At 40.0% G+C, this 71921-nt stretch overlaps 5 protein-coding genes across 5 annotated transcripts in view; 1 reads left to right on the forward strand and 4 right to left on the reverse strand.

Moving 5' to 3' along the window:
* Window positions 1–281: 281 nt before the first annotated feature.
* Window positions 282–10114, reverse strand: jpt1a (Jupiter microtubule associated homolog 1a). The gene is made up of 5 exons (XM_054604278.1): window positions 9907–10114; window positions 8039–8181; window positions 2714–2811; window positions 2359–2386; window positions 282–1769 (listed from the first exon to the last, which is right to left on the reverse strand). Exons 1-5 carry the CDS (start codon window positions 9960–9962, stop codon window positions 1636–1638), a joined length of 459 nt encoding a protein of 152 aa, XP_054460253.1. The 5' UTR covers window positions 9963–10114; the 3' UTR covers window positions 282–1635.
* Window positions 10115–10991: 877 nt separating this feature from the next.
* Window positions 10992–14152, reverse strand: sumo2a (small ubiquitin like modifier 2a). The gene is made up of 4 exons (XM_054604279.1): window positions 14031–14152; window positions 13166–13297; window positions 12416–12487; window positions 10992–11520 (listed from the first exon to the last, which is right to left on the reverse strand). The coding sequence occupies exons 1-4, from the start codon at window positions 14049–14051 to the stop codon at window positions 11455–11457; spliced, it is 291 nt and encodes a 96-aa protein (XP_054460254.1). The 5' UTR covers window positions 14052–14152; the 3' UTR covers window positions 10992–11454.
* A 1294-nt stretch (window positions 14153–15446) lies between these two features.
* On the reverse strand, window positions 15447–28530 carry gga3a (golgi associated, gamma adaptin ear containing, ARF binding protein 3a). Its single transcript, XM_054604571.1, has 17 exons — window positions 28361–28530; window positions 27948–28032; window positions 27741–27816; window positions 27542–27640; window positions 27324–27447; window positions 27004–27107; window positions 25265–25345; window positions 24941–25078; window positions 24470–24551; window positions 24075–24191; window positions 23157–23348; window positions 22442–22515; window positions 21943–22346; window positions 20338–20627; window positions 17967–18136; window positions 17685–17795; window positions 15447–17059 (listed from the first exon to the last, which is right to left on the reverse strand). Exons 1-17 carry the CDS (start codon window positions 28395–28397, stop codon window positions 16949–16951), a joined length of 2295 nt encoding a protein of 764 aa, XP_054460546.1. The 5' UTR covers window positions 28398–28530; the 3' UTR covers window positions 15447–16948.
* A 21303-nt stretch (window positions 28531–49833) lies between these two features.
* On the forward strand, window positions 49834–51720 carry mchr1a (melanin-concentrating hormone receptor 1a). The gene is made up of 2 exons (XM_054605200.1): window positions 49834–49900; window positions 50699–51720. The coding sequence occupies exons 1-2, from the start codon at window positions 49843–49845 to the stop codon at window positions 51718–51720; spliced, it is 1080 nt and encodes a 359-aa protein (XP_054461175.1). The 5' UTR covers window positions 49834–49842.
* A 20058-nt stretch (window positions 51721–71778) lies between these two features.
* Window positions 71779–71921, reverse strand: part of usp43a (ubiquitin specific peptidase 43a) — a 112414-nt gene continuing 112271 nt past the window's right edge. The window contains 1 exon segment of the mRNA XM_054604620.1: window positions 71779–71921. This exon segment is cut by the window's right edge and continues 1046 nt beyond it. Within this exon segment, the coding sequence (XP_054460595.1) occupies window positions 71809–71921 (113 nt within the window). The 3' untranslated portion in view covers window positions 71779–71808.

Consider the following 71921-nt stretch of genomic DNA (forward strand, 5'->3'; position numbering starts at 1 on the left):
TTTCATTTATAGTTCAGGTTTTTAAGTTTTACATTCCATTTTGAAATTGATATTTTCACAAGAACCATTTACCAAATATTTAATTTCCTTAAAGTTATTAATTAATTCATACTAAAATCAGTTTTTCTGCCATTCTTCTGCTAATTTCAGTTTTAATTAATCCCCCCCCCCATGAGCTGCAGTAGGGTACTAATAACTGCTACAGTGTAAATATTCTAAATCAAAGAACACACACACACAGCAAACACGACCCATGGTCAAAATTGATTTTTAATTATCATTTCCACTTGTGCCATTTTTCTTGATTTCAAACTTCTGCAGCGACTCACATCCAGCGACGGGAATTGGCATGGGATGCAGAAAAGACACATCTTGCATCATAACACTTAAAAAAAACAACCAAAAAAAAACAAGACACCACAAGGAATTACATTTCGTTTCACCTGAAATGTAGGTTTGTCTTGCGTGGCGGCTGGCTGACACAGCAGCCAGCGCTCGCGACTCAACAAGACAGAAGCAGGAGGGAGTTTGACTTTTGGTTTTAAATAATGTGACGATGACATGTACAAAAAGGCTGTTATGTCTTTTTAGTGAGCAGGACGATGAACACATTTAAAGGGGGGGTAAAAACATAGAAAAAAAGGCTGAGCTGTCATAAGGTCACTTGTCAAATCGAGGATGGGTTTACCAGAAAACAGTTCTGGACCAACAACATTCCATTGACTAGCAATGGAGAAACCAGGTCTCATTACTGGCATGATGCGATTGAGGAAACCCAACCTTATTTGATGTTGTAGCCTAACACATTAACAGGCACACTTTATTTTAGAGTAAATTTGACCTGTAAAAAACATGGGGCACTCAAAACCGGCACTGGGGTTACAATAATCTACAGTTAGCGACTGCGATATAAAAAAAGGCTGTTTCCAATTCTGTTACCTGACACGGGACATACAGAAGTCATCTGAACACACATGTTTGCACCCTTCAGATCACTATGACAGTAATTTATGCGACTCCTAAGTGGATAATTATATAATCAGTAGAAAGATTCCAGCTTCATGCAACATTACAATTATTACACATAAAAAAAAAAAAACGTACAAACAGGTAAAATAATAATAAAAAAAATCTTCACAGTTATGTTTCTTCTCACATTCATACGTTTACAGACCAGACGTGCATGCAAGATGGGTCAAAACTGAACACGGTGCAAAAGTGACAGCTTTCTTTTCTCTTCTGGAAACTTGTACTTGCTCGTACGATCACACACAGCTTTTGCTGTCGCAATAAAGTTAGGGGAGATTAATTTATCGCTTCTGATATGAGAAATGTGTTCCTTGCACCTTGTGTTACAGGATGCAAAGGAGGACTTTGAACCGTAGACATAAAAATACATAAAGTGCTTCTGTCAAAACAAACAAACGATAAAAACGGTACAAAACGGTTTTCAGAAAAGAGGTATCAAAACAATGCACTTAAGGGATGTGGAGGAGTCTGGAGTCTGTTGCACACCAGATAGGATTCCTGCGGTTCAGACAAATGGGCCGGGGTTCCTTGTTTAAAAAAATAAATTAAAAAAAGACAAGTTCAGAGATGAGTGGATGAAGGGAGGGAAGGGTAGTGGGCTGGGATTCATCCCAGGATGAGGCTGGACTTGCCCCCAGGTGGATTCCTGCGACCAGATGGTGCTCCTGCGGCAGGATGCTCGGCTGGAGGGGCCTCCTCCTTCTGCTCTGGAACCACTTCTGGCTCAGGAGCACTGTTTTCTGAACACAGGCAGGGAGGCATGTGGATGTCATTTGGAAATTTTAAGAAAAGGATAGCCACTATAATTTTGCCAGATGATGGCATGACACCACGAAAGCTTGGCAGGTTTCGCACGTATCATTTAGGTAATTATACAGTGTATCCGCATGATATGTGGGAGTGTCAACGTTCTTTGTGGAAGTCCACAGCCTCTGCCTCTACTACTGACAAAAATATATTTTTGCTCACAGGTTGAAATATATCTCTTTCTTCACAATGTTTAAGCTGATATATAAAAAAACACATTTAGGCTGCCCAGAAGCACATTAATGTTGGTTTTGTAATATTTGAGCAGAAAGCACTGACTTAATTCATTCAAAATACCCTAAATCTTCAACATTGCCTGGGCATTATAGAGGGTATTGTAACATAAGCTTATATGAATATTGTGAAGAAAACGTGGGTATGTCTGTGTATGTATACAGGTACACAAACTGTATGCGCACATGTACATTTGTATATCTGTGATGTTAAATGTGTAAGATCTAGGATGGCGTTTAAGGTCAATCAAAGGGGGTTATGCGATCAGAAAAGAAAACACATGCTTACCATAATCGCGTACAGAATTCTCTCCATCCTAAAAAAGCAAGCAGAAAAGCTGTAAACATTTTATCAGCCTTTACAGACGTAAAAGGAGACATTGTACTGTGTTATCAGTCTTGATGGAAAGACTCGCATGTACTGACTGATTAAATAAAAGCAGGTGCTACTTAAATGTTATCTGCTAAAGACGCTCTGTTATTGACACACAAGGTAACTTTTAAGACATTAAGGTAAGGTATTTTTTTTTATTTTATTAAAGTTAAATCATGTGGCCTTTAGTTGCTTCCCCATATGATTGTCTGCCCTCAGGTTTCAGTTCATTTCCTCCCACCGCAGCACGTGATGTGATGCGCTATCATACCGTGGCGGGGTCGTCTGCGGAGTTGTTGGTGGTCTGGTTCCCTCCTCTCCTCAGGGGGGCTGATGGCTCACCGCAAAGCACACCTGTGGGCTTCCCACCTGGAACAACGAGGAGACATGATGGATGAAATAAATAAGGCCGTCGCGCAGGAGGTGCAAAGACTAAACCTAATAAATGGCTCGTGAATGCTTAAGAAGGTGGTTCACAGGGAAAAATAACAAGGTCAACTGGGATCTGATCTCCCTCTCGTGATAAACTTCAGTAGCTGGATCATAATAGTCAGTCTGTGACTCGATCAGAAAGTAATTAACTCATTATAAACTCATAAACTAGATAATAAAGAAAAGGAGACATCAACACAATCTGGCCTGAAAGGAGGTGACTGGAAACATTACTGTAGTTGTTCAAATAAAGCTGCAAGCGAGCATATTGGTTTCACAAAGTAGGTTTCCATTGAGACTGACGTAGAGTCAGTGGTCATCCTGGAGGGCTCACACTGTTATTAAACTCTGCTGAAACCTGCTCTGAGGGAAAAGGCACCTTGGAGTTTTGGAAAACTGTGCCATTAGAGAAATATCCCAATGGCAACCAATGGAAAATCGTGTCTTAACCACCCTGTTGCATTAACAGAGCACTGGGGAACAAGATACTAACCACTTCTTCAAATAAGTTTGTGACTTCTGCTTATGTTTTCTAAATGCTCTGCAAATATATCTATTGATTTAAATTCAGAGCAAAATGTCACACAAAATAAGGAGATAGCTGGTCACAATTGACATCAATTGAAAAAAGTATACAACATTTATATTTAAGCTTTATTAACATCAACACGGTGATGGTTTTTGTTCATGTGATCATAAGGAAATACAGTTTTTAACATAATTGTCTACGGCCTTCATTCTCATAGATAACATCAAAACGTCCTCCTATCACAAGTATCATATCAGAGGGAGTGCAGAGGGTATGTGGAATTTCCCAAGACAGATTTGATCTGGGGATTTTGTGTCTCACTCGTGATAAAGGAAATGGAAAGCAACATCGAGAAGTGAGGTAAACATGAACGGAACGACACTTCCCATTGCAGTCCACTGACACAATGGCCTGAATGGATGACCCTCATTATGCTGGACTTTTTTTCGTGAGGAAGTTTCTCCCACATTTACGCCTACATTTCCTATTCACTTCCTTTTGAGCTGTGGGGATTTCACTTCGATGCTTAATGTCATTCGGACAATGAATCTGTTCAGACATGCATGCATGCCTAGTTGTGAAAGCTTTTAATCTTTGGAGCCCTCAGCTTTTTCTTTCACTTCGCCCTCAACCCCCTTACATACAGACTTACTGTTACTATAAGCCATTGTTGTTATCAGAATACGATAGGCTAGTCAGAAGGCCGTAAACTGGCATTTGAGTGGGACAATACATGAGTAACGTAACCTTTATGAGGGGGAAAGCACAAAGTTATATGGAATTTGAAATAGTTTGGATTTTCTTAGCTTGTCCAAAAGTTTCAACACAGAGAAAATATTGTTATAGTGATGGATAGATGACTCTGTCTGGGGGCAATTTAAACCTCCAACATTTTTTACTCGTTTCCTTTTTTTGTCACATGAACGCCTCTCGGAACAAATATGTTTCTATTGCACCAATCCGAACCAATTTCAATTTGGAACTGAATGACGCATACCCGCTGAGTTCATCCCGGGACACTGAGTTTGTTTCCCATTTTTATGGTTTGTATACCTATTTGGTTCATACTGAATTGGTATGTCAGGTGACACACTTTGTTTAAATTTCCGATGTTGTTGTGTATCATGCTCCCCCTCTGCTGGCTGGGATGTGCATATGCTTCAACTCATGCTTTACCTGCGTGTCCTCTCAGGTGTACCGGGTTTAAAGTCAGATTGAGGAAAGAAAAGGCGCTCCGCTCTCTCTCCTTCCACATTGCGACCTCAGCAGCAGCAGCAGCAGATGATGATTTATAGTTTATTTTGTTTTGTTTTATGATGGGTCATGTTTCTGTTAGGTTTAGTTGAAAGTTGGTTTCGGTTGGAGAGAAGAGCCCAGACCCTACGACCCTTTGTGGGTTGGTCTGGGTGTCTTCCATTCTTTTTATTTATTTTGACTGGCCCATCATTGTTTTGTTGGCTGACCTGATTTAAGTTCCTTTGTTGGATGTTACTCAATAAATGTGAAGCTCATTTTTGGCAAATCTTTACTTTTTGGACTATGTTTGCAATTTTTTGTCTCTCTGGGGGCGGGGGTTGTAACAGTTAAATATACTCTGTTTGTTTACAATAGGAAGAACCTTCCGACTTCACTTTGGATGGATGCCAGGAGGTGCTGCTGGCACTGTCTGACAGGTGTTTTTTGAACCAAGCTTTATTTGTATATTTACAAGAGGTGCTGGCGTTGTTTGTCTCTTTAGATCGTAAAAGGGTCAAAGTTTGAGTGAGTGCAAGTGAACGACAGTGTGTGGTATTCGTACACAACTGTCAGTAAGACTTGTTGGGTGTTTTTATGAGCACTTATGATAAACAGTATTAGTTATTCCATTTTTAGGATTTTTGAATTATACTTAGCTAGTGATTTGCGAAGTTTTTTTGGGACGATACTGTAGAAAAATGGTTTGCTGCCAACAGACCTCATGATGCTCTTATTTCAGATGGTCCAGGCATGATTAACGAGTGATGTCATGTACAGATGGTTCCCCAGCTACTTTAGGCCTTCCGTTGGTGGAGAAGGATAAAGTCCAACAAGGTTGTTGTTACCTAAACATGATGATTAGTTTACGATTTTGCCTGTGAAATATGAAATATCTAGATAAATGAATCCCTAATTATGCTGTCCTTCTAATGTTGGACCAAGCCTCTGCAGGACTGCAATGCTAGTCCAACTGTCTGGCTTCAATGTACTCCGTCATGCAGACATGCACACAATCAATTAGACTCACTGTGGCAGCTGCGATATGGCAGTTGCATCAAAGTCAAAACAGTAAAGCATTCGATGACTTTGAAGAAATGGCATGCATTACTTTTGTTTTTTTAAGTTAATCCTTTTCAAAGAAGACAGACATTCTGACTCTATTGAATCAAGGTTTGAAATGCGGTTAGTTCGTACTGTTGGTGTTAGTCTACTTCGTGCAAGAAGTAAAAGGAGGAAGATGGAAATGTCAGAGGGAGAATGTGTGAAAGTTCCAATATGCATTCAGCCTGTGACCACGCAGAATACTTTATATATCCTCTGTAGGTGTTTGTGGGTGATAAGACCAAAATAAATATTTTTTTCAAAATGTCAAACTCTTCGCTTTTTGTTTTAGCCAAATCATTTAGGCTGTTATAAACTGCACTGTCTCAATGCACATTTCATATTTGTGTATGTAAGTTTAATAATGTAAGCAGCTTTCTTTTGAAGTTAGGCTACAATTTTAGCTTGAATTAAAAATTGTGCCTTTAATGACAATTTCTATTATTGTAATCATTTCGGTAACCCTGCGATCCTAAAAACACTTTGACTATAAAAGGAAGAAAAGACCCAAACATCCCTCAAATGGATACCTTCCCATTTGGGTGGCTACTTTTTGGGTAGCTTTTTTCTGTCCTGGCCCCTCAGTGGTGGAATGAACTCCCCACTGACGTCAGGACAGCAGAGTCACTGCCCATCTTTCGGCGCAGGCTGAAAACTCACCTCTTCAAGAAGTACTACCCTGAGCCTTCCTCGTAGCACTTATTGCATTCGTATTAGTTGTTGCACTCACTGTATTCGTATCAGTTCGCTGCACTTATTGAATTCGTATTCGTTTACTGCACTTATCCTATTCGTAGTAGTTTGTAGCACTTATTATATTCGTATTAGTCTGTTGCAATTATTGTTTTCGTAGTAATTTGCCTCTGCACTATACTTTTGCTCTGGCTTATGCTTTAAGATGCTTGTTTAAGAAAGGAGATGCACTTATGACTTCTGGTGACTAGTAGTTCTCTTGAATACCTATGTTGAATACACTTCCTGTAAGTCGCTTTGGATAAAAGCGTCTGCTAAATGACTAAAATGTAATGTAATGTAATGTACTTGATAAACTTACGCCTTTGGGATATAAAATCCAGAATGTCACAATGTCATCCAACTTTGCACACGCCAGTGACATAAAAATCTACTGGGACTGATGTGTGACACTCCATGCTGGGATTTAAGGGAGTTAAAGCTGCCAAAAACACTTAAAAGGACCTGTTTGGCCTTGTGACATCACCAACAAACAAAGATGGCCACACCCTACCAGCCAAAAAAAACTAAGTCATATCCACATCAAATTTTGTCATATTTGTTGGGTTACATTAACTATAGGTATTTCAATATTTTACCAGAAGGGGTGATGTGATGCTGGACAAGGTTGTCATAACATTTGTCCACTTTGAGTTGGTTATTAATGAACTTTTACTACATATACAATACATTAAATGTATATACATTTTTCATATTGCAAATTTGAATAAGTCAAGTTGGAAATAAGATCCATCTTAGCACTCAAAGCTGGCCAACGCGAGGTACAGCACAATAAAAAGCTACTTGGGTTTTTGAGCTTTTGCCTCCTGTCCTACATGCCAGACCGCATCATCTGCAAGAGAAACGCTATCAAACGCAGCATTGGCTCCGAGTAAGTTTAAACAACATATTTTGTTATTGATGTTTTTAGCTTATATTGGTGTAGAAATTAGCAACCATTGCCCTAGATAAAAATGGATAACTGACTAGCATCACTTTTACTTCCTCTTTTGTTGTTCATCATTCTGCATTTAGTGAAGGACTTGAAAACTGGGCCAAAATGACCAGCCATATAAGGCAATAAAACAGTGTATTCGGTTTCTCAGCCTTTCAATCAATCCTCTTAAATTATACTTTTTACTTGAGGCAGCTCAGTTCTCCATGAATATTTCAGATCTCTGCAGGCATGAGAATATCCTGATTAATTTGGAAACACTAGTGATTGAATTTGTAATGACAGCCTGTAAGAGAAATCAATTGGGCACCTGCACCTGTTATGTCAAGTAGCACCACTGGAGACGGTAAATGTTATTCCTATGTATTCAGCTGCCTGGGGAGGCAAACGATCAGTTTGGTCCAGCAGCAAGAAGAAACCCTTCAGTGACAACCTTGTATCTCCGAAAGGCAAGACAAAATATTCTCAAAGGTGTTCCTAAACGTCCCTGGTTTCGCTTTTAAGTGGCACAATCCATAGTTGTCGTGGTAAACTGTCAAAATAAGTAAGCTGTTGAGTTATTAGCCTTTACTCTGAAGTGACAACTGCTTGGAGAAGAGTTTAGATTGTACCTGGTGGATTGTTCCTTCTATTGGCATAGGGGTCCTCAGGCTCAGCGAAAACACTGGAGGCCATCTTGTCTTTCCGGACCGGAGGCTTCTCCTCATCTGGACCAAGCGTGAAGTTGGAGGCGCCGCCAGGAGGGCGCAAGACCCTGAGAAGAGAGGGATCAGTCAGCATTGTGACAGAAAGCTGGATCGTACTGGCTGATTTTTTTTTAAGCGTCTTACCTCCATTTTAATATGATTCATAAACTATAGACTAGGAATGTTCAGAATGAATGAGTGAGAAGTTATTGTTCATTAAAACTCATTCATTCACCAAATAAAGGTCAAATATGAATTCTATTTTGCGTCATTTAACAATGAGCTACCCTTTGAGTAAAAATGTGATGACTTAAAACTGTCAGCCAGACACAGGTGGCCAACACAATTCAGAAAAAGGGCCTCATGTGTTTGGATCGTCCGTTCTGGGCTTCAGTAGAAACATGGCGGTGCAACATGGCCGACTACGTGAAGAGAAGGTATGTAGAGGTATTCAGCTCAATCTAATTGAACGAAAAAACATCTACTTTTATTTTCATAAGATCATATAAAAAATAAAAATTACTTTTGAATATCATATTCCATTATTGCAGACAGATTGCCCTAAATACAAAATGCACTGCAATGCAAAAGCATTCCCTGTGAGTCTATGTGGACTTTATATGTAGGCTACTGTTTATAATACTGTAATACGGCATTACCTGTAACAATGATAATACGTTATTATTACCGATGTTTTCAGATATTTTGTCTTACCGATTTATATAAGCAAGGTTGGACTAAACATTAAGAACACCTCTCAGTAAAATGCAATGCAGTTCAACAGCACCGAAGACTACACCCTCAAAATATAACTTTCATGAGGATGGGATTTAATGAGTGGCTGTTGTATTAGACTGCATTATATGCACAATAAACCGGCAACTATGCATTGTATATCCTTTGGGATACTGTTTGTAGAGTTTTTACAATTATACAGTACCAGTCAAAAGTTTGGACACACCTTCTCATCCAACTACTTTGAAGAATCTAAAATATAAAACATATTCTGGTTTGTTGAGCATTTGTTTGTTTACCACATAATTCCATATGTGTTCCTTCATAGTTTGGATGTCTTCAATATTAATCTACAATGTAGAAATAAATAAAAAAAAAAGAAAGAAAGAAAAACCATTGAATGAGAAGGTGTGTCCAAACGTTTGACTGGTACTGTACATCAATAGTGAATATGTAATTTTCTCTAAAAATGAAATGATAACACCAAATCTGTTTTTTTTTAGTCTGCAGCAGAAATCATATAAATACTTTGGTATTATTTATCCTTGTATTTTACATTACTAGCATGGTTACAATGGTATTAAGCATAATAACAAAAATAGCCTCACTGTGCATGATAAACACAAATCATTCCTGCTTGTATATGATTATGGTCAGCTGCATGGGGGGGCCTCGCCTCCATGGGGCCATATGCAGGGCAGGCTGGACGCCTTGTTGTAGGAGGGGGCCGCACCCAGCCCCAATGAGGCAGATCTTTCGCATTTGAGACAATAAATACGATTAGCTAATGGAGGAAATGCACTTGCAAGAGGCCTCTCTGAGCCGTCTAGTCAGGCCAAAGAGAAAAGGGAGGGCACATGCGCGCTATCCTGCAAGCTCCCGTGCATCCTGCAGACACAAGGGAAGGTGTGGTGCATGCTGCCTCCGAGCATCGTGGCCCCATGCTCGGCTTCATGCATGCCGGAGAGAGGCTGTGTCATAAAGGTTTTTTTTTTTTAGCTTTGAGGTTAACGCCAAAGGATGCTGGACTGGTTTGCGTCATTTTTTTTTGTTTTTACCTTGAACTGCTTTTAGAACCGGGCTCCATCCCTTGATAGTTCGTGGTTGTCGTCATTTTTTTTGCACAAGGAGTCGTAAAATATGTCTATATATATATATATGTCTATATATATATATATATATCTGACAGGATACGCGAGAGTTACACTTGCATTAGCCGCACTTCACCGCCTCATCATTGTCTGTCCGAGCCGGTGCTTCCCAACATTCAACCTGCTGCCTCCAGCGTCAAAGGGGACCAGAAAGAGATGCCTCGCTTCCGGTAAAAGGAAACTTCAAAATAAAATCTAACAAATATATTTCACGGCATTTCTTTTAAAGATCATAGCAAAGTTTATGAATACATTAACATCCAGCTATTTATTTAAGCAGGGCATGAGTTACGGTAAAGATTATTTTGTTATAATCCTATATTGTATTTAGACAAAAATGGCTTGTATTTTATTTTAGAGGCATATCCGCCGTATTTCCGGTCTTTCTCTGCTTATTTCTAGCTGGACCTCTCCAAGTGTGGGTGCCACAGAACCCATTGTGGAGAGGGCGTTTCTGCAGCCTGTGCACCGCCCACAGGTCAACAGATACTTCTGTGATTGGATCCAGACACATTTATCAAACCTGTTATTTATTAACCCGGTATACACATACTGCATCTGAGGTAGACACAAACCTAAATATTTACTGTAGTGCAGCAGTTTTGGACCAGCTTCAAATTCTAGTCTCTTCCTGTCTGGCTCAAGTTGGGGGTAAGATTCTTTTTGCCACAGTGGGACGGTGGTATTGACAATGGCTATCAGAATAAAGGGGCAAAATAAAAGTATTAACTTAATCCTGCACAAATATAGTTTGTGCTGTTTTTAATCAAGTGCAAGGCTCTCAAGTTTTGATATTCATACATTGCAAATCAAATTCTCTTAATTGACCTTTCATTTGTTTTACACATCTCTGGTCGTGCAGCTTATAGTTTCAGGCTGTAAAAAAGCAAACGTTTAACGAGTAAACAGTTTATTTAGCATACGACATGCTAGCTATGATGAACGCTCTGGTTTAGACAACCAACCAAAAAACAAACAGCAGGACATATTTTAAAAAAGACTCAATTTATTCCAATAATACATTTTCATAACAACAGATGTGAATTTAAAATGCAGGCTTACTTGACAACAATAACAAAATTCCATCTGAATCAAAACCTTAATGACATAAGTATAAAACCAGAAAAAAAAGAAAAAAGAAAAAAAAGGATCAAGATCAAGAAGTTCTCTTAAACCTCCAGGAAAAGTATGTATCATGGCAAGCGTTTAATTTCTTCAGCACAATAGACTCACTGTAGTTTACAACTCGTCTACACTCTGCAGTTCAAACATGTTAACGTATGTATGACAGTGTGATTAAATCTATCTACATCAACTGTGCCGCTGCCTTTGAGCATTTTGTAAAAGTTTTCCACTGGATGGTATCAACACTGGTCATGAGCGTTTGAAGACTGGGCATAACAAAGATGTTCGGGGATGGAAAGGGGAGGTAGGGATGTTCGTAGGAAACAGTCTTTAAAGAGAAGAGCCTCCGGTTTGCTGTTGGAACACATCAATCGTATCTTCATCCTCCATTTCTAGCTGTAAGAAAAAGTTCAAATGTCAGCTGAAATGATGTGAAGGCAATAGTAGGTGTTTACTGTGAAGCCACTTAAGAAGTCTTGACAATGCCAGTGAGGTCAGCTAATTTGTCCAAAGTATTTAAACAGGAAGTCAGTTTGAAACATGGACAGGGGCAACATTTATTTTATTGCATATCCTACCAAGCAAAACAAATGAGAATAGGTCAGAAAACAGAGACTGACTAAATGTTAAAGATGTGCTGTAAACAAAAAGAGGGGAGCATAAGCTCAAAATGTGTTTAAAGAGGTACAGAAGCTCCGGAGTGTTTCTCCTCAAAATTAAAGTAAAGAGATCTCCTGTATGTAGCTGTTCTATGGTCATAAAGAGGCAGCACAGCTACAGCATGGATTCTGATCCTTTTACAGCGGCTCAGCGCTGTTTGTTAAGTCTGTGCTTCATCTGTACAAAATACTAGCGCTGTAACACATTACATGCTGGACAAAGCTGGCGTGAGAGCTTGTCCTTCCTCAGGTATCAAGTTAAAGAGGAGCTTCACAGCAGGTGCTCAGAGTGGACTCTGTTCGCATGGGGCAGCTCTTTGTATTTCTACGACTGTTTCAATACAGTCTACTGGCTAGGATTTTAAATCTAGTTATCGTGTATCAAACAGGTAAACACCGTTTAGCACTGCACGCAAGATAAACCAAAAAAATCTAAGTATGAATCTTGCAATAGGAATATCAATTTGAGTTCAGAAAAACCTTGAGCTTTTGTACATCATGTTATCACATCACATGCTTTCTTGAACCCAAAAAACTGACAGCAACATTTGAAGTCATAGTCATGCAATTCCTACAGTAGCAATACTTTTTTTATTAGTAAACTGAAAACACTGAATAGGGTGAAGCTTTACCTGTGAGGGTGTGTCTGTTTCATTGATGGGCTGACCGTCAAATCGAAACCGTATTTGCCTCATTGACAGGCCCTATGTGGACAGAGAGAAAACATTTTTTTAATATTGAAAAACCAACAGTATGGGGGCACCCTCGTGACTTAGACGTTAAGGTGCAAACGATGATCTACAAAAAAGGGGACAATAGCGCTCCACAGCTGTCATGTTTTTAGATAGATCTATAGATTTTCAACCATCAACAAGTTTATATGACAAATGGAGAAAAAAATGGCAAGATTTTGGTAAACCAAGATAACAGAGTGTCAACATATGTTAATCATTGATTCAACTCCATTAACTTAGCCAATAAAAAATGTTGGTCATGATAATATATCAGAATTTCATGCCCATATGGTATATTGAATAAATGCAATGTGCAATATTTCATGGGCAATAACAAAAATGCAACCGGCCCTTTTTACAGCAGCCAGTTGTACATGTAACAGAAGGGCAAACACAGGTGTGATTGATCACATGAATTATGGTCCCATTCTAATATACATGTCACAACATGCACCATAGCGGGGCTGTAATGAAACAGGTCCATAATTAAATGATATCAATAACACCTGTGTTTATTCTGGCAAAATGGCTGCGGGGACCAGGGGTCCCTCAGCTGAGTCTCTGGTCTCCAGTTTGGAGAACCACCATTGCAATAGACCTAAAGGTGGATTCTTCTGAGTCGCCACTGTGATGGTGCAGCAGTCTCACCTGCCGTTCACAATAAGCTTTCATCAGTTTGCTGAGAGGAGTGTGCCTTTTGATCTTGAATTGCACCACTGAGCCATCCTGCCCTGCCACTTTCAGGTTGATGTGCTCATTGTTCTCCGTCTTCACTCCCTCCTGAAAAAGACAAACACATTTGCAGAAAGTTGAGCTGGTTGCAGAAAGTCATGCAAGTAAATACAAGACCTGTGGCCTTCAACATGTGTAATGCATTTACCCCTCAACAACAGAACCCCCCCCCAGACACTAATTAAACACTGGAGATGTACATTGTGTACCTGAATGAATCAACACCAAAGTAAAGACAAACTAGTCCCACCACGTGTGTAAACCACGTGTTCACCACTTTATATACACATATCAGGTGCAGATGTCAGATGATTGAGCACAGAAAGGGAGCAACACTGCAACTCCTGTGTTAGCATGTAGCATGTAGCATCCAGGCAGCCAATGGGCCAGGGCCTCCTGCTGTAACAAAGCGCAGCGGCCTAGTCTGAAAGGAGCATTTACACCTGCGATCAACACGTTTCCGTGCATACAGCACACACTGACTGCGTGGTCTCGGGGGTATTGAGTACGTGCATTTAAAAACGCCGGCAATTATTGTTTCTTTCATGCCGCCCGGGGCGCGTTAGCCGCGTTAGCTTATTATGCTAACTTCGCCCGCTTGCTAGCGTTAGCATTAGCCTGTTAGCTCCGGTCTCTGGAGCGGTGCCGCGGACGGGGAGAGTCTCGCATGCGGCGTCTCGCGGTGTCGGCTGTGAACTAAACATCGCAAATGGATTGTGTCCACCATGTAAAAGAGGGGGGGGGAGATAAAAGACCCCGTGCACAAACCCCCGCTCCTCACCTTGGGTTTTTCGTCGGCCATGGCTGCTGCTGCTGCTGCGTCCGTCTGTCTGCGCCTGTGGAGCTGCGGCTGCGCGGTCTGGCGCGCCGCTCTGCGTGTGCGCGCTCTAGTCTGCTGAGATGCGCACAGCTGCGCCAGATCAGCAGAGCGCTCGATGCAGAGCCTTTGCAGGGAGTCATTTGTTCATAAGGAGTTATTTTATTGTTTTGCAAATTGATTCCATAAGTTTTTATATTTCATTTCTCTGCATTTATGTGATATCTATCAGGATGCAAAAACTATGATGTGCTTATTACCAACCCAACATTTTATTTTATTATTTATACCTTTATTTATCCAGCACATTGCACTGCTTCTTTTGCACTTCTGGTTAGTTATTTTATTGTTTTGCAAATTGATACCAAAAGTATTATTGACTGTTTTTGAAAAAAATTCTTATTAGGTTGCACTAAGTGAGAAGTACACACATGTACTATTGACAAACCAATCCATTTTCTGTTGTGATTAACATTTTCATTTCTCTGCATTTATGTGATAGCTATCAGGACGCAAAAACTATGATGTGCTTATTACCAACCCAACATTTTATTTTATTATTTATCCAGCACATTGCACTGCACCTTTGCTGCTTCTTTTGCACTTCTGGTTAGTTATTTTATTGTTTTGCAAATTGATACCAAAAGTATCTGACTGTACTTTATTTTTATATTTAATTTCTCTACATTTATGTGATATCTATCAGGACGCAAAAACTATGATGTGCTTATTATCAACCCAACATTTTATTTTATTTTATTATTTATACCTTTATTTATCTAGCACATTGCACTGCACCTTTCCTGCTTCTTTTGCACTTCTGGTTTTAGATGCTAAAACTGCATTTCGTTGTCCTAGTACTTGTACTCTGTGCAATGACAATAAAGTTGAATCTAATCTAATCTAACATCAATAAAGAAGTTAAAATGCGCTCCAACTTGACCAGCTGCAACAACAATATGCTGCCTACAGTTTTCTACATTGTGAATTAATATTGAAGACATCCAAACTATGAAGGAACACATATGGAATTATGTGGTAAACAAACAAATGCTCAACAAACCAGAATATGTTTTATATTTTAGATTCTTCAAAGTAGTTGAATGAGGTGTGTCCAAACTTTTGACTGGTACTGTACATGTTGTAGTATAAAACCTAGATAATAATGGCTCATAAGGGATCATTCAGCTGCAGGAACACTTTCACTCTTGACACTTTTTTTATCTTGTTACTTTTACTTGCAATATTTTAGTGTGATTTTGCTGTTAATCTCATTATGATTAAGTGAGAAACAAAAACCCTCAACAATTATGTGGTTAATATGCTACCACATTGGTCCATAGACATTGAAAAATGAGGCAAAAACATGTGAAATTGTAATACAAATATATCCATCTCATTCTTTATTCTTCCATGCACAGGAATAGCTTTTCAAAATATGCAATGACACCTTCATTTAACAACCTAAGACAAACAGGTCTATAAGAAATATGTAGAGAATCTCCTTTCTAGCTCTAAGAAAGACAAAAATAAAGAAGTCACAGTTTTTGATGAACACACAGTAAGCTTGAAACTTTGACTTAACCATCAAGGTTTTACAATTGATCTACAGTATTTTCTCAAGCCTTAAAGAAATATCGTCCTTAACTGATAGAGGAGAGTCACGCACAAGCTAAACATTTACAGTTGACTCAGGGCGACGAAATAACCTACCCTTTTAGCCTGGATTCCACAACATTGTCGAACAGCGGTAACACGGGCAAAGCTATGCACTGCATTTAATTAACGTCAAACAATACCCAGGGATTCACTGGCTGCAGGTCAGCGCTTCCTAAAGCACATCCACTTTATGCATACAATTGATCCGTCGCCTCAATAGCTCATGTTGCACCTACCAAGCAAAAGGGGCTCCTGTCTCTGGCACAAGGCTGCTGTTTTATCTTGCAGGAATTTCATATTTTATATTAAATTGATATCCAAAGTGCACAGCCTGGACATGTAGCATCCACCCTGTTGCTACATAATGTAACATATTATAAGCGGTCTATATATATTTGGTAACAAAAAGCCTGATTGACAGCCGGCTACAGATTTGTTCTGACCATACTGCAATACTGGAAGTGTCCAACATAAGAACAGTTTGCAAAAGGAACGCAGCCGCCGATTTCTATACCATACAGGAAATTGACAGATCTGACACCTTCTCCCCGAAGCACCAAATAAATAACACATTCAGGTCAATAAATACTGAAAGACTAAGAAGCGTAACAAGGGTCTGAGCTATGAGTTAGTATAGAACTCACAAGACAAGTTTGAGTATTCAGTAGTGACTGTGAAGCGTATTGAAAGAAGTTCATTCTTAATGGGCCAGTCTCTGGGTGCCTTTTATGGAGCAACAGAGGGGCTGTTGTCTGCTCCAGTCCGATGTCTTAAGCGTAAAATGTGGTTGGCATACACAGTAGTTCATGTGAGATGAAGCAGTAGTTCATGTGAAGATGAAGGTCATGTTCACATGGTTATACGAACCTGGCTTCACAATCTCTTTCAATGTTTTTGCTCACTGTCTGGCATTGAGACACAGTAAATATGAACATTACAATAAGAACAAAAGATTATAATAATAATAATAACTGATAATAACTTAGCAATATTTAACATTATTAAAAACTCAACTCCATTTGTTACTGCACCACACTGACCACCTCTAGTACTGTAGTAAAGTTTAAGTTGGATGTACGCTACAGGACTTTGGCTACTTCAGTGGGCCATCTCAAGCAGAAAAACCTCAAATTTTTCCCTTCAAGTCTTCCAATACTGCCCTTTCTCTTGAGCTCGGAGCTGCACTGACAAATTAAATTGTCTAGTTGTGTGGAAATGCTGGGCTATAGAGCCCCCCATCTGTCAGCAGGCGGAAACTCATTCACTTCCCCAACTTCCGAGTGTGGCTGCTCTCCCAGCGTGAATGTCAGTTTGTATCTCATCCGCACCTTTTCCTGTAAAAAAAAAAAAAACACACGCGCAAACACACAAACTCTTTCATTGGCCCGCTGGAACACACCAGATCTAATGCATAGTGTCAGTGCCAATATATAATAATATATCTTCAAAGAGTACTGGTTGGAATGTGCGACTGTAAGAATGGCCAATACGGTGCAGTACTGACTCCAAACATAGATCACCAGAATTACCACCTCGTGGTTGTATGCCTCCTCCAACCAGTCATGGTGCAGTTTAAATCCATGTCTGTCTAAAATGTCATCATTTCAGAATTTTATCCCATTAGACATTTGTGTGGCATTTTCAAAAGTAGCATATGAATTATTTAGTCATGGCCAAAAAACAAGTTTTGTGAGGTCACAGTTTTCAAATCCAATTGGACTTTTGTGCCAAATTTGAAGAAATTCCCTCTAGGCGTTCCTGAGAAGATGCCTTCACAAGAATGGACCGGGCTGGTGGACAGATTACCCAGAAGGCATAATATAATGCCTCTGGTCATGGCTGTTGCTTGCGCAGAGGCATAAAAACACAGCTGATGTAAGAGAGGGTTCTGTAAATAAATACATTACTTGATGCATAAAAATGTACAAAGACCAAAAACAGCTCAAGGCTGAGATTTACCTTGAGAGGATTTGCAAGCAGCATGACCTGAGTGATGGCAGCAGGGGGAAGGATCGGGTTAAAAGGAGCCAGCTCCGTCCCTGAGGGCGCCTGCAGTCTCACTTTCATCGTCTGGTGAATTAGCACAACCGACATCCGTGGTCATTAAACAGAAGCGGCAACCCACTTTGATTTCATTTGAAGTGAAATATTTAATTTAACGAGTCCAAAATCTGCCAATACTTAAAAAAATAAAATAAATAAAAGGCACACTAGCTTCCTATGAAGTGACGGTGGTTTCACCTTGGGCACAGCAGCCTGTAGAGCAATGTTCCTGACAGGCTGCGGGGCTGTGTTGAGCATGGACGCCACCATCACCAGTACATCGGGTCGGCCTGCTGGACAGTCGGTGGCGAAATGCAGCAGAATACGAACTCCGTTTTTGTCATAAGCCGTCACAGGACACACTTTACCTAAAACACGGCACATGAAGAGGAAAATCAAAATGTGATTATTACAGAGATTCAAAAAGTCTAGAGTCAACACAAACACACCAGCTCTTATTGCTCCCAATGTACTCTGTGCTGAAAGCATGTTCTGATGGTGTGATAATAACTTTCAGATCCACAATGAAAATGTACACAAAAAAAGACCAAGAGTAACAGGGGGGAAATATCATCCATGGCCACTACCACCACTAAGTGGCAGTAATGTCTAAAGTTCAGTTTTTCCAGCCACCAATCTTTCTCAAATAGCGGGGGGTAGGTGTTATTTTCTGACTAGATAACAGAGGTTTATTTACTTACCTGAACCACAGAGACACATCAACTTAATCTCTTTAATGTTTATCCTCTCGACAGGGAATTCTATTAAGGCTGGGAGGTCAGGTACTACTTTTATATTAAAAGTTGTCGAAATGACAACCAGTTGCTAGAATCCTTTATGGTTGACAATGAGAGTGTAGCGCCCACTTGTCAAGTGGAGCACGTCTTCAATTTGAGCTTGAAGCTGGGGAGGGTACCACAGCTATGGAAGACGTCCTGTGTGGTACCAGTCCCAAAGACCCCGGGGGCCAAGGACTTCAGCAGCTTCAGGCCGGTGGCATTAACATCCCACCTGATGAAGACCCTGGAGAGGCTGGTCCTTGGGCACCTCCGCCCCTGGTGATCTCATCTTTGGACCCACTTTGGACCCACTTCAGTTCGCTTATCAATCTGGCATCGGGGTGGATGACGCTGTCATCTACCTGCTACAAAGATGCCTTTCTCACCTGGAAAAGGCTGGAAGCACTGTGAGAGTCATGTTCTTCGACTTCTCCAGTGCCTTCAACACCATCCAGCCTTTGCTTCTGAGGGACAAGCTGGAGCAGACTGGGGTGGACCACCACCTCGCTGCGTGGATACTGGACTACCTCACCAACCGTCCACAGTATGTGAGGATAAGGGAGTGTGAGTCAGATCTGGTGTCCTGCAGCACGGGGGCCCCACAAGGAACCGTTCTGGCTCCATTCCTCTTCTCCATCTACACATCGGACTTCACATGCAACTCTGCAAAAATGCCACCTGCAAAAGTTCTCTGATGACTCTGCAATAGTCGGCCTCATCTCCGCCAATGACGACAGGGAATACAGAGAACTGAACCAGGACTTCATAGGATGGTGCCGGCGGACATTGAGATTGTGCAATCTTATAAGTACCTGGGTGTTCACTTGAACAATAAACTGGACTGGACTAATCACACTAACGCACTTTACAAAAAGGGTCAGAGCAGACTCTATCTGCTGAGGAGACTGAGGTCCTTTGGAGAGCAGGGAGCACTCCTGAGGACCTTTTTCAACTCTGTGGTGGCATCAGCCATTTTTTAATGCAGTGGTCTGCTGGAGCAGCAGCATCTCGACAGCCGACAGGAAGAGAATAAATAAACTTGTCAAGAAAGCCAGCAGTGTGCTGGGGTGTCCACTGGATACGGTGGAGGTGGTGGGAGACAGGAGGATGATGGCTAAGCTATCATCCCTGATGAACAACACCTCTCACCCCATGCAGGACACCCTGGCAGCTCTGTGCAGCTCCTTCACCACCGGCTGCTTCACCCCCGGTGTGTGAAGGAGAGGTACCGCAGGTCCTTCCTTCCTGCTGCTGTCAGACTGCACAACCAGCTCTGCTCCCAGCAGACCACATGACACTAATACATTAATACACTGTGCAATACAACATTTATAATAATTTCTGTCTGTATATATATTTTTACTGTGGATCTCTACTGTTCTTACTGTTTTTATTGCTCATTTACTTATTTATAATACTTATTTTGATCTTGTATTTTTTTATTTTATTTTTATCTACTATGTCTCTTGTTTTGCACTATCCTCTTTGCTGCTGTAATCCTGTAAATTTCCCCGCTGCGGGACTAATAAAGGATTATCTTATCTTATCTTATCTTAAGTGGAATTGCACTGAACTACTTGACTAGCCAATGTTTATACATCAATTTATACTTGCAGGGCCACAAAATGAGATCTGACTCGATGTGGTTTCCTTGGCTATTGTTTCTTTCAACCCTCTCCCACATATAATTACGATGAAAAGCAACAAAATCGGCTAAAATACTCAAAAAACACACACAAACACAAACACACACAAAAAAAGAAACATACAGCCTGATTCATGGAACTCACTTGGCTTGATGGCATCCAAAGGGACAAAGACATTGGTCAGGGACACCTCTTGTCCTTTGCCTGGGCTGGCCTGGCTCAGAGGCATGATGGGGGACAGAGAGCGTAACAGAGGGCTGTCATCTGCCTGGCTCTTGGCAGAAGGGGGAGTGGACCCAGCCCGCATCTCTCCTAGGAGCAGTGAGTTGGATGCGGCGGTGGAGGTGACACCAAAGCTGGAGAACGGGGCAGCGGGAGCGAGCAGGTCCTCACTCTGGACCAGCGAGCTGCCAAAGTCCATCACAGCAGGTGTGCTGTTGGGGATAATTAAACCGTCTTTGTCAGAAACATCACAGGTCCAATCATGCTTGAATGTAGAATGACAGACATAAACATCGATGACGAAAAGATCAGAACCACCTAGAAAGTCAAAGCAAACACTGCGCAGTCAGGTTTGGTAATCATTAGTGGAACGCAAAGGCACAAGTCCTTGAAGATGAGATTGGGGGCATTTTTATTGACTAAACGGCTCACAACATGATTCATGATGAATTACCAGGATTTCATGTTTAACATGTCACATCCAACATGGCAGTTGACATTCTTGCCTCCTTATGATCAATAATCGTTGAGGCACCAACGTGGACCAAGTTTTCCTGGTAAAGGGCAGATAAAACCTTTATACAACACTTAAGTTAGCTTTTATTTATCTTATTCTTATTAATAACCATATGAACAAAAATAATGTATACCTCAAGCCTTTTGAAGAGGAGTTGAGGTACTTAATCATAGTCAGTGTATTGCCTTCGGTAGATGGCGTCAGCACTTCCCAGGTTTGGAGAAATGGACTTGTTTTACCTCACAGAAGCATAGCAATGTACTGCTGTGGACAAGGGATGCAGCAACACCTATTTTAGCCACCTAATGGCAGTTAGATGGCTAAACTAGGCTAAAATATCATTTAAAGTTGGAATTTAATGTCAGTTTAAGTGTACGCAATATTGGGAATATTTTCACAGCTTTACTTTGCTGTCAGACAGCCCTTTCTGACAGGGAACTAAAGCCGTTATATCCAACTATGCTTTCTTCAAAGCCAACCAGACTAAATGTTTTACCTCCCAGAACACGGGGGTCGCTGGTCTGCCACTGCCTTCAACAAAGTCACACAATAACACAAACAAACTAACCAATAGATGCAGCGGTAGACCAGCAACTCTCTCATTCTGCATTGGTAAAATTACTTCTCTCTGGGGCTTTCAAAAAAAGCATGGATAAAAACTTCAGCTCCCCGTCAGAAAGGGCTGTCTACAGAAAAGATGGAGCGATGAAAATATTCTAAATACAGTGTGCCCCCATCCACAGCAGTAGTTACAGTGCTGAAGACAGCGATGTGCATCATTCTGCAATTTGGAAACTAGTGGTTGAGATGCACTTGACATTTCATACGACAGTGCGGGGAAAACGCTGTGGAGCATTTAAACTTGAGTGTTAAGACACCCAATCAGGCCAATCAGTGCAATTAAAGAAAATTATCCCAAAAACACTTCATGCATCGATCCAGCATCTAAAATATTGCTCCGATTCTTATTCCATCCTCAGATTTACCTTGTGCCACGACTATTTACTCACATTTTAGGACTGCCCAGATCCAGCAGAGCGAGGTCTTGCAGATTGTGACTGAGAGAAGTCGTGTGTGCCGCTCCAGGTGAAGTGGAGACCTGTTGTGAAGTGACAGGGACGGCCGAGGGAGCAGGGGAGGCCACGCTGAATGACTGAGGAGGAGCAGCGGGGGCCCTGGCGGTCAATACTGAGCTGAAGGGGTGGGGCAACATGACTGATGCGGTTGAGACGGATACTGTAGAAACTGGAGGCTCGGAGAAAACGGAACCAGGGAGGCTTAAGGCAGAGGCAGTTGAGGAAGACTTGACTGGGTCAGCTGTCACAGAAAGGGCGTCTGGAAAGAGTGATGATGTCGAGAACGAGGGAGCCGAAGGCGAAGTGATGTCAAAAAAATCAAAATCATGACTGGAATCCTGGAATACGTGGAAATAACAAATAAAAAACATTGCTTTTACCAATAAGGTAACATTTTTATGTTAGTAGAAATGATCGCAATGTATTTAAATACCTGTAGAGAAGGCAAACCATTGTTAAGGTTTACATGTGCGGATTTACTTGGAGCGGGAGCAGGTTCGTTGAGGCCTGTAAATAAACACGAAACATGTCACATATATACATGTAAACAAGATATTTTCCAGAAAAAAACGTTAAACAGGCCCTATTGTGCTATTTTCCAGGTGCATATTTTTATCTCTAGTTACAGTAACATGTTTACATGCGTTAATGCTCATAATCCTCCTTGCTTCTCTCATCCTGGCTGTCCTGCAGCACCTCTTCTCACCCTCTCTCTGAAATGCTCTGTTGTAGCGTTTGCTCCTCCCTCCAGAGAGCAAAGTCTGCCCTGATTGGTCAGCTAGCCCACTCTGTTGTGATTGGTCAACGTTTCACATTACAAAAAACTCTTCCTCAGCTCCGTCTCTCTCTTTTGGGTTTGAGGGCCAAACTAGCCAGAAGGAGTTTTACGTCACTTCTTTAACATTGTGACCTCATAAAGTTACGGAAGTGAAGGAGAGAATTCAATGGAGCCGTTTCAGGAGCTCAAGAGCTTCTGAGGGGGAGGGTAACTCCTTTTAGGCGTGGACTTCAGGTTTTACACTCTACGGACCTTTTACATGTAAAAAAAATATACATAACACACTAAAGAAGAGGGTAAAAAGTAGAAAAGCATAATAGGGCCACTTTAATGTCCAACGTCGCCATGAAAATAAAATAAAAAAATTCACCTAAAGATAGTAGCTCTTCATCCAGCAGAGCCAGTGCTGCAGAGGGACCACTGGGGCTGGGGGACTGAGGGTCCTTGGCAGCGGACCCACACAGAAGGTCAGCAGGAAGAGACAGAGACGTCAGGGGTTGAGAGACGCCCTGGATGTCCAGACCCACCAGGTCAATCAGAATCTCGGACTGGTTTGTGCGACCTGTGCTCATCAGATGTAGAAAAAAAAAAAAGAAACACTGGCAGTGAGTAAACCAAAGATGTACTTATCTTCAAACTGGCATGTCCAACATATTCACAGATCAAGCTGAAAATCAAGAAGCATGGGGTTATTTTGCACAATTTTCTTAAAAGAAACTTTCCGGTCTCATCTAATCAGAAAAAGGTCACTGCAATTTGCAATATCCACTAAATGCACCTTTCTTGACATAGCACAATTTGCAAAATCATATAATGATCTGAAACCAAACCAACTCTTCTTGTGTATAATCATTATTCTATTGGTTACATTTTGTGTGCTTAGTTGACATTCTGGTTTGACAAACCAGTATGCTAACAGGACATGCTGTAAGAGAGGGATTCTTGTTAGACTGGATCTTTGTTTGTAACATTAGCTCTTTGTGTTCTTTGAACTTTGCTATCGTTTCCAAACATTGTCTTTGCTAGGTTTGTCTGACTATGAGCTTTAATTAGGATTACTGTACATGATTTCTGGGCCACCTGATACATTTGCAGAATTTCTAGTAGTCTAATAGTCTTTTATTTTTATTTACATTTGGGAAACACAGCATTAAAGACTCAGGATGCACATGAAAAGGAAGTTTGTCTTGAAAACATGTCAGAAACCGCATTGCCAATTGGCATTTTCTAATGCTATAAACAAACAATGAGGACATGCAATTCTCTGCCAGAACCAGTTGAAATGTACCTTGTCTGACTGATAATTGTGTTTGCTCAGTCTCTCCATTGATGATCTGTCCTTCCACAATCTTCTTATAGGAATTGATGACATGGGAGAGGTCATCACTGGCCTGCAGGATGTCTCCTGTTCAGTGCATTTAAAAAAAAAAAAAAAAAAAAAAAAAAAAAAAAAAAAAAAAGGTTAGACTGGGTTTGTAACATTTTAACAACAACAAAAAATTCCACACAGTGGTTGCTGAATGTAGGAACCATACGAGCAGAATGTGTTTTTTCTGAGTCAAGTGGTTGTCGATGGGATGTTGGTTTTAGTGTCAGTGCAAGGCCATGACTCAGACTCATCTTTCTTAAAATAGGAGAGCGTGTCCTCAGAGTCAAATGGGAAACAATAACAGGATCTCTTACCCAAGTTGCTGTCGTTGTCCTCCGTCTCAGTGGCCAGCTGAAACACAGTTTGCCTCAGCTTGTCGCAATCCCCATACAGCTCCTGGAAAATAATAATAATTAAAAAAAGAATCCGAGAATATTCACATCATCAAACTCATTCAGAAACTGCTGTATCACAGGAAATGAAAATATATGTTTCTCATACATAATACTTAAGACTATGATATTGAATATGTTATTATTATATATATATATATAAATCTTTAAGTAAATTTTGTAAAGTCACTTGACACTTGATTCTTAATGTCGGACTGTTTGGTCTCAGAACGAGGCTGTTTTCAATGCAAGATTTAAATGTTACAGCAGCAAATTACTTTTGAATGCTTTATGGCTGTACAGAGGAAAACAAAGATGTCAATAAAAGGTCAAAGAAAGCAGAGAATTTGTTTCCAAAGGTCAGGTGAGCCCCGTCTTAAAACTAGAACGAACCCTAATGAGCTCCTTGTCTCCGTCCGTGGAGTCTTCGCGGCTGAAGTGAGCCAGCATCTCGTTAAGGAGCTTGACGCTGCTGTTGACTGCCTCCAGTGTGCTTTGTTGCTTTTTTGCTTTATGTGTTCTCACCTCATCCTGGGCGAAGCAAAAAAAAAAAAAAAAAAAAAGATGAATCACACCTGTTGATGTTACTCATTAGCCTTGACCGTGTCAGAATAAACACAAGCTTTGAGATGAAAGAAAGGTGTGCAGTAATTAGCTTGAAACTGAATTCAAAACACGGCGGTAACAATCAAAGTGTTTCACTTGACGCCGACAGACCTCCTTGACCATGTTCTTTATGAGCCGATTTGCCTCTTGCAGATCTTCAGGCTTTTTGCTCTTCAGCAGCTCAGCTAATCTCTGCAGAGAGAGAAAGAAAATAAACACCGGGAGCTCATTTCCCACAGATCACCCAACTACGCAAGCAGCAAAGCCACACAACTTCCCAGGCCCTGGAAAAACAAAATTCACTCATAGATCAACTGCAGTCAGCGGAGGGTAAACGTGGCCTATTTTGGTGAGTCATAACCGGTGAGGTATTTGGAGCGGGAAAACAAACAAAGAGCAGTGTCATAAATCCTCATTAGATATGACCTTTTTCTCCTGTGGGACGCCACAACCTTAAGTCAGTGATGAAACAGTTAGGGAGGGCAAGAAAGAATGGCTTTGAGATCCTCTTTTGATCATTTTAAACCTCTCATTGGACAGTATGTAGTGAGAAAATCACGGAACAAAAATTGCCAATAAAAGGGTTAATTCAATACATTCAACCTGGACCATAGTTTCCCATGTTTTTGTGTCCAAGTGACTGATGGGGACAAAAAATGTTTTAACTGGTACAGTATTGAGTGAAAACTCTGCAGGCAGCATTAGCTACACGAATGCAATGCAATCGCTCAGGGCAACTCCTCATCGTCAACATACGACCATTAAAGTGCTTGATTTTAACACTGACAGGCTCAGATTTATTGTCATTGTCTGACAACATTATGGAAAGAGGAAAAACATGTTTATCTTGTTCTGTGATCTGGCGTTGCATCCCGATGTTGAAATATTATATACATTATATATTGCTAATGCTATTCAGCCATGACATTGAAAAACGTTAAGATAACCCCTTATCTACGCTTTCTGAACTCCAATACAACAAACTCTGGCACTCTACTCTCCAACTATAACTATACTTTTAGTGGACGTAAATTGAGCGATTACATTGCAGTTTAGCGGCTGCTATCCCTAAATGCTGGACCAATCTCAAAAATGTTAGCCAGACACAAAAAAACATGGGAAAATAGGGTTCAGGTTAAAAATAAAACACCATAACCTTTTAAATAATGAAAAGAAAATGAAGGTATAGTGCTGGTTAATTGCGTGATTTATTTTAAAGATTTGGATCCCCCAGAATTGGCTGCAATCATAAATATTAAAAAGGAGCAGTTCAACATTTTGGGTAATACGTTTCTTTGCTTTCTTGCAGAGAGACAGAAGGGAGGATTGATAAAATGTGAAGCGACAGCCAGAAGCTGGTTAGCTTAGTTTACCATAAAGATGGGAAAAGGCTTGGCAAAAGTTAACATGTTATGTTATGTTATATCTTATTTGTTTAGGATTGCAAAAACTAAAGAAAAAAAACGACAGATTGTGGTTTTAAGGTGAATTATGTGCCTGACTGTTTCACGTAGGGGGCAGCTTCTTTCTGGATCCAAGCCAACCTTCTCCTGCATGTACCTTAATATGTGATCAACATTAGTTGTATTGATTTTCTTGTCCTCGCTCTCAAATAAGGCGACTTCCAAAAATGTCATATTATACCTTTAATAGTCATCAACACAAAGGATCTGAGTGAATATGTAGGCACTCTGATACTTCAAATGCAGAGGTACAAAATGATCTTCACTGTAATAATCAAGCATGTCATCGAAAATCTTAATCGGTAACAAAGAGAGTTAAACAACAGAAAGCAAGTTATTTGCAGTGAGTGAGCTTCTGCGTTCACATCCCAAAATAACTCCTCTTACCTTGCTCTTCGTCTCGTCATCAAACACGGGATTCTTGGGTCGCGGAGAAGGCGACGGTATTAAAGTAGCATCAAGAGGGACTTCTGGGTCAGCTAAAACAATACCTAAAATAAACATGAAAACAGACAGCTATTACACTGTGGAAGTGACAGTTTCAGGGCTTCATGGCAACACAATTAGAGTCCAAAGCACAGCAATGTCATAACCGCCTGCTCAGTGTTTTATTTTTGGATGCCACTATTATGCAACCATGTTGTTTTACTGCGTATTAAATCGTATCCGCATATATTCTCTCAGTCTTTACGAGGTTGATGTCTCACCCTGTGACTTCAGCATCTCATACGCTTCAAAGATCTTTGCTTCGTCTGGTAGAGACACAGTCCAGCTGTACAGCATCTCGATCACTTTGGTCTTCACTCCCTCGGATACTTTGTCCCCTAGATACTGGAAAAAAAACAACAGATGCACAATTTAAGATTGACACCAAAACTCCCAATTTTAGGTAATCCCCATTAGAGGAACTTTAATGTGCTCTTACTTTGGGCGACACCACCTTGATCAATTCATTTAAAAAACGAAATTTCCCAACTTCATTGTGAAACCGTCGCCCACAGTTCTTCATGCAGGCCTCGAGAACCTACAAAAGGAAAGCAGCCTGGTGTGAATACATTCTTCCACTTTCTGCTGATGCGATATCCAAAATGAAAAACACAGTGAAAGGGATCACACTTACGGACCGTTAATGCCTGTATCGCCTCCCACTCCTGAGGGGACTGGATCTTGTGAGCCAGCAGCCTGACAGATATTTGCGGGCTGGAAAATATAACAGCAAACAATCCAATGCACACAAAGTAAGAAAAAGCCATCTGGAGTCTGGAACGATGGACACAATGAAGACACAGATGGACTTAATCAGATGTTATGGGTGAACCGTGTGACCATACCCTTCCAGTTCCTTGTTAACTTGGTCACAGAATCCCATTATGTACTCCCAGTCTTCCTGTCTGTTAGAGGGGTTGGTGGCTTTGTCTAGAAAGAAAAATGAAAAAATAAGGATGTGCTCTTTAATGCTCTTACAGGACATCTGGAGTCTTCCCTATAGAAACACCTATGCTAAACACATGTACTGTCCCTTTAAGGGTAATTAAGGCTGGATATTTAAAAGGGTTTGAAAGCATTTTCCAGTATTGCAGCTATTCATTCAACACAGGATCATTTTTGCACGATACTTTTCAGTTTTAAGCAATGTCATTCTAGTCCAACTCTTGTTTCCGACAGCTGCGGTCACAGAGCACATCGGTGCGCGCCTCTAATGTCAACAAACCAGGTGAAACGAGGTGTCAGAGTCGGTACTTACTAAGCCAGGACTCCAGAGATTCTCCATCGTCCGCCATGTCTCCAACCCCGACACAAACAACGCGTGACCCGTGCTGCCTTCACTTGCGATCGGACAAATGGGAGTCGCGAGTAGCAAGTTCTTCTTCATGTTCTTCCCCAGGGTTGAACAGCGGCTCGCACACAGCTTGAAACTGCATACAGCCACCTACTGTACAGGAGGGTGTCTCGTTTTATATACTGTGGTCTTACCTCCTGAAAAAACAGTGTTGTCAAAGAAATAAAAAATAAATATTTTACAATGACATTTTTCTGGTGCAAGATAATATATTCAATATTTTTTTTTAACCCAATACTTGTTCTTTTTTTCACCAAGCAGAAAAAAAATATTCCCTTTAAACCTGTGTGGACCAATCAAATTGTTAAGATTTCCTCCCTTCTGTTTTGGATGACTGCCTTCTGTGTTTCGTTACATTACATTACATTACATTACATTACAGTCATTTAGCAGACGCTTTTATCCAAAGCGACTTACAGGAAGTGTATTCAACATAGGTATTCAAGAGAACTACTAGTCACCAGAAGTCATAAGTGCATCTCCTTTCTTAAACAAGCATCTTAAAGCATAAACCAGAGCAAAAGTATAGTGCAGAGGCAAATTACTACGAAAACAATAATTGCAACAGACTAATACGAATATAATAAGTGCTACACCTCCTTCCTTTTCTGTCTTCATCACACTTTTCCTTTTTCTTCTTAATCACTGCTTCTCCCTCTCCTCTGCCACTTGCTGTGGACAGTTATTTCCTTTTGTAAGGCCCCTTTTTCTGGCTCATCAGCACACTCATTCCCCTTTCAGCCCCTTGTGTGCCGGTACTCAACAGAGCTGCACATCTCCGCCACCTGTGTAGTCTTACCAAACATAGGCAAAGTTCAGAGAGTAAATCATCCCTCATTGTCGATTGTACTGTTTTATCGGCAGCCTAGTCCGAGCAAGCCGCCACCCTGTCAGATTTGACCTTTTCAAACCACTGCCACTATCTCTGCTGTAAACACTGATAACGCTTTCAATTCTAATATGAAGCTGGTTAGTTTGATGAATATTAATGCATCATATTTTAATTGTGATATTTTATGGATCTGAATCTATAACGTAACCAGTGACATTTGTATGTCGGGTGTTCATGCTGTCCTCTGAAGTAGAAGTACACTGTAAGCAGAATACAGCTGAGTTGCATATATTTAAAAGCTTTAGAACAGTTAGAACAGTAACATCATTCAATACTTTCCACATCCAAACATCATTATAAATCTATGGATGTTTGAGGCCTTTTTATTTGGGGCCTCATGTTGCTGAGAAGCAAGCTACGTGTTGAGTTTGAAGTTGTTTGTGTGAGCTACAAATTAAGAAGCCTGATTGATCACACTCCACAATGCACAAACACACACACATAAATAAAAAAAATATATATATATATCATATGCACCTATCTGTCAAACCATCCAGTGGAGCAACACTCTTTATTGCAGTTAATCAACATCTATGCTACACAAACTTGAATAATGACAAGTGACTTCAGATACAAAATGCAATTAAAAAAGTGTCACCTCCATGGCTGGTTTATGATTAATTAAAGTTTAATCCATCATCAGGTTTGGCTGCTTTCCGCTGTAATTATTGCCACGTAATTATTGGGGAACGTGCCAGTACTCTGCATGTGGGAAGAAAAGATAACAGAGTTACAGTAGTTTAGTTACTGCTTCTTTGATTGATAATCTGCTGTAATACATATTTTCTTTAGAAAAGTTATTCACATGTAATCATATTTTAACAATCACAATATGCTTCTGTGGAACTGATTCACATTTTGGGGGAAGAAAAAAAGTAATAAGCAGTTGCACTGTGAAATTACTGTCTGATATGTTCACATTTAATATGTGAGTGATGGAGGAATCATTCTAAAATTTCATGGATCTAACGGGATCACTGTCTTAGTTTAGATTATCAAGGATTCCTCTTTCATCTCCCAGAACAGTCTCATTCAAATATCACAAGGCGTCGTTTCTTTTCAGTAGATATGGATTTAATAATTGAATTCCCAAATGTTCCTAATCATAAGTGGATGAGCAGAGCCAGCATCGCCTCCCACTGACGCAACCGTAAACGGAAGGGAACATCCCAGGGGACATTTAAATCAATTTGCCCAAAGTCAAAATGATTAAGTACAGAGAAATCTTTAAAGGCGGGGATAAAATCTTTCAATGAGCTGAGAAAGTAAAAACTCCACATGAAAAACTTTTAAAGACATCTGAAAATGTGGCCGCTGATGAAATCAATGAACGATTCTTTGGTATAAAAAAAAAATCTAACTGCTATTTCTAGTTTAAACATGAACCTCCAAGCCTAACGGATATAACTGTTACTCAAATTTACTCGTGCAGTTGCTTGTGTGACAGTGTGTGATGTCAGTATAGTTTTTGAGCGAAACTGTGTGCGTGTGCTGCATAATGAGATGAGAGGTCCACCCTCTGACCCGAAACCAGGCCCAATCCCAATGTCCCCCCCCAAGGCCTTAAACCGTGAACCCTCAGGGACTTCAGCTGGCAAATGGTTGAGTGTGAGAAACTGTACGGGCTTGAAAATGTGTAAATACGAATGGAACAGCACTTCGCTGCGACATGTCACGTTACCATGACAATGTCAATAAATATTATGTAAAGTTGTGGGTGTTTATTTAACCTTTTAATCCCTGATTTGAATGTCTTCCATGTTCTTTCCTCACAAGATGAGTGGTCATTTCAAATAATCTATTTACTTGTTTTTGTCAAAGCACTTTGTAAACCTTGTTCTTAAAAGGTGCTATATAAATTAAGTTATTATTATTATTATTATTATTATTATTATTATTATTTAAATGGTCTGGTGTTTGAGGGCTCTCTCACAGGCATTCGGAGCCCTTTAAGAGCACTTCACTTAAGATGAAAAATAAAAACACATGAAAGCAGAGGAATGAAAGCTTGAGACTTTATTACAAAATGGTTTATTCATCAAACATTTCATTCCATTATTAAAGGTGTTTTGACAAGAACGGGTAAATAGAATATTTTAAAATGACCCATCATGTCGTGAAGAAAGAGCCTGGAAGACATTCAAATCAGGGAGTAAAAAATATAAAGTAAATACCAACAATTGTACATAACATTTGCGTCCCAGTGCTGTCCCATTCGTATTTACACCATTTCAAGCCCTTGCAGCCTCTCATACTCAACCATGCAACAGGTGCCGTCAGTTTAGTCCCTGAGGGTTCAGGGTTATAGGGTTACACACAAAAAGAACCACTAGAGTGTGCACGCTCATGTCCTGTAAGTGTGCATGCTGGTCATGTCTGCCCTCCTTCATTTCCGCAGCGTGGCAGAGATGGATTCTCTGGCTGCTAAAAAAAAAAAGGTGAAAAGGGCAACTTAAATAACTAGAGGCGAAAATGATTCCTGAAATACAAAAGCCCCCGCAGAATGTCACAGGCTTTCACCTTTATTATGAAACTATTGGAGTGTGACAGGAAAAGATCAAGAACAGTGAAACCATCGAGATTTAAATGTTCTTCTTCTGAAACATTTTCACAAAAGTGTTATTTAATGCATGCTGTGCATCATACATTCAAAATATTGTTGTGCCACTTGAGCTTTTTAATATTGTCATTGATCTGTATTTGAAATTCAATTGAGATTGTATTCTAATAAATCAAAACATTCATCACAATTGAAATACAGGAGGCAACTTTTCAAACTCTTGCTGCACTATATAAGGTAGACGGAGGAAATGAAGCCCTGGTTGTTGCGTGTGTTTCCTCAAGTTGCATCATTAGTGACAGTGAGACCCAGCAAAGGCCAGAGCTCAAATTAAATGACTTTTTCATATTCCGTCAGCGCACACACGCAGGAGAGAGTGACAGCTTGCCTCGACAAAACGTTAAAAAGATGAACACTCAATCTGTCTGATTGACAGAAGAGAGTCACCTTGGCCATGGCGGGCCAGTCGGATCAAACAGAACCGACTAGAAATCTGTGCAGTAGATATAAATTGTTTTAACCTGTATCAAGGTCTCAGTGTGTCATTTCTGCATCGGTGTTGTAACGCTTCTTTAAACCCTACTCCAGACCCAAAGTCCATCCACACAGGAAGACATTTTGACATGTTGCAGAGAGAAAACCTCAGATGTAAATGATCAAATGAATGATGGCTTAATTCCATTGAGCTGCTTCTGTTTCAAGACTGTTATATGTAAAGCAACTTCTGTTTCATTGCTCATTGGCATCTTTCTTTTCATCAGGATAAAGTTTTAATGTGATTTTGGCATGAAAGCTGCATCTATTATCTCTCAAAGCAGGGGGAGGGTATTGCAGTCCGCATCCATCATAATAATTATCATCAATATTTCAGTGTCATTCTCATCAAGGCATCAGTGAGCGAGGGAGAGATTTCAAAGACAAAGCTGTCCACGATGACAAAAGGCCCCAACATGACTGTTACAGCAATTTGTAGGAGTTCAATGTTTCCAAATTTGTCTTCCACCATGTGGGCTCTGCAGTTATGGGATGCTGCTGCTATTGTTTCACGTCCATCTGTCTTGTTGGTGAATATTGCAAGTGATTTACAGTGATTGATTTTAGCAGGATTCCTCACGAAAAGCACCATAATGCATCTCATTTAATACTGATCGTCAGTGTGTTATTTGAGTGGCTGCCTTCATTATAAAATCAATACTTTGAGTCCACGCAGGCTTGATTCCTCCAAAATAGACACATTCAAACAATATACATGCACGCAAAAACATGTGAATTAAAGAACAATTGTATCAGATTTTCTTTAAGCGATGGTGCAAGACCTTTCTTTACTCAATCTAAGATTTTTATTAGGAGCGGATGGAGAGAGGCAAGTGCAGTGAAAGTGAAAGGAATATATCAAAAAAAAATCACTTAAAATTCCTCTTAATTTGTGGTTGTCATTATTGTACAGCTGTCTGGGTTTTATTTTTATTTATTTACAAGGTTTGTTTAGCATTTTGGGAGTTTAAAAAAAATGTATTTACATGATTTGCATCCTGTTGATGACCTCATTGGTGAGTGCAGCACGATCTCTCTTCCGTCTGGAGAGATCAAGATGAATCCACTGTAACCGCTTGAGACGGAGACGATTGGTTAGATTAGGAATTGACCTCTAGTAGTAAATCAGCAAATCAGGTACCGGTTACTCAGCGAGCAAAGAAAATCAGTGGGATTCTTAATAACTCATTAGTCTGTGTGAAGTTTCATAGCCTCTGACTGTGTGTAGCACAGGCCGGATGCAAAAGCAGATTTGTATTTTAGATATTGATGGCTGTAAAAATGTGTGTGCAGGGCTGCATCAAGGCTGCGGGACCTAGACAGATTAAAATGGAAAAAATAAATTGTTCCTTTTGTTCCTGTCTGTCCATCTCCCGCTTTGTTACTGTGAGGGAAATAGCTGCATCCTTTTTAAAAACACAGACTATGGGACAAAAAGCCAGGGTTCAGAATCTCACACACAAAAGAACAATGTCTCTTTTTTCTCTCCGAGCTCAGTTGGCTCAGTTCTCTAATGAAAGCTTTTTGCGAAGCTTGGTCGCAAATGTATCCCTTCATTTCCTCATCGTGTTTATGTAATTATGTTTTTGTCACAGTTTCATTTTGGGCACATTATTTTCAGAAAACCATAAACTGTTGCAGGACTCTAAATTGTATCGGTGTAAATGACTACAGGAAAGTGAGAATCGTTAGTTGTGTTTAAACTGGAAAATGACTTTTCCCAGACTTTATAATGAATACAAATTAGGCCTTTTGGGAGATTTTAAAGTGACAAAAAAAGAGGCCCTTTTCTCAGTAGCCATTGTGTCGTGTCATTCTAAGGTAAACACATGGAGGTGTAATAAAGATCATTCATCCGGGCCCTGTTCCATTAAGGTGGGCCAGGGCCTTGGTATAGTGCATGCTGGAATGACTGTGACACCCTAAATAGAATCGGACCATATTTCATTTTATCAATTACACCTGTGTTTCCCCTGATATGACATGTCAAAATGGCTCCTTTGAAAAGGGCCTAGTGTGTGTGTGTGTGTGTGTGTGTGTGTGTGTGTGTGTGTGTGTGTGTGTGTGTGTGTGTGTGTGTGTGTGTGTGTGTGTGTGTGTGTGTGTGTGTGTCTGTGTGCTCCAGCCTATAAAATAAACACTTCATGGTGGATTAATTGAAATGTTAACTGACCTGACAGCGACGTAGAAATCCCTGATTGTCCCGGGGTCTCAAGGACGAAGAAGGCTCCGTCAATTCTTTGTTTCTTCAGCAGTTCCTCAGCTTTGGCTGGAGACATGTTCCCTTTAAACCAGCTCTTAAATTCAACAGAACAAACACACACAAAACAGTCAACTTCACTCTTGATTCTGTCTTCCTACTGTCTTTAGACACTCAGAGCTACTTTTGAGTGATGGTTTAATCATGACAATAATAACAAACATTCACTATCATGATTGCTGCTTATGTTGACCCACTACAGGTGAGAGAAAATGTAATCTATAAATCCATTAAAAAGTCCCATGATATAAACACATCATTGGAGTTTCTAATTAACCAGGGAATGCTATTGTATTGAGTCGAACTGAATTCATTAAGCAATTTCACTCATAAAAGTCTAATGCTAATAGGATGCTGAAGTATGTGTTGGATGGTCACTAAAATTTCCTTTGTTGTCATATCACCTCTTTGGTTTTTGATCATGTGGTAGTACAAAACTGGGGATAGGGTGGAAATGTGCTTTACAAATGACAATTTATTTACATTACAGCTCCTGAAATCTTAACTCTGAGGAAGAATGTTAGGATCCTTGTGCTGGCAAATAATAATCTCGTAATTTCCAATTGTCAGTTTTCCAGTGCTAATTAGTTATTGATTCGGAGCTTCATGGCTTCATGTGCTCAGAAACACTGGTCTGTTTGTTGTCTGAAATCTTTAAAGGACGAGGCGGTCCCCGAGATATATTCTTCCCAGGACCTGACAGCCAGGCTGAACCGGTACCAATGAGACACCCTACAGACCAAAGCAAAGGTGGACAGTCCTTGTCAGCTCATTACAAAATGTCCAAATGTACCTGGAAGTTGCCTTTTGGGGACAAAATCCCCCGGTCACTTACATTTGTGTTGAAATTCATTCTTAAATTCAGCTCAAGCTAATATGAGGTTTCAGCAGTCTAAGTTAGACAAATAAAGTTTGTATCTTTCAAAGTTACAATGTTTTAAAGGCGCTAAACACGAGATTGGGAGCATTTGCTTGTCGACGGCTCTCGACATTGTGACAGCTGAGCCAGGGGCTAGCATGGTGCTAACTGTGCTAACAATGCTCACAGTGAATCCATCTTTTCATCGCTCAATAACAGTCCCTTGGGTCTTGGGTAATTGCAAGTGTCACAAAGCATTGTGAAAGCTTTTTGCTGGTACCAGTTTGCTGCTTTTCAGTGTTTTATATCATTGTATGGTTAATCTTTGGACTTGGCTGGACACAACAAGCAATCTGAACACGTTACCTTGGACTATTGTTTTACATTTTAAAGGCGGAACACTTAATTAATGAAATTTTGCAAATCAATCAGTAATGAGAATAACAACCAGTACAGAAATGCTTCATTTTCTTTAATCATGAATTAACTTCGTTGCCTTATTTTTACATCCAGCTTCTCTCCCACAATAATCTGCTTTGCACCAGTCGCCCCCATGATTGTCATTCAAATTACAGAGAAAAGAAGATAAATACACTGCAATCGAGAGGACAAGTTAACAGGTAGTTCATTTCAGTCCATATAAGAAGTCCAGTGGCACTGTCAAGAACTGACTGAACTCTAATATCGCACGGCCAAACGCAAAAGACGTACCACTCTGCAATGGGAAATTCTATTTGGAAGAATCACAGTCCGCTATTTCCCCTCCAGGTCCCCTGATGGAGTTTAAATCACTGCTGTTGACTCCAGATGTTATGGTTTTTTGGTGAGTGCGTCTGAGAGAACAGAAGGCAAATGATAAAAGTCTGGGCTCCGTGTGTCCTTCAAAAAAACAAACAACCTGAGGGGCTTTATCTTCAGTCCCTGAACTTCCAACCAGATATTGTCTAAAACCCAGGAGCTGAACATTTTGTATTGTGGTCGAGAATGACATAAAAGTCTGTGTTCACACTTAAAACAAATTAAATGCAGCAATGCAGGCAGGGACATATCGCCTAAGGGTAGCCCGAGGCTCCCCTGAGGAAATACTCATAAAGACAAACTGATACATTTAGGATTCCTGATACAATTTTAAAGAGTTAAAAGACTATACAAAATTGCCTTAAGTACGCAATATATACAGACAGCAATGGCAGAAGATCATCTTGAAACACTAATGGAAGCCTTGTTTGTTTAAGTGAAATGAGTCTATGCTGTGTGTCAACACTCAACATCCAAATTACTAACTTTAAATGATTCCAACTTGGCAGGGAGTCTCTTACACAGAGCAACTGATCTGCCACCATCCGTGATACAAATTATAAATAACTCACAGTGAAATTAGAGTTTTAAGTATTGACCACTCGGAGAACAGGAGAATACTGTGAGTGTTCAGCAAAACAAACATTTTGTTCTATCGTTGAGTGGTGCCACCATTTCCCAGGGGGCAAATAACTTGAACTAAGTATGACTGTAACGTTCAGTCGTGGTACATAACAGACATCAGTAATGAGGTAGTTCTAGTTTAGGTGGGTGTAGACACGGATTGTCTAACAGGCAATGATAAAACGCATCCCCCCTATTTGTTTTCCTAATCATGTATTTGCACGTACATCTACTTGTTCCAAAAAACAGAAAAACCTGAGGCTTGTACTCAAGCTCAAGTTCTCCCTTCCTTAAATACAATCTGCATATGCAACGAGTGCCAACAAACCCCTCTGACATTTGTAAAAAAGATGCTCCCCCGTGAAATAATATACAGAACTTCTGTAAAATAGTACATAGTTGAATAGGCGTGTTTGAGTGTGTCCAGCTTTCTCTCAGGGCTTGTGTGACTGAGCAGAATGTTAAAAACACACAGCAACAGCAACCTATTGAAACTCGAAAACATCAAAATGAGTAATTATCAATGACAAAGGTGAGCCAAAACATGGGGAACCAAAAAACAGAAGTTACCATTTTCTCTCTTGTCAGCCCACACCCACACACACACACACACACACACACACACACACACACACACACACACACACACACACACACACACACACACACACACACACACACACACACACACACACACACACACACACACACAACCACTGCTTCACCCACACAGCCGAACTATACACATGGTGACTAACCCAATCAGTTTCTCGTGTGGGAGCATCTAATGAGCTTAAAGTAGTCTTTGAAGAGATGACAAGATGACACTTTACAGTGTTAGAGCTGAATATGAGGATGTAGCATTGGCTGAGAGTGCCATGACTAATAGTTTACAACCAGCAGACGGGCTCAAGCTCATTTCTGTGGCAAAGAGTGATTACAGCGTACACAGGTAAATGTCTTTACTTGCTGTTCACCGACACCAATATTACGCGCTCTTTTTCCCCGTTTTCTTTCTCTTAAACATTTGCATTTTGATACATGCAACCAACTCATAGCAAGTGTGGCGCGGTTAGTTGTGACAATCTGATAATGTGATAAAAACGACTTGCTCGCCCACCATGTGAACGAAAATTAGTGTGTCAATGTTTGACACACTGTCAATATTTATCTATATGTGTACATTCCATCTATCTACATCCTTAAATGAATAGATAAATAGATGGATGGATGGAAGAATAGGCCTGTATGGATACCTATCAATCCATGATATAGTTGGAAAGACAGATCCACTTATAGTATATTGATAGAATTGTATTGAATTAATTGCAGTCCAAAATACTTTTTCTATCAAGTGTTGCAACTAACTCTGCCTGTTCCAATTAACCCCTCATCGGGGGTAATTTGTAACATTTCACATCCGCCACACGATCGACACGATGACGATCAACACCCCGACCGTCGGGGGTCTCTGTTGACTCACGATTTGGAAACTAAATCACTGCACAGCAGAGGGCTCTCCATTAAAAAATTTAAATTTAAATTCGAGGCGTTGCTTGAGGAGACAGCTAGAGAAATCAAAAGCTGTTGAGATAATGAGCTTAAAGACAAAGGGCCAGAGATAGGAAATAAAATGTTCCAATTTTCTTTTTAAAACAGTGGAGCACTTCCTGATTGATGATGGGTTTTTCTTTTTTCTGTCTCTCTGATGCACTCAGAGAAAGTTGAGTCAGTGGATTTTAATGCATTCTGGGAGGGACCTATGAATCCAGCTTTCAGCTCAGTGTGACATCTTTGTTCAAGCACAAGACCCACAAAAAAAGATTATTGCTGGTTTATATAATCACCTCACCTGTCTGTAGGTTCATATTTTTCTTCTTGCCTCACAAACCAAAAAACAACTATATCTCAACTATATATGCACTGTAACTTCTGCATTATGTTTCTTCACTCCACATGTCAAAAATGAATTATTGCTTATAACATATACTCATCATTCTCCTTCAGCTTGCTTTGCCAAAGATAAAATGCATGTAAAATAAAGATTATATATTAAAATATACTTCTGAACAAAGAAGTTTTCAAAATGTCTGAATGTGATATAAAATTATTTAAAGAAACAACATACGCACCTAAAAAGAGACCACTACACCCTTGCAAATAGTGACTAAATGACAAAATATGTAATTCTTCAGTGTATTCAGTGTTTTGAAATGACTGATATTTCAGATTTTTGGAATACTAAAACTGTTGGAATATGCCTCTTGGAATAGAAAACCACCATTGGTGAAAGACTGGGAACAAAATCAGGACTCTACACCTGGACCACACACCGGACCGCCCAAACCTTTAAACCCTAACTTTTTGCTGCACTATAAAACCACAAATGTAAGTCTCTATCCCTCTGGGAACAACTGAAGTGTTCCCAGTGTCTGCAAAGTTGTATCTGACAGGACAGGAAAAAGTGTCCGTTTCTAGGCTGTCAAACACATGAAGGCTCTTCTGGTTTTAAATCTGGCTAGTGAACCGCAGGATTGGTCCAGGACAACAGCACATGGGCCTCAAAGAAAATTATACCTTGTCTAAGTATTTCTGGGACTGCAATCTGTGTTACCAGCTCGTGATTCACCACAAGTAATTTAATTTTCCCCCAGAAACCTCTCTGATCTGCATTTGCTTAAATATGAACAAACAACAATAAAATTTCACAGAAAAATACTGATTATTTTTTCTATGCGTACTCTAGTGTTACATCTCCTAATATGCTTTCCCAAAAAAGCTTTGCTACTCAAAGGACGCCTCTCTTCCTCTCCTTGATGATTCACGCCTTCTTTTGGGTGTGCAGTAAACAGCTCTGCTGCCAACTTTGCCAAACAAGCAATTGATTTTTCCAGAACTGTGCTGGGAAGAATAATAAACTCCCTTCTGCTAATAACCAGACAGCACTTACAGCAGAAGTAAATACATTATTTTACCGCTCTCCCTGTTTTAATAAATTTTATGGGGCTCAATCCACATTCATCTTTTGTAAAAGAAACCATCTCTTGAGCCACTTCATGGATGCAACAGCCAGTTCTAATGGCGTCCTCTCCGTCTCTGTAATGGAAAGCTCAATAGCATTCATCACTTCCGTAATGTGACACAAGGCTGTTATACCTGTATGTTTTGGATGCTTGCAGATCATTAAAGCTTTGGAAAGAAACTGAAAGGATTGAGAGGCTGTGAAGATGTAGATAGTGGTAAGAGAGACAGCAAATACACCTGGCTCATTTACGTATATGAACTGATGATGGGTGTTTTGTTCATCTTATCTCTCCCCATCCTCGACTACTTCTGTCCTTTTACGTATTCCTCTGCTCCTCTGTTGGCGAGCCAAACAGAGAAAAAGCTCTTCAGATGCAAAAGCTCCAAGGCTTGATATTTCCTTCTACTCTCTCTCAGAAAAAAATAGCGTTAGAAAATTGGTAGTCAAATGCGGTTGCCTTCCTCCCCAGTTTTTTGCTCTCGCCTAAGGGACAGAAGTTGCAGAGTGACTGTCAGAGATGAGGATTCAATTGATTCCCTCATCTGCGACCCACTTGATACATGCCTGAAAATGATGAATTTGATGCATTTCCTACCCTGCTACATAGAGCTAACTTAGGGGTGCTCCATTATGGCAAAAATCCTAATCATGATTATTTTGGTCACTAGTGAGATCATGTTTTTTTGACACGATCACTCAGTGGCTTTGGAAACATCATGCATTTAGCAATTTGCTTGTTCATATTAGCCTAAGCAGGTAAATGTGGTCCCATGAAAAGTCATTATGCAAGTAAATGATGCGTCAATTGGATATCCATGGGAATTAATTGTTCGACATAACCGGAGTTGGTTCTATTTCTGGTTTTGCTTAAACCGGTCAGATAAGTTCCGGCAAATTACGAACTAGCCCCCATCAGCATACTGAGCAGATGGCATCACGGCGCTTCATCTCTTTAACAACTCTTTATCGGTTGACCGAACTGGATTTAAAAAAACAAAACAATAAACGAAACACGGAGCATCCAGTTGAACCTCAGCCAAAACGGCCAAACACTTCATTATTTCTCCTTTTACTATCTCCCCCTCTCTTCCTCCAAAGCTCTCTGCCCCGCCCATTTCTTCCTACCCAAGGGATAAAAATCAGGAACTATTATAAAACCTGTTAAAGTGAAAAATATATAAAGCAATATCATGATAAACATGAAATTATGTTTTGTTTATGAACGGAGCAATTTATGCCCAGGCGTCCACCTCCGGTTCTGACGAGTGAAGCCAATGTGGAAGTGTCTTAGACTTGCATTCTCTTTACTGACCAGCAGGTGGCGACTTATCCGGTTGCAAAAAGAACTCTGGTTGTATAGAAGTCTATGAGAAAATGACCCTACTTCTCACTTGATTTATTACCTCAGTTAACATTGTTAACATGAGTTTATGGTCTCAAATTGCTAGTTTCAGGTTTTCTTCTATATAGCATATTCATTTAGTAAATTTAAGGTCCCATTTAGAGTAAAATAGCCCATGAACAGGGTATGCTTAAGGGCTACCTTGTGATAGTTAGGTTGCTACCCAACCAATTCTCTACGTCACTCCTCCGCCGTCTAACTATGGTCACTTCCGTTTACTGGTTGCAAAAATCAAGATCATTACTCATATAGGGAGACATTAACGGTAAAAAGGCCAGTCGCCAAAACCAAACCAGGCAGCACAATGAATCCAGAAAGGATAACCAAACGGAACGGGTCCCCTGTTATTCAATTTGGAAAAAGAGAGGTAACATTCTTGATGAAAACACCCACTTCTACTGCTTTAAAATATGTACCACACACAAACCCTGGAGACACACATTTAATCTGTTGCTTTTTTCAAGTAGAAAGCTTTATGGCTTCAAATTACATGTTTTCTCAGCTGGAATTAAATCAGCGGCCATAATTTACAGACTAACGGATGGAGTGACAGCTGGATATGTGTCCGCTTGCTTGCTGTCTCTAGTAGCAAAAGTAAGTAAATCAGACAGATATACTCAGTCGTGTGTATTTACGATTGTTTATTTCCTTGTTACGTGTTACAGAGACAATCATCCCGAATGCAATATGACTGAGGGAAAATTAGAGGCCTGATGCAGTTTTGGCACATTTGTTAAGAGGTAAAAAAGTTTTTTAATAGGTCCTATTTTGGTGGCTCTGACAAAATTAAACTTTCTGCCTGGTATTATGACTTGGAAATCAACTGTGATCAAAAAACTATGTCCAACAAGGTTAAACAAGCACTTTTTTTTAAGTATATCAGGCAAAACTTAACCCTTAATCATCTATAGCATGGCACAAAAAACTGCTGCTTGATCAGTGAACCACAGATTGAGAAGCACAATGCTCCAGTTATTTCTTCCACAGGAACAAAATTACAAATATATATATATGCCCCTCTGGTGGGGTCGATGAACAACACAATCAACTACAGGATTACTTTTCCACGAAGTGAGGTTTCTGTTTTTCTGATTTTTTTTAATGTCTGTGATGTTTTCTGCTGTTAATAGATGTCTCTGTTGAATCTCTCCTCCATTGTAACTGCCCTTTTAACAATCAGAGAAAAGTGCTACTCTAACCCCAAACTGAAAAGCGCTTGTCAACTTTAAATGATGGCCAAATGTTTATCCTTTATTTGGATCCCCATTAGTTGTTACCAGGGTAACAGCTACTCTTCCTGGGGTTCAGTGTATTTGAATGGCTTTCACTGCACAAGCTTTATTAAAATCAAAGCCACATCAGCCTGACGTTTATTCAACGGATGGATCACTATTACAAACTGAATCCTTCTGTCATAACTGATTTGAATTGAAAGCTCTGACCCTCAAATAGAGCACTGCAGGACTAAGTCCTCAAACCTTGAAATTATTCAGCATTTCTGCACCTCCGGTTCCCTCAGCTCAAAGTCAATGCTTTTTTGAATAGCTTTATGGTTATATGACTGAAATATGATATAAAATATGTCAGTAAATACTGAATTTTGAAGCTTTAAAGTGATTAAAAAAGGAGGTTGCTTACAAGTGGCTAAATTTGACTCACAGCCTTGTTCTGTATACACTGTAAAAGTTTTAGGACCTAATGATTTAAATAAAATACCATTTAAAATTTGCTTCAAAGCCCGGCATTCTTACATCCCATCTCTCGTACTTTGTGTTTTACTCTGAATATCATATCATATCTGACATATTGTAAATATGGCTCATGTGGAGTTAATAGCAAATGATTGGCTATCAGAATTGCCAGATATTTCTTCAAATGTATCCAACTAATACACTTCTAAGTAAAGTAGAACAAGCAAAAGTTGATGATATTATTAATTATGAGTTGGAGATGTAAAAAAAAAAAGAGACATTATTAATGCTTTAATTTGAACTGAGAAGCTTACAATAATTGATAACAGCAAAAGTAAATAAAAGTTTTCCTTAAACTTAAGATGCAACATTTTCTTCTCTGACTCAAATGTCTTACTTTAATTATTGCTTCATCATCTGTTCTCGGGGTAAAGTCGGCAGCGGCTTGGGCCTCCATGTAGAATAAAAGCTGCTTTTTAGAAATAAGCAAAGACAGGAAGACGCCTTCAAAGTCTGAACCAGCTGAGTTTAGTGCAGCTGTTCTATGAACCACGCTGTATTTAAATTGAATGGTACAGGTTGCCACACCCAGACAATACAAATGTGACATGTGGAGGAAGGAAAGGCTGTGATTGGCACTTTCTTCGACCAATTACAGTGTGCTCTTGTTAATTAGCCAAAGGCATAAAAGGGCGCTATACATAAAAAACAAAACATTAAAAAACAAAAAAGGAAATTCATTTTTTCAAAATATTTCACCATCTCACACAAACACAGCAACAAAATGGGTGAAGGAAAATACAGAGTTGTTTTCTTAGAGCTAAAACAAGCTAGAGAAAAGAAAAACTCCACAAAGAAATATATATATATATATAAATATACCCATTTGAGCACTCAATCCTTAAAATGAGGCTCTGCAAACGTCTCCTAGTTCCTAAGATTTATTTGCGATTCTTGCCATCTGGTTCCTAATCTTAAATGATTGGGGAAAACTGCATGATTATGACGTTAACAATATAAGAGTTTAAAGCAGGGCTTTAAGCAGGCTGCAGAATATTTTAGACCAAGTCGATAACACTTACTGGGGATCCAGTATAGAGATACATACACACGATACAAGGAAGATTGTTGAGTAAATCAGCTAATTTGAAAAAACAGATGGATGTTTTTGACTTGACAGGAAGTCTATTAATAAAATGTAATCTGAAAAGTTGTCAGATGAATGTAGTGTTGTAAAAAGTACAACTTTCCCTATGAGATGTTGTGGAGTAGAAGCATAAAATTGCATGAAACGGAAACACTCAAGTAAATAACAACTTCCTTAAATGTTTTACTTAAGTACAGTTCACTAGTATCATACTGAGTAACATTCCATCATTGATCTTTAGTGTATTCATTGTCCCAAAAGCCTGTCATCTTTGGCTGTTTAATCGCACAAAACACGCCTCAGCTTTTAATTGGCCTGTAATAGGAATGTGAAAATGTCACTTTAAATACTAAACAGGCTGAGGAATGGCACCTGCTAGGCACAAAATCAAGAAAGCTATGGACTTATTCCAAAGAATCTCCCCCCACTTGACTCAGGAAATAGTTTGCTCACATACACGTCATAACAATTTCATGAGACTGGCAGCGTGTCTACATATCATTGCATATGCCCTGTGTTTACAATGGCATCAAACTGCAGTTGCACTAATTACAACAGCCGTAATTGCTAGTTAGTTTGATTTATCCAATTGTTTAAGCTGCAGTGGCCATTTCACTTGATATGACTTTTACACGTTTTGTAATGGCTGATTCAATTGAATGGCAGGCTTTCACATGGCTTTGAGCCAATGGAGTAATGGCACTGAAGAATGTCAGATTGATGACAGTGCTGGCAAAACAAGCCTGCTGGAAGCAATTTTTTAAAAGCATTCAGGCCCATTTTCTTACTTATATTCATACCAGAACTAACTTGCAGAACTTTGCAGAACAAGGTCTCGTTTGATTGAATGTATACAACACCCCGTCAAGACACCAATGCGTTGTAAGCCGCTGTAAAACACACATGCAAACTCAAAAGAACAAGCAGCGATGTATGCAGGCAATGGGTTCGAGGCCATTGTATTAAAGGATAATTTATTGTCATTAGCGCACAGGGATGCAGTTGAAGCCCATTTGCAACCCAAGAAAAACATGACAAACAAAACAAAAAAAAGCAGCAGTGCATTCCTGTAGTGCATTTTTGGAATTTGCATCATAAGGAATGGAAACAGCAGCAACAAAAACAATTACCTGGTCAGATAATATGACCGACATCTTAACATAAAAAATTCGACATTAGGAAAAACATTGTCCATCAAACTTTGACTATGTTTGAGCACCAAGCATCATGATGTAAACAGAGAGTCCACCTCCTCTCCTCCAACAGGAGTCCTGCGGTCCACCCGTCAAGTGCAGCTTGATCTGGGATGCAACAACGGAGCCAGGTCTCTGTAAAGATGTGGACAGTTACTGACAGTTACTGACTTCCCGTTGCTGGGCCCCGACCGGACATCAGACAGCCAGGAGAAGGCTGGGTAGTACTGTAGCCTTAGGTCCTAGATGGGTTAGCTTTGCTTCCATCTCGCCTCTCTTTCCTCTCCTGCCTGGGGCAGTTTCGTGGCGTTTGCTCTGGCAGGTTTGGTTGGTTGGTCGGCTGGCCGTGGGCAGTGATCATCTCAAAGTCCACTCCACTTAATCCACACGCTTCCTCTTCCGACATTGATGATATGCCATTACTGTTCCAGTATTGAACACAAAATGTAGCAAAATTCATGTGAGCTACTGATCGCAGCTCATAAATGCACCGCCAAGCTGTCTGCCAGCTTATCAGCCGCGGATTTGCGGCGATGTACTCAGCAGTGTGTGCACTGGTAGTTCCATTAGCAGTTAGCCAAACACACCTTCCAAAACAATAAAAGTGAGCGCACTCAGCTGTGTCATCACTCGTCAACCCCTTAAGAGTAGTGAGTAAATTGTGAGCAGTCAATGGCAGTATAAAACAGGAAATAAAAAAAAAGTGTGCGCTCATGATTATCCAAAGTGATGGAGACTTTTTCACTCTGCAACGGCAATTGCGATTTCTTTTATGGTGTCATTTTTCAGTTTTCTGGGCTGCGTTAACAGAATTTCATTAATTTCTTTTTCAGCCGTTTTGATGGTATAGATATGTCAAAACCTTGGGACAGAAAAAAGCTATCTGAAAAACTAGATGTCACAGGTATTTCTTCCCAACATTTTAAAAACCGATATACCTCAACTGCTTTTAACATTTATCAAAAACACCTTGCAGAGAACTACCGCTGCAGCATGATGCATTAGGATGAGTTCTCCCGTTCTTCCAAACATCACTTCATCACACAGTATCTAAAACTTAAATGTTAGATTACTTTATAGATGCTGGAAGAGATATCTTGTTCATAAACCCAGTCTGGGCTTAGCAAGATCAGGTCTCCTATTAGCTGATGATGCAGTCTATCTAAGGGCATATCTTAAAAAAACTTGGTCAGGTGCTTGAAATACAATGTGATAAAACAAAATATTTGATATTCTACAACAGTTTGCAATTCTCCTTTGATGGAGAAAAAACATTTAGGCTTTTGGGAGTCCTGTTTGATGAGAGAATGTGCACTGGCGACGTGAAGAGAGAGTCAACATATAAAAACACCTCACCTGATGGACAGATTGAAGCTAAATCCCCTTACAAAAGATTAGAATAGATTAAAATGTTCAATAAGATGTCTTCTTAGACAGCATTTAGAAAGTTGGGAGAATTGGAAATAAGTAAGAGAAGGTTAAGCAATGTCTTAAATGCAGAGGACAAGCATACTGGAGTACACCGGTGTGCATTTTAAAATTCCTTGAAGGGCATTGGAGGACGCAGTGAAGGAGGTGGCGGACCTCTTTTAAGAGAGTGTAAAGAAAACATCTTATGAATACTGATGGCACTAGGCATCAATTTAGTGGAACTAAAACATTTACAAAGTTGGTGCAAAGTTGGCTTCATGTGGGAGAGGAGGGAGCAAGGAAATAACTTGAAGGCATGAGAGAATACAGAGGACAGAGGGTTCCGGGACAGAGGATGTTGCATGTGTACAGATTGTAAAGCCCTCTGAGGCAAGTTTGTAGTTGTGATTTTGGGCTATATAAAATAAATTGAATTGAATTGAAAAAATTGAATAGAGAACGAGAAAAATGGCAGGTCATATAGTCTAATGCAGTCATCTCTGACCAGGGCCTTTAAACCAATTGGTTTAGCAAATATGGCAAGGGTGAGATTAGGTTATAGTATCTGTAGTTGATAAACACGTGTACTTAAGCGTGAATGCGGGGAGCTTGAGGGTTTTTTTCTCAACTAGATTCAGCATTTTTTTTTTATGTTTATCTCTCAGAACTCGGAGAATTAGCCATGACCAGAGGAAAAATAAGAAGCCGCTGGATGGATAAGTTGCTTGGAATATGAGCAAATATTGTTAAAGTAGAAATGATGGGGCCCAAACAAAACAGCATCAATGTGCCACTGCTGCATCTAGCCTGCTAAAACAAATGAGAAGAAGAAGAAGAAGAAGAAGAAGAAGAAGAAGAAGAAGAAGAAGAAGAAGAAGAAGAAGAAGAAGAAGGTGGAGGAGGTGATGAAGAGGAAGAGTAGCAGTGGCATGCTGTCAAAGAACAGAGATATTTCAATATGCAACAGGGTTTGAATGTGTGAAAAGACAAATCATGCAGTGATAACATCCCCTTATAATAAACAAAATCTACATACTAAGATTCTAGTTTAGTCTGTTTTAAACCATTAATTCTGAAATGTTTTCAGTTCTGACACTCCCTTATGCACACACCAACAGGTAATCCGATTTAGCGGTAATCTTTAATTTACAGGGTAGGATTTAGTGGCATCTAGTGGGGAGGTTGCAGATTGCATCCAACCGAATATCCCTTTGGAGAACTACGGTGGCATTCAGATAACTTAAAACTGCATCAGGCTCTTGTTAGAGCCAGCATTGGTTAAACGGCTCATTCTAAGGTAGTGGAAACACTACGACTCGATTTTAAGGTGATTGTAAAACACACATATTAGTATCATATTCCCTAAACGCTACACACTGGCCCTTTAATTCTGGAGAGTTTCACTAGATTTTCATTCTCTGCTATAGCTGCTTATAGCAACTCGTGCTCATATTAGTAACCAGCACGTTTAAGATGCACAACCGTTGATGCTAGTCTCCTTAGTTTTTTTTCACAACAGATGCCAACTCCCCAGGATGTCAAAATGTTCCTGTGCAGGTGTAGCGCGTGGACACACACACACACACACACACACACACACACACACACACACACACACACACACACACACACACACACACACACACACTCTCTCACATACACACTGGATAATCATCTACCTTTATCCACTATTAACCTCAGAAATAGTCCATGCCACCAACTGCACCAAGTTGACAAATGAATGCATACATGAGGCTTCAGTGGGCATATTCATGACCCTCAAACCATGTGGTCACATCCAGCTTTAATGAGGGAGACGTGTGAGGACTCCAAATGGGAGGCAGCGAGGCCATCTAGTGGCTCACGGTGGGAAACGACAGACAATGCGTGGTCGCGCACAGCCAAACACCGTTGAAAGGGATAAAGTGCTGCACCAATAGAAACCCAAGCAATATGCCCATAGAGTGCACTTAAGGGAGCTACAGTGTGCGGACTTTCGTTCATGTTTTCATAGTGGAAAAAAAAAAAAAAAAAAAAGGTATGTTCAAAGGGCTCAAACCTGGCAGTGATTTACAGGGGAGTCATGGATTCATCTGGTGCTAAGTGGGAACACCTGTTGCTCATTGTCTGCTCCTCGAAAGCCCCACAACCTGGCGTGGCTGCTGGCTGTGGAGACAGGACACGTGAAGGCATCATTTAATGGCAGCAAATACAAAGGAATAGGCTTCTTGTGTGATGCGCGCTCTTTGTGCGCGCATCACACAAGTTATTCTAACCCCACAGGGCGCACGCTTTCAAAACATAAAGACCAAAAACATTTCTATTTTTCTTTCATAGCTGTTTTCATTGCATTTTCTACGCACACACACACACACACACACACACACACACACACACACACACACACACACACACACACACACCCATCGACCTTCACTTGAGATAACAGTTGAAAATTACATTTGGATCAAACGTCTCCAGGGACGCATTTTACGCACACACACACACACACACACACACACACACACACACACACACACACACACACACACACACACACACACACATATTGTTCTTTGATAATATCAGAGAGGCTGTCAAATCAAATTTGTTCCTGATCTGATTTTTTTTACACCAGCTTGACTGACACCCGCAGCGCAGGTCGCGACTCCGCTGGGAGCGTCACTGACTCCGAGGGAAGACGCTCTCACCGAGGAACCGGCTTCATTACCCGCTGACCGAGGATCAGAGCGCGCCGGTCTGCTCGCAGGATGACAGTGTGTGTGTGTGTGTGTGGGGGGAAATAAGGTCGTGCAGGAAATTATATGATGCAACTATTCAAAATATGATTTTTGGACTTATTATTTTAGAGTGAAAGAGGGGGGGGATTTTGTTTGCAGGCTGCCGCAGATAATACATTTTTTTTTTTTTACTGCACGCACTTGGTGATACTTTTTCTTTAAAACTTGGATACACTTTTTTAAAATACCGATGGATTTCTCAAACGATTCCAATGTTTCCCTCGGGGACCTTAATTCGACAACAACAGGTAGGTTTAAAGAACCGGCGCGTCGGTGTTATACATTATTCCAGTAGATACACACTCCTTGTTCATCAGCGCCATAACTGTATCCAACATGTTATTAAAACAACAATAAAATGAAGTATTTTTTCTTTATCTGTTTTGTTTTTTTCTGCATCCCTAAGTTACCTTGAATCATTTTTTTTTTTTTCATCATTCAAGCTTTCATAGTCTATTGCACATATTCAGGGTGCAGTGAATTCCCTTTCCCAAATCCCCCAAATTGAATCAGTGTAAGCTCTAGGATTTCTCCTTATTGATTAATGCACCTCTCTTCAGTGGTAAAATAATAATGACTGGGTCATCGAGCTGCTGGGTTTTGGATTTCTGTGACTTTTTTTTCTGTTTAAAACACCCTATATTTATAGCAACCTATTTTAAGGTCTATTCTTCTGACATCGTATCGAGTATCACAAACAAAATGGACTTCTGCCGTCATCATCATCATCATCTCTCTCTGCTGAAAGAGCCCACACACACTCAATTAACGGAAATCAATCATGTCCATCCTGAAAGTAAACAGTAGGCTAAAATCAAGATAGCGAAAATGTGCCATTGATCAATTATGGTATCCGATAATAGATAAACCCATATAATAATCCCCTGACAAACCAGAATATATTTACTCTGAGGCTCTTGTTTTGTTATAACATAAAAGCTTTCATATCATACGACGTGATTTAACACAATGTGCAACACAGTATGATATCGCTACACAAATTTGCTTGATATTCAACTGCTGCTCCGTCCTCTTCTTGTCTCCAGCTGCAGACGGGGCCCTTCACTGCAGTGCCATCCTCCCCGTCATCTTTGGCATCATCTGCTTCCTGGGTATCGTGGGGAACTGCATCGTCATCTACACCATCATGAAGAAGACCAAGTGCCGCGCCAAGCAAACAGTTCCGGACATCTTTATCTTGAACTTGTCCATCGTCGATCTCCTGTTTCTCCTCGGGATGCCGTTCCTCATCCACCAGCTGCTAGGCAACGGCACCTGGCACTTCGGAGCCGCCATGTGCACCGTCATCACGGCGCTCGACTCCAACAGCCAGATTGTGAGCACTTACATCCTCACCGCGATGACCCTTGACCGTTACCTGGCTACGGTGCATCCCATCCGCTTCAACTACATCCGCACTCCTTGTGTGGCGGAGCTGGTCATCGGCCTGGTGTGGGGCCTGTCGTTGCTCACCATCATCCCTGTGTGGATGTACGCAGGCCTGATGCCTCTACAAGACGGCCTGGTGGCCTGCGCCCTCCTTCTGCCCGACACTGTCACTGACATATACTGGTTCACGCTCTACCAGTTCTTCTTGGCGTTCGCCATACCTTTGGCCATCATCTGCTTGGTGTTCTTCAAGATCCTCCAACACATGTCAACCAGCGTGGCACCACTGCCGCCGCGCAGCTTGAGGGTGCGCACCAGGAAGGTGACCCGAATGGCAGTGGCGATCTGCCTGGCCTTCTTCGTCTGCTGGGCCCCTTACTACATCCTCCAGCTGGTCCACCTCGGGGTGCAGAAGCCGAGCCTGGCTTTCTCCTACGCCTACAACATAGCCATCAGCATGGGATACGCTAACAGCTGCATCAACCCGTTCCTCTACATCGTCCTCAGTGAGACCTTCAAGAGGCTCTTTCTCAGGGCTGTGCACCCGGTCAATAGAAAGTTCCGAGTGAACCCGAGCACCACAGACGGGGGCAGCGTGAGTGTGAGAATGGTACCTGAAGGGGCTCGACAGGAGCCAGCGTCTGGGGAGATGATACCATCCAACATGGCCCCGGAGTGAATAGGAATAAAAATGACTTCCCTATGTATCACTGTGGATTTGATAAAGCACTGTAAATGGGACATTAGCACAAGAACACACGCTGTTTCTGAACAGTCAGCTCATCAGCTCCAATCCAACATTTAACTTTGACAACATGCTTGCTATTTTTTCAGCTTGGACCTGGGTAAAAACGTTGTTTGCCATCATTCATAATCATGCAAAGCACAGCAACACTGATTTACATAACATATCTGTTACAGGACGGGAACACTGATCAGTTTACTCATTTACACCTACAAAAAAATGATCACACATTTTCAAAAACGAGACGCTCACAGTGAAGTCAAATTGGCATATTTGCTGAACCTATCAATTCAAAATAAACCTTAAATTGACTTGAGTTTGCACATATAAAAACAATCACTAAAACCTTTTTGTTCAGTTGAACATAATCACACGTCTGACAATCCTGTAATCTTCCTTTTGAAAATGTCGGCAAACATTTACATACATCAACAATTGCTCCACTGGGCTGTGTTTGAAACCAGTTAGAGCGTTAGTTTCTCAATACTTAAGGTGTTCAGACTGAATCCAAAGTAGGATATCCTGCACAGCTGTGGTTCTTAACAGCAAGCAGCCAGCGGACAACCACGGAGAGGAGATTCACGTGGAGTTCATAGAGTCAATCCATGAACGCAACATGATTCTGCTATGCTCGTATGCTAGTAGATTCATACAGCTCGGGCGATCACACATTAATGTTAAACAAGAGACATTTTAAACCTGAGCCGTCATGAAATGCTGGCCGCACACAGTGACCTCATCCATTAACCACTTCAACAGGGGTCTTTTTTTATTCTAGACTGTATCATCGTCAGGTCAAAATGTTGTAAAATACCTACAGCTAAATACCATTGGGTCCCGGCTGACATCCTAATAGGTGGAGTAAACACTGCATTGTTAATACAATCCCATCAACCGACACGTCACGTTTGGTTAAGGGTGACTGTGCAACTGCAATATCTTCGATGATTTATATTTCTATTCACATTAACATAATATCTTTGTGTGCATCCATGCAGTTAAATAAGCAGTTGCTTGCAGTTGGATCTGACTCCTGTGTATGATCGAATACTAGAAAGAGATGCATGAAAAATTGTTTTTGGGTTAAAGACTTGCAGAGATGTTATTGAGGTTTTGATAATGTATTCTTGTTTCTTCTTGTGTCCTGAGACTTATTATTTTTGGAATGTAATATCTACCTTCTGAAAACCCAAATGGAGAATGAGACTGGACATAATGCCTTGGATTATATGGTGTAATATACTGGAAAAGCTATGCTGATAGCAGCAAGTAATATAAGTGTTTGAAATGATTTTCAACCAGATGCTTTTATGACTCCTCGCTATTGTTATGGTGCTTTAACGTGGAGGAGGTGGAAAGATAAGCTGTTTACGTCATGTTGTAATGTTTGTGTTTGAACAGTGAAAAAAGACTTCACATTAACTAAGCATCAAAGATAAAACGGTTATTTGCCAAGCATTGATTCAGTCTAAAATTCAAAGCACAATTATAAATGAAGAGCTGTGTGTTCTTGATGAACTGATATGTTAAAGCTATAAAATAATTACATTTTGCAAATGAGGTGTTGTTAAAGTTGGCGTACTGAAATTAGGCCACGTCAACTTTCAATATGACTGAACCTCAGGGTTCTCAACCTTTTTCTGACTTTGAGAGTGTCAAAATTGACTTGATGCCAGCAATTAGAGTTGCCAAGTTATTAGAAGAGTAGCCTATTTTTGTAATGTATTTATAAGACGGCGAATGAAGCTCTGAATGGATCGCACACATAATTGATATATAGTGTAGAAAGAGAAAGTTTGAAAGTTTGAAAATGAAAAAAATAATTCAACAGCTTGTCAGATCTAATAATCACCCATGACCCCCGGCTGCTAATCAAAACACTTGTTGCAGATGAGGAACTCTTGTGAAACTGTCGCTCTTGTCCGTAATGAAGCAAAAGAAGAAAAAATAAAAGCCTCATGCCAAAACATGAGCAGCTTTGCTTAGTCGTTGACTGTTGTGAGCATTGACAGCTTAATAAATCAATATGTATACTGGAACAGAAATATTTGATGATTGTTCACTCTGTGTACTGTGGGTGTTGTTGTTTTTGTCTGCATCATGATTTTGCTCTCTGATATTCAACACGGTAAAACATTTTCATTGTCACTAATTAATTTTTTCTTTAATATCTTTTGCCGGAGCACAGAACTCATCCAGCGGTCGCCTCCTGTGGTCGGATAATGATTTGAACTCCCATCCTCCAGGTTCATATTTATATTTTGGCTCTTTAAAAAATTGCAATTTGTCTTTAAAAATGTTGACCTCTTTGCAAACAGAGAGAAAGCCCACAAAGGTGCCAGTTATTATCTGTAAGTACAGCGCATCTCATCATGAATGGATAAGAGCAGACGGAGAGAAGAAATTAAGCAAGAGTGCACATGCAAGGCCACATGAAGTGACTAACAATCCTTCTGTGATCCGGCGCTGCTCCAGGAGAAAAAGTTCCAGTTTATAGAGTGCAGACGAGAGGCCGTGCTGCATCAACCATGATGCTCTGATCAAAAATGGCCTCATTTTTCCCCTACAAAAACGACAGTCAGAATCACTCAACAGCATTACCCTGTAGCACGATGTGTTGTGACTCTGCAGTCGACTGGATGACAATAAAATTGGATTTGTTGTAAGAGGAAAAGGCGGAGGGGGGGGGGGTGGAGGTGGAGGTGGCTGGGCGAAGGGAAGGAGATAGTATGGACGAGGCAGGTCAGCGAGTGGATACACACTGGAAAAAAGAGGTTTGCTGAGGTAAGTTTGGAATTCAAGGTGATGAGATGAGGAGCCAGGCTGTCGATGAGGAAAACAGGATCAGGCAGCGAAACAAACACAGCAGGAGACGCTGCACAAAAAAAAAAACTAGAACTCGAAGAGCTGCATGAATTAAAATAGATAAAACAACTGGAGTCGGTGGAAGAATCTGTCAATGAGTGGATGAAAGACGAGGCTTGATGTACTGCATAGTGATGAGCCTGATGGAAGGCAGGTGTGGGTAATCAACGGTAGACAGAGGAGCGCCACGCCCACGCCAGACGGACATAGAGGGATACAAAGGGTAGGGGGGTAAAACAAAGGGAAAGGCTAGGAAAAAACACAGGGCTGAAAGTAAGAGCTCTGTCAGCTAAAAAAGCCGTTCAAGATGAGATAAAATTGAGGCTTGACAATCATCACATTGAAGCGGATGCATGGCAGGAATGAAATACGCCTCGCTGAAGTTGTTTTTCTCACATCCTCCGGAGACAAGGTCATTTATCGAGGGTTTCTGTGAGAACAGTATATCTGATTTCCTGTTTTGCCAAGATGTATGTGTGCTGCCAAGTAAAATGCTTTATATAATGGTTTATTAATCTCCCCAAAGCCAGACTGTACAATCTAGTATCAAAAAATGTAATCATTAATAATAATAATCCACACAAAAAACATTTTTTTATTTTGCCATGTAAACACCCATTGCAGTACTTATCAGAGGCCAAACAGGTTCTTAAATGTACTGATCACTCTCAGTAAGGGGCACAAGATGGCATCACAGTTAACAGCTTAGTTTATTGATTCTTATAGCAATCTCTAAAATATTCTTATAGCAATCTCACAACAGTCAACGACTAAGCAAAGCTGCTCATGTTTTGGCATGAGGCTTTTATTTTTTCTTCTTTTGCTTCATTACGGACAAGAGCGACAGTTTCACAAGAGTTCCTCATCTGCAACAAGTGTTTTGATTAGCAGCCGGGGGTCATGGGTGATTATTAAATCTGACAAGCTGTTGAATCATTTTTTTCAAACTTTCTCTTTCTACACTATATATCAATTATGTGTGCGATCCATTCAGAGCTTCATTCGCCGTCTTATAAATACATTACAAAAATAGACTACTCTTCTAATAACTTGGCAACTCTAATTGCTGGCATCAAGTCAATTTTGACACTCTCAAAGTCAGAAAAAGGTTGAGAACCCTGAGGTTCAGAGGAGAATATCTGGGGCTTTTGCAACACACGTCTTCCTTCAGACAGAGGCGCCCTGAGCGTCCTTCACACAGAGAAACACAGAAGAGAGAGTCCAGCAGTGTTTGCTGCATGTCGCATGAGTAGACCACAGAGTGGAGGCACATCCAGACACACCTTCCTTCAACCAACCCGCTGAATCACAGCCATTGGCCGCCGACACAAACATAACCACCCACAGTCAGCCTACACCGCTCCACTGTTACTCATCTGCTTTAAAAAACAACATTTACAGAACAAAAGGGAGAGAAAAACAGTGAATACAGGACAATAAAAACAAGGAGATGTTAGTTCTGCCATAAACACTATGTTTTTAATATTGATTTGTGTATAAATTAATTATCTATTTATTTTTGATATAAGTTGTGATTTTACAAGTTTTAATAATAAAATACCATTAATATTATTATCAGAAATGATTACAGTTATAATAACGACCAAAAATGTATTATTGAAAATAATAAATGAAACAAGCAGGGACAGAATCAATAATTGTGATGTTTATTTGTTGTAGATGTATTTGCATCTGTATTTGTCTAATTGCAGTGATAGTGTTATAATAATACTAATATTAGTGCCCGTAATATATGTGTATATGTAGATATGCATGTGTGTATGCATTTATGCATGTGTGCATGTTTGTATGCGTATGTATGTGGATTTCATGGAGGTGTAGAAGTGGGTACAGATACAGAAGTGAGTGTGTTCAAGTTAGACTTGGCAGACAGGCAAGGCAAATAACAAGGTGGATGGAATGAGGTTTGTAAGAAATGAGTGAGAGCTGACCAGATGGAGCTGGGTTCTGTTTCAGTGTTACTGACTGAGGTGGATAGATTTGTGGAAGAGATGTAATCTATAAGTAAGTTGTTTGCAGTATGTGTGGTGTTTCTAGTTAATGAAGATAGTTTTCTTGGCAGAAGATAAGTCTACATGGATTAATTTACTGTTTGTTTTGGTGAGGAGGATAATGAGGAGGATTGAGGAGGAGGATAATGGGATGTGGCATCCCAGGAAGACGGATAGTTACTTAGGGAATTCTTTCAAAAGAAATTCAATGAGTGTGGGCGTGATACCATTCCAAGCTAGTTTTTATGTGAAGAAACTTCTAATGAGAATCACATTTTAAACCTTTTTTTGCCCAGTGAAGCGAATTCTGTTGAGTCTCTTATTTTTGCAAATTTGGTGTGAATCAGGATTGATGATAGGTCCAGTTCCCATATTATTGATGATATGGATAGCTATATGGATAGCGTTTGGTCAGACTGTGATATTATTGTATATATTTTGGAGAAGAGTTTTTTGGAGAAAGAAATGTCAATTAACCCTGAGGTTGAGGGAGAAAGAGAGGTTGGCCTCTTCGGTCAAAGGAAATTAAGAGGTTACTTGTTACTTAGAAAGTCTGGATTTTTCCAGATGGGAGTAAAATGACATGGTGCCAAAGTGTTGTTTGTGATTTAGCCAGATTTCCAGCAGGCTGTCAGAAATTCTATTTTTACTAATGTTTTTAAGCAAAAGGATGGTGTTTTATAGAGAGTTAGTTTTCTCTAATTGATTGGGGTGGATCCATTTGAACATATATTGAGATTGAGAGCAATGGTAAAGATGTGGAGCTTGGGGGGAAACATTGATGCCTAAGTACGCAATGTGACCTGTTAATAACGGGATAAGTGGTATGCGGGCTTCCACATCCCAACTTTTATTATGTAACAAAAGGACTGAAAATGAATTCCACTTAATGGAGTGGTCGGAGATATTAGAGTTTTCGTTGATTAAGTAAGTTTAATTGTTTCCTGTAGTGAGGAGGGAGGTTTTTTTTTATAGGAACAGCAAAAGACAATCAGCATAGAGACTGATCTAATGATGTGTGATGGCTGTTTGGATTACTTTTAAATTGAGGTTCTGACGAATGGCTTAAGGTTAAATTAAAATGGTGAATAGAGAGGGAGGGAGTGGGAATCCTTGCCTAGTCTACCTGATGCATGAGTGGTGTGTGATGTAACATGCCTTTTCTAATTAACACTGAGTTAAATTCAATATTATCAGTTGAAGTTATATACTGAAATATTTTGAAGCCCAAATGGTGTGTAAGAAGTCATTTCGTCAAATAAACTATAAAGAAACTTTTTAAAGGAACAAGAAAAACTGAAAATCTTTGCACAAAAGGGAAATTAAAGATACCTCAGAAAAAGCTAGCCGTTATTTAGGTAAGTGAGCCTGTAGAAAAATATGCTCAGTGCAGGCTCCTATAAACACTGTGCTAAAAAACAACACAAAATAATAAAGATAAGGTGAGAATATCTAATGTATAAAACATAAACTAATAATTTTTATGCATATCATTTAGTGTTGTTCTCAGCAATATTGCCTCCATGCTTTAAGGCAGGGTTTGTCATCTGATGTTGACCGCCACACAAGGGGCCGTCTTTAATAATGGTGGACAGATTTTTTTAAATTTCAAAAGTCTCCCACTATGGGTTCAACATTTACCTGTATTTGTTGTTTATACAACACATACAAGTGTGCATTTACAGAGATACAATTGCCAAATATGTAATATTTTTCAAAAGATTCCTTTAAGACATGTCGTTATATCTGCTGTAAGCTCGATACCCGACCACCCATCCAGAACTTCCAGAGAGGGCGTGTTTCATATTTCTGATTCATGTTTCATATTTCTCCTGACAGGGGGTCAGTTGACATTTCAAAGAGACCATCTTCTTCCCTGGCAGTTCTGGTTGACCCCCAGTGCTGCCTCATCACTAAACCAGCAGAGAAACCATTTGCTCTCATGGCAGCTCTTGTTAGACAGCAGTACTTCTGCAATTGAAGTGGAAGACTCCTCACTGGGAGTAATATCTTTGTAGAGGGTGCCGTATTCTGTACTGCTTGATTCGTGATATTGGGCTACATCAATAAATCTGACTCGACTTGAAGTGTCTCCTCAAATGGATCCTGAGGATCACCTTCATGTCAGCGCTGACAGAATATTCCTGCTTCTTCTTGCTCATATCAACTTTAAAAATATATATTTTGGCCTCCACTTACTACTTCCTTAAAGTCATCAAGGTCACTTAAAATAAGCAGAGTAGGGTTTCTTTACCTGCATGAAGGGCAATAAACATTAGCAATTGCTCATACTGTTTTCCCTAGAGCTTCACTTTTCCCCCCTCCTGTTTTGAAGGGAAATAATGCTCCAGAAAATGATCCATTTTATGCAGAGGAACACATCAAGGCATATTAGCTGGGATGGGCAATGAAGTAAGTAGCTTAAGTGGTGGATAAGCTGGTAGCTAGCACACAAGGGTGTACTTGTAAATGATTTAATATCAGATAATCATATTGATTTATTTTGTCTTACTGAAACCTGGCTGTGTCATGAAGAGTACGTTAGCCTAAATGAATCAACTCCTCCAAGTTATATTAATACTCATATTCCTCGAGGCACAGGCCGAGGAGGTGGAGTAGCAGCTATATTTGACTCAAGCCTATTAATAAACCCTAAACCTAAATTAAATTACAACTCATTTGAAAGCCTTGTTCTTAGTCTTTCAAACCCGAGCGGGAAAGCATTAAAGTCAATTTTATTTGTTATAGTGTATCGTGCACCAGGTGCGTATTCTGAATTCCTATCTGAATTCTCAGAGTTTTTATCAAGTTTAGTCCTCAAAACAGATATGTGGATGAAGCGCGGTTAGTCTGGCGAGACAGTCTTAAAATATATAAGAAGGCACTCGGTAATGCTAGAGCAGCCTATTATTCAGCATTAATAGAGAAAAATAAGAACAACCCCAGGGTTCTCTTCAGCACTATAGCCAGGCTGACAGAGAGTCACAGTTCTGTTGAGCCGTGTATTCCTATAAACCTCAGTAGTAGTGACTTCATGAACTTCTTTAATGATAAGATTCTAACTATTAGAGAAAAAAATTATAATCTACTGCCCTCAACCAGTACCGATCGATCCATAGCTGTAGAACCTGAAATATATTTACATGGCTTTTCTCCCATCGACCTTCAACAATTGACTTTAACTATTTCTAAGTCTAAACCTTCCACCTGTCTCTTAGACCCGATTCCGACTAGGCTGCTTAAGGAAGTTTTACCTTTAATTAGCAATTCTTTATTAGAAATTATCAATCTGTCTTTACTAACGGGCCATGTACCACAGGCCTTCAAACTAGCTGTAATTAAACCTCTTCTTAAGAAACCTACTCTTGATCCAGAGGTGTTGGCTAACTAGGTCTATAGTTAGCCAACACCTCTGGATATCTAACCTTCCGTTCCTCTCTAAGATCCTTGAGAAAGCAGTAGCAAATCAGCTCTGTGACTTTGTGCTATGATTCACTCTAAATCCTGACTGAAAATCCTCAAATAAACTATTGTTATGCATAGAGACGGCACTGGTGAAAATGACCAATGACCTTCTAATAGCGTCAGACAAAGGACTTGTCTCTGTACTTGTATTGCTAGACCTTAGTGCTGCATTTGATACCATTGATCACCAAATCCTATTACAGAGATTGGAGCATCTAATAGGCAATAAAGGAACCGCACTTAGCTGGTTTAAGTCGTATTTATCAGACCGATCTCAGTTTGTATATGTAAACAATGAAAGCTTGATGAAAACCAGGGTCAGTCACGGAGTTCCACAGGGGTCTGTTCTTGGACCTATTTTATTTACCTTATATATGCTTCCCTTGGGGAATATTATCAGAAAACACTCAGTAAACTTTCATTGTTATGCAGACGATACCCAATTATATCTATCAATTAAGCCAGACGAAACTAACCAGTTCTCTAAACTTCAAGCATGTCTTACGGACATAAAAACCTGGATGACCTGTAACTTCTTAATGTTAAACTCTGAAAAAACAGAAGTTATCCTACTAGGCCCAGATCACCTTCGAAATCAATTATCTAACGATATAGTTTATCTAGATGGCATTGCTCTAGCATCCAGCACTACCGTTAAGAACCTTGGAGTTATCTTTGATCAGGATCTGTCTTTTAACTCTTATATAAAACAGATCTCAAGGACAGCCTTTTTTCATTTACGTAACATTGCGAAAATCAGGCAGTCTCAAAGCGATGCAGAAAAACTAGTTCATGCATTTGTTACCCCTAGACTAGATTACTGTAACTCCTTATTATCAGGCTGCTCTAATAGGTCTCTTAGATCTTTACAGTTGATCCAGAATGCTGCAGCACGTGTTCTAACAAAAACTAAGAAAAGAGATCATATTACTCCAGTATTAGCTTCTCTGCACTGGCTCCCTGTTAAATCAAGAATAGAATTTAAAATTCTTTTACTTACCTACAAAGCTCTAACTGGCCAGGCACTGTCTTATCTTAAGGAACTTATAGTTCCATATTACCCAACTAGAGAGCTGCGCTCAATCAATGCAGGGTTACTTGTGGTTCCTAGAGTATATAAAAGTAGGATGGGAGCCAGAGCCTTCAGTTATCAGGCTCCTCTTCTGTGGAACCAGGTTCCAGTTTCAGTCAGGGGGCAGACACACTCACCACTTTTAAGAGCAGGCTTAAGACCTTCCTTTTTGATAGCGCTTATAGTTAGGGCTGGTTCAGGTTCGCCTTGGTCCAGCCCCTAGATATGCTGCTATATGCCTAGACAGCCGGGGGACTACTTAGAATATGCTGAGCTCCTCTCTCCTCTTCTGTCACTCCATCTTTATGTATTAATCTCCTATTTATGCACATTACTGATTTTGCTTCTTCCCCGGAGTTCTTGTGCTTTCTCCCCTCGCAGGTTCCCAGGAATCTGGGTCATCGTGCCACCTGCTGAGGCCCTGCTGACACCCACTACTACTACCACTATCATTATTAGTCACATTACTATTATTATTGCCTGTACTATTACGCTTATTGACTTGCTTCTACCCTGGAGTCTTTGTGCTTTCTCGCTTCGCAGGCTTCTATAAATCGTGGCTGTACCTGGACTGTGGTCGTGCATCCTGCTACGGCCCTGCTGACACCGACTGCTACCACCATTATTATTACTAGTCACATTACTATTACTATTACCTGTACCATTAAGCATTTTAGCTTTACTTCCACCCTGAAGCCCTTTTTGCTTTCTCGCTCTGCAGGTTTCCATGAATCGTTGTGGTACCTGGACCGTAGTCGTGCCTCCTGCTGTGAGCCGACTGACACCCACTGCTATTATTATTATTAATCACATTACTATCCCTATTTTCATAATTATAATTCTACTATAATAATTGCTGCTGTTATTATAAGTAGTCTTATTATATGAATCATTTATGTCATATACATTGCATGTGTTGTATCTCTGTTATGCTGTTCATTCTGTACACATGACATCTATTGCATTCTGTCCATCCTGGGAGAAGGATCCCTCCTCTGTCGTTCTCCCATAGGTTTCTTCCTTTTTTCTCCCTGTTAAAGGGGTTTTTAGGGGAGTTTTTCCTGTGCCGATGTGAGGGAAGGACAGAGGATGTCGCATGTGTACAGATTGTAAAGCCCTCTGAGGCAAATTTGTAATTTGTGATTCTGGGCTATACAAAATAAACTGAATTGAATTGAATTGAACTCCCAATTATACTAAAATATCAAACTGTTACAAATAAAAGTTGGCACCATTGGGGTACTGCAAGGTTCGTAACTATGACTACTGCTATTCAGTGTGTAGGTCAACAACCCCCAATCTCCATGTTCTGATGAATGCAGATGACATGGTCACATCCATTAAAGAAGTGCAAGTAGCTACTAAGTTGCAAAGTGTCTAACATGAAAAATGTCTATGTTGTATTTTGCAACAAGTCTAATACACAGTGTTTGTTTATTTGTGAAAATTGACAAAGAAAAGTCTCGGTTCACCACTAGAATAATGACAACTCCATTTTCACCTTGTAAAATATTTACAAAATTGAAATTATTATTAAAATGTTAATATGTAACCCATTAAAAAAAAAAAATTAATATTGGATGGCTCACATGAAGAAAAAATAGTTTGCACACCTGAATTCCACCACAAATTAAAATTACTTTTCCATTCTACCGCTCTGCAGTGAGATATCTTCAGTGTTCACAGCTCTATGTCCACTGAGGACAATACATGTGTGCAAAATGTTGGGCCAATCCATAAAGCAGATATTCCACAGAATAAGTGAAAACTTTGGCTTACTGGTGGCGCTAGAGGTAAAGTCAGGGGATCACCGAAGCCAGAAGGATTCATCCTTATCTGTACAATGTTCCTGGCAATCCATCCTATAGCCCTGCGACAGACTGGCGACCTGTCCAGGGTGTACCCTGCCTTCGCCCATTGACAGCTGAGATAGGCTCCAGCACCCCTGCGACCCTTAACTGGATAAGCAGGTTACGGAAAATGGATGGATGGATCCATCCTATAGCTGCAGACCTGTTTGAGTGTAATCAGCAACATGGGACACACCTGGGCCCCGTTAACAAAAAACCTGAGCAGCTAAAGTGCTCTTTACAACACCCAGGCAGGGACATTTCCACACATTCACTCCCTTAACTGCTGACTTTACAGATTCCTACCATCCATTTGCTTGACCTACTTTATGTTCAATAAATCATAATATTTGTTTAGTACTGATTGTCTGTGACATTGTCTAAATATTTCAGTCTGGACAAAAGTGAAGGATCAACCAACTGACCTAAAAACATTCCCCTCTCTAGAGCCATTCAGGTAGCATTGCTGAAATTTATGTCTCGCAATTTACACACATAGCCAAGATACATAAAAAACGACTCTAGTAAACCAAAATATAAAAATATTTGTGCTCCTGATCCACACATCCCTCAGGAAGTTGCTCAATCGTGTTAAGTGCTGCCACAGTGATAGTTATGGGCATATCTAGTGACCCATGGGTGTTGGGGCGACTAAGAGAGTGTTTTGCACTCAATCTCTGACAGTGGGGCCTTGAAACGTTTGAAATAATTGATCCAAAAGAGATGTTAACAATGAGTGTCATGTAATGAAAAATATATATATACTAATATAATTAGGCCTGTTAAGTTGAAATATTGTGGTAGCAAATTCTACACCGGGAGCTTTTTTTTTTTAAAGCTTTATCAGTTAATGGAGCTGTACTGGAGATATAATAGAATGACTCAGAGATCTTATTTCTCTGCACAAATAGCCTTCAACGAGGGCAGATGAGCAGGATGAGGAGAAATAGCAGGAAACCACTGCTAGATGACTGGCTCGACAGCGGCTGCTTACATCCCCCACCGCGATCACATCCCTGACCTCATCACCTCCATGATACCCTGCAGCCATATCCTCTCAGCCTCTGTCATTGGCTTAATCCTCCTCCCAGCAGGGGAAAAAGAGAATGTGATGTAAGCGATGAGACCATTGTCATGCAAATCTGGCAGCTAAAGGAGGGGAACGCTGCAAACAAGGCAAACATTCAGAAGTCAGTACAGGCACCGTGCTCTTATAAGCCTCCAAGGATTGGTAGATGTTCATTATAGATATCAGCAAAATACAACATTAGGCAGAGAACTCTCCTCACTATCCCTCGGTGGGGCTGCTCCTCACTGACCAGACGAGGGACTGAAGCAGTACGTAGTTGGGCTTAAAAAACGACACTCAAAAAGTGAACTCGCAAATGAAGAATAGTAGACTCTGGGGCAAATTGAAAAAAACAAAACATCAGTTTTTTCTTCGAATCACCAATATTTCTCTGCAGCAGTAAATCGATTCAGGTCTGACTGGGGCTCCACTCACCTACTCAGTTCACCTCAGTTGAACTGAACAGAGCAACACCAATCAATGTGTTATGCTTGTTCCTGCAGGATGTGCTATGCTCCCCAGTGCTAACCCTAACAAGTGTAGTGGGTTTTACTTTTCTTTTTTTACATCCTTGTCCTTACATGGCTTCACTAGAGCCTGTAAATGAATTAAGAGATATTTGAAACATGAGCTGGTGCTGTGGCTGCAGTCTCCTCTGCCAAAAACAAAGCCAAAGTAAATTTAACTGAAGCTTTTTCTTTTTAGAAAAAACAAAGTTACACTTTTAAAGATAACTCGTAGTGATGAACATACAGAGAATTATCACCAGAATTTGCAGCTACCTTCAGAGTTTTATAAGTGTTGTTTTCTTTTCACTGAAAAACCTCTATAATCCCACTGCACACTACCTGATAAGCATTAAACAGCAGACAAACACCGTAGATGGTGAAAATACTGCATCATTGAGAAGCTAAAGAGCCAGATATTTCCTGCCCGAGTTGGTGGAGACCTAAAACAGAGATAAAAGAGAGTGAGTATTGGACTTGGACGGTAACCATGCAGTTAAAAAACAAGATTGCCCCGGCCAAAATGACGAACTCAGGGTTTCAAAACAGCAGTGAACAAAGCAGTGGGTGACATCACTCGACTATGTCCACTTCTTATATACAGTCTATGCAACGAACATGACTCCAGATGAATGTTAATGGGGCTTAGTAACTGCTGGCTTTGTAAATAAGCAACTGTTAAGCTAACGTGTTACCTAAGATGATGATATGTTAGGGTTTTATTCACCACTTGTTTCTGCTGCCCCCCAGTGGGTAAAAAATACATTGTTGCAAGTTTAATATGGCAATTATCTTCTTGATTAAGGGCTTTGTCTAAAAAAAGTCAGAACATTGTCAAAAATGAACATGGAATCTTCCTAAAGCCAAAAGGCATTTCTTAAAAGAAATTCAGAAGCAAATCATCACATTTGAGAAGCTGTTACCAGCTTAAACAACATATTACTTTTCTGTCAATCAAACAATCAAATAATCAATAAATCGTTTAAGCTCTAAGTAATTAAATAAACTCAAGTACTGTACAGCATTTCAGTACATTTCTAAGGTACTTCTACTTTACTGCTATTTTCTGCTCCCGTCCCCATTTACCGTTCCCCCCTCAGGTAAACATTGTTAGCTCAGTCAGCATTTTTGATTTGGTTTGAAATGTTAGCGCTGTTAGCAACGTTAGCTGGGAGACGTCAGCCATGTTGAGAGCTGTTGAGAGATAATCGTAATGCTCCGATCTTGCACCTTTCAGTAAAATGCATAATCAAGCATCGGTTGCCTGTTAATTGCAGGCCATAGTCATAAATAATCCATTTTTATTTATTATATTAAAAAATAAAACAAGGTACCATCATGTACAGAAGACAATTCAGGCAGAAACTGTTGTTTTACAGTGAAAGCATATAGATACACCCTTATGCAAAACATGGAATACATTGCAGGTGAGATCAGTTGGCAGCCCAGTTGCCAGTCATTTTTTCTTGCCATTGCACATTATTTCAAACCATAGACATGCTGAATAGCAATGTTTTTGCATTCAACCAATAAGTTATTATTTTAACACAAACCATGATCTTTTTTCTAACCTTAACCATGTAGTTCTGTTGCCTTAATGTAACTTAACCTTTCACATTGCTAACCACATGTGCGCTTTTATGAAACATATTTAACGTCAACATTCAATGTATCCCATGGTGAACAGAAACATACAACGTCAAAAAAAAATTCTGCCGACTGGGTTGCATCTTGTTCCATAATTACTACACCACAAAGGTTGACTGTCAATGATAACAGGCTTATTTATTCACTCCCTCTCTCTTTCACACTCACACAAACCTGCACACAGTTCTGTCTCCGTGTATCCATAAATATATACAGATTTCTTTTAATAAAATGTAGAAAAATTGCATATACAAACATCTTTTAACCCATATTTCACATAAAAAAAACTTTAACACAGGTGTGCTCAGTTTGGCAGAGTAAACATTGTGTCTGTGTGGCCACAAGTGGATCGAAACCATGCAAAGTTAAAACAGAAACAAACTTAATACATTAAGAGCTCAATACAGACTTTATGTCCCTATTTAAACCCCATTTTCAGAATTGATCTCTCAAATACATTTTAATCTAATGCTTTGTGAGTTTTGGACAGTGAATTATTTGTAAAAACATGTTCTGATCATAGCCATTATAACATCAAGGTGGCTCAGATATATAAGTTTAAGCAACTATTCCAAAGTGAGTTTTTAGTTCTCTGTCAAATAGCTCTTTCCTCTCTGTTACAGAACACTAATATTTTTTTTAAACCTCAAAAAACACACAATTCCAGTTTGGTCAACAGCACTGAGCAGATTCTTAATCTATCGATTATTGTGTTCAATACAAAGCCCTGGCTGTCATCATGGCACTGTTAGTTAAGGGGAAAGTGGCTTTTCAGAGCAGCAACTGTTGATTATAGTGATGTCTGCCTTATTTTGGTAGAGTTTGCTCCCTGTGTCTTCGATTGAGTGTGACAGCTTTTGCGAATCCAATTATAAGGTTTGGTAAAATCATAGAGGAGGACGGCGAAGCAGCAGCTGCAGTCGATATAATTTGACGTTTCAATGCGAAAACTAAGTGTCTGCTTTTGTGGTTCTAATAGTGTACTCCATGTTAAGTCTTTCATTTTTATTCAACAGCAGCTTCTGTACCTGACCGCATGCACCCGCTCAGAAAACAGGTTTTATTAACAGCACTTCAAGGTCAAAACTTGTGCAAAGGATCAACTTGAATGAAGGACACATTCAACTATTATTGCTTTGTCACTTGAGATGGCCTCAAACAAACTCACAGCTTACCAAAAATGATTTTTTTTTACGTGTGACGGTTGTGTGTTATTCATTTGTAGCCGAAATAGGTTTTTCAAAAAAAAAAAGATTCGGCTTCGAACATGGTAAGATTAGAAACATTAGATGCCTATTTAAAAGTGGTTTCTCTGCTCCTTAAAGTGGGTCAAAGTGCATGAACTTTAAAACGATGATGCCATCTGTGCAGTTTTTAAAGGGGAACACCATCTAAATTAAGAATTCCTATGTTATTTCCGTGGCCTTCAATCAATATTTGTGAACATGAGCTACTCTCTCAAATCCAGAAACCAGAGAAGTAACACCATGGCTAATTAGAACGCCTAACAAGCCGTTGTGCCGTGTAATTTGTCTTTTTACTGACTAGCACTGTGCTGTGAAACTCCAACTTTTGGAGTTTGTGTAGCATAACGTGGATAAATAAACATCTACGGACTAAAGTAGGCTATGTGAGGGATAAAGTTACTGAGAAAACGCCAGTTGGTGCTGAAAAAATGAATGCCAAAACATTCAAAACCAAACTCAATAGCCAATTTCCTGTATATTGCTGTTTTATTTCAAAAAATATATAGACACTAAACTTTTTACGTGAGGCACAAACCTCTATGGAAATGAAGGTTTTGTTTTGCAGAGTGTCTCAATCTTGGCGACAGATCTCATATATTTTTTATTCAGACTGAGAGAGTGGAGATTTCTAAGGCTGATATGATATGTGTTTGAAAACAGAATAAAAAAGCACGCCATACTCATATTCAAAAGTCAATATTTGTGTGACTGTGACGATAAGCATTCAGATGTGCAACTCCACGACTTGGCGGAGATCAGCTCAGGTCAATAAACTACTGCTTCCATCTTTACATATTTGCAAACAACAGAGCTTGTTCCAGTCTGACACATTGATGCAAAGATCCAATGAGAGTCAACTGAACTCCAAACAAACAAGATTAATGACTGCACAGAGGAGCATAAATCCAGCTTTCATCGTCATTTGGAAGTACATTAGGAATTATTGAAGCTGGATAAATAGTGTTGTTTTTTTAATTTTTTTAAAGGCTTTTGTTGTGTTGGGGTGCTTAGACAGTATTGAGTGCTTTCCATTGTTTGAAGCACTGTGCAAATCTCAATGAGGGGCTATAAACATGTCGAGCCTGAGAAGGCATCATGGGACATTTCTGTGCACGTACAACATCGAAAACATCACTGCAGCAGCAAATGAGCATATCCAGCTGTACCGTTGTTACCATCAGAATTTGCAGCTGACTTGTGACGAGGAACTCGATAACTTTAAATAATAGAAGTCACCGGGGACATCCAGGGTCAGCAAAATTAAATCAACGCTCTGCTTTCCTCCACCAGTTATGCAAGTTATTATGAGGGAAGCGCTTCACTCCCAGCGGCTCCGGCTAAAGCTGCACAGTAGCTGAAAGTGTAATTGCACTAAGTATGACATACACATGAACAACTTACCATTTTAGTGTGAAGAACATTGATAATGGGTAAGAAAAAGGTAGCAAGGTGACATTAAAAAAAAAAAAAAAAAAACTGATAACATTGAAACATTGAATTCAACAGAATATGTGGGAACACTTTGTTTTGTTGAGTCATGAACATGGAGGAGTCTTTATACAGTTCTACGACTATTTTCATCGAGGTTTAACTGACCATTTGGACTTGTCGTAAAGATGTCATTAAATGTCCAACCTGATCTCACGGCAACAACTATTTACCAGCGCGTTACGGGCCAGCACCATGGCAACAAAGCCAATGGAAAGCCAATAGGGGTTCCTTCATCATTGTGGAGACACTAATTACAATAATATCCCTGTGAATATATGCAACGTTCAGAGCTATTGATGTCGGACGTGGATGTGTCAATAGAGCGCCGCTCGTTTCCCAAAGTGTTATTGTGGAGTTATTGTGGAGTTACCTTATTGACGTTTTCCCATCAAACACAACTAAGTGGTTGTCTTGTCTTAACCTAAACGTTGAATTGATTCCATGGTTGCGGCATTCAATTCTACACATTACGTGCCACCGCCATGTACGCGTTGTTAAGAAGTCGTGGTCATTTAACATATATCTGTGAGATCATGTTGTAAATGCTTTATAGTCGGTTTGAGGACAGGAAATACAGTACCGAGGTGGTTCATGGAATGATGGACTGGTTGCTTTCCTTGTTCCTAAAGTAACCACTCATTGCTGCTAACTGTAGCCGCCGTTAGCTCGGTTAGATGTGCCTATCATCTGGTTCTGGCCTTATAACATTTAATGACAGTGTAATTTAGAATAATGATAACACATAAAGCTAAATATACATTCATACCATAGAATGTTTTCGACAGGTTAGGTTGTGTTGGTTAATGTCACGTTGTCACTAAGTATAACATACGATGTTAACTTTGCATAAAAAATGTCAGCATTGACCAAATGACAGGTATGAATAAATAAACACTCCTTCATGTTCATGACTGTGTCTTATCAGTCTAATGCACACCCCTTACAAAAAATTATTACGAAATAAGCTTGCATTTACCTCAATAGTTTACCATAATACTAAGCTGGATTCTCAAAATAACTGCTAAATTCGAGTTCTCCATGATATGCCAAAATTAAAATGTAACAAAGAAATGGAGTTGAAATACAAAATACATTTCCTTTTTATGATTGCATCTACTTTGTAATAATAAAATGAAATTTCATGTAACTTTTTGTTTTTAATAACTGAATAAATTGTTTTTCATCGTGACACGAGTGTCGTGAACGGTTTGATTTTACGGAGATAAGTTTTACAAAAAAACAATCAACTGTCCACTATTGTTGGCTGTATATTTAGTTACATTTGGGATTTACCAACTGTTTTAAGATGGACTGTCCTTCAAGCAGCTGTATAAACAGACACAGACGGATCTTCTTGGTGCGTGTCTCAACAAGTGTTGGAAGCTAATTAGTGTTACTTAGCTTACAGTAAACAACAGTAATTTATTACATAAAAAGAAAATCCATATACCAATGTGCATTGTATTTTAATTATTTTTTTCATTTGATTTCATTTAGGCATTTTTAATATTCTTTGGATTAGAATGTTCAGACTAGGGATAATTTAAGGGAAAACAGTCACTGACCTTAAATTTCTGCTTCCATTTTGTTGTTTTGTGGAACATTTTTCTCTCTAATAACTGGCCGAATGTGATCAATATTAGGCTGCAATATGTCCAGCGAATGTCAGATTCTGGTGAAAAAACCCTCGCATTCAAAGAGAAGGCGGCTTCAACAGAGCAGCAGAGGATGCAGCCACATTCTGGATGTCTAGTACGGAGAAAAGCTCACACACTGTTCTAATTGCGGTCACCGCCTTCACATACCACAAAGCTCAACACGTCGGTTTCCTGGCAGTGCTTCCACCAAAATAGCGGGGGGAGCCAACAAAACCTATGGAATGCATTCAATATTAATTGTTATGTTATATAAAGGATATAAAACGTTTTCCAAGGGTGGATACTGCATTGATATTACACTTCACAGTAGACAGATAAAGCCTTACTGGTCTTTGTAGGGATTTAACATCTAAGCCAACTATTGATTAAGAGACCCAGGTCAGGGATTCCACAGAATAACACTCCCACCCAGCGAGTTATTACAGTTTGAGGTCCTGGTCTTATCACTGCGAAATAAACAACAACTGCAGTCCGGGTCACACGGGGACAAGGCAATTCTACGCCAACACACTGGTTTTTCCGTTCAAAGCCACCCTGTGCTTGAAACAAACATTAAACACAGGATTAAAGATGAATAATTGATGTAAATCGGAAACTGCGGCCTCAAGGTGACTCCCCTAATCAAGTGGACACATTACATTCCTGTTAATGGACAAAATCAGTGCGTTGTGCTTGTAAGCAGACAACCATTATAGCTCAAAATGGAGTGATGTTTTCCAGCACTCACACTACAGTAATAAGACACAAATGCGGATAATGTGCTTGTGTGTGTGTGTGTGTGTGTGTGTTTGTGTAATATCGTGTTTCCAGTGCTAAACAGACAAACTCATTGGTCTAAACTGCATATTAGTTGCTCAGGCACTTGTTTTAAGTAATTAAAAACAGAATATGTTTGAAGGACAGGTCGCATCATTTCACCCTGTTCTTTGTATCCCAGCATTAAAGGATTCTTCATTTGCTACATGTCTCTCAACTCCATGGTTCTGGCCACTTTGAGCCACTTCATTTTCTGGAGACAAAAAGGCCCCACCACTGTGAATGGAGCTCTATTGCTTTGATCTCAGAGATTGGATGTAATTAACTGTATGACAGATAAGAAAGGCTGCGTGTGGGCGTTTGGTCGTGTCGAGCATCTCCGTGTCAGAAGCTGGACTCGGGGACTGTCCTTTTGCGTCCCAGCGAGGTGGTGCTGTACCGGGTCCTCTGCAGGGTGCCGTAAGACGGTTTGTCCGTTGTCAGGCTGCGTGGCGGTG

Source organism: Anoplopoma fimbria, chromosome 9 (assembly GCF_027596085.1).
Source record: "Anoplopoma fimbria isolate UVic2021 breed Golden Eagle Sablefish chromosome 9, Afim_UVic_2022, whole genome shotgun sequence".
NCBI classification, from domain to species: domain Eukaryota; kingdom Metazoa; phylum Chordata; class Actinopteri; order Perciformes; family Anoplopomatidae; genus Anoplopoma; species Anoplopoma fimbria.

What these genes read in the sequence shown, in the direction of transcription:
- sumo2a (XM_054604279.1), bottom strand. Translation starts at nt 14,051, where the DNA reads ATGGCCGACGAAAAACCCAAG. An exon ending in TGGCCGACGAAAAACCCAAG is followed by an intron (nt 13,298 to 14,030) that starts GTGAGGAGCGGG and finishes TGTCTTTTTCAG; the next exon opens with GAGGGAGTGAAGACGGAGAA. An exon ending in AAGCTTATTGTGAACGGCAG is followed by an intron (nt 12,488 to 13,165) that starts GTGAGACTGCTG and finishes CTGTCCACATAG; the next exon opens with GGCCTGTCAATGAGGCAAAT.
- gga3a (XM_054604571.1), bottom strand. Translation starts at nt 28,397, where the DNA reads ATGGCGGACGATGGAGAATCTCTGGAGTCCTGGCTTA. An exon ending in ACAATTATCAGTCAGACAAG is followed by an intron (nt 23,349 to 24,074) that starts GTACATTTCAAC and finishes TGATGAGCACAG; the next exon opens with GTCGCACAAACCAGTCCGAG. An exon ending in ATGGTTTGCCTTCTCTACAG is followed by an intron (nt 22,347 to 22,441) that starts GTATTTAAATAC and finishes CACGTATTCCAG; the next exon opens with GATTCCAGTCATGATTTTGA.
- mchr1a (XM_054605200.1), top strand. Translation starts at nt 49,843, where the DNA reads ATGGATTTCTCAAACGATTCCAATGTTTCCCTCGGGGACCTTAATTCG. An exon ending in CCTTAATTCGACAACAACAG is followed by an intron (nt 49,901 to 50,698) that starts GTAGGTTTAAAG and finishes TCTTGTCTCCAG; the next exon opens with CTGCAGACGGGGCCCTTCAC.
- jpt1a (XM_054604278.1), bottom strand. Translation starts at nt 9,962, where the DNA reads ATGACGACAACCACGAACTATCAAGGGATGGAGCCCGGTTCTAAAAGC. An exon ending in GGTTCTAAAAGCAGTTCAAG is followed by an intron (nt 8,182 to 9,906) that starts GTAAAAACAAAA and finishes CTCTCTTCTCAG; the next exon opens with GGTCTTGCGCCCTCCTGGCG. An exon ending in GAATTCTGTACGCGATTATG is followed by an intron (nt 1,770 to 2,358) that starts GTAAGCATGTGT and finishes GCCTGTGTTCAG; the next exon opens with AAAACAGTGCTCCTGAGCCA.